Genomic DNA, 72,089 nt, shown 5'->3' on the forward strand with positions numbered 1-72,089 from the left:
GACCTTAAACACTGTGTATAAATTTAAAGTCAATTGGATATTAACTTTAGCCTCAAGAGCATCCACAAGATTTTTTGAAGTGATCAAGGGCAGTAATTATCGGAAATTGCTGAAAATCAATAGGCTTCTTTGTCTTATGACCGTAAACACTGCGTATAAATTTAAAGTCAATCGGATATTAACTTTGGCCTCTAGAGCGCCCACAAGATTTTTTGAAGTGATCAAGGGCCATAACTCTGGAAGTAATTATCGAAAATCACTGAAAATGAATAGACATCTTCGTCTCATGACCTTATAAACTGTGTATAAATTTAAAGCCAATCGGGTATTAACTTTGACCTCTAGAGCGTCCACAAGATTTTTCACAGTGATCAAGGGCCATAACTCTGGCAGTAATTATAGGAAATCGCTGAAAATCATGGCTTCTTCGTCTCGTGACCTTAAACACTGTGTATAAATTTAAAGTCAATCGAATATTTACTTTGACCTTTAGAGCGTCCACAAGATTTTTTTAAGTGATCAAGGGTCATAACTCTGGCAGTAATTATCGGAAATCGCTGAAAATCAATAAGCTTCTTCATCTCATGACCTTAAACACTGCGTATAAATTTTAAGTCAATCGGATATTAAACATAAATTATGCAAGAGCTAAATCTGCCTATTGCAGGTCTTTCTTTAGGCCTGAAATGTTATCTAAATTATTAATTAGACATTAATTAACTTATCCAGGTCATAATCAACTCTCGATGGCATCGGATTTCTCCGATGTTAAATAGATTAGAAGAGTTCAACTATATTTTGATTTAAGCTAAAAATGGAGGAGCTAGACTTAGCTTCGAACAACCAGTACGGTGGTTGAAATTATTGTACACGTCTTGTCAAACCTTCAAAGGCTAATATCTTCGCTCGCAATAGAGTAATATGAATGAAATTTACGAATTATTCATTTTAAATTATCTTTTTTCGAAGTATTATAGCACGAATGGCTAGCTCTTTATCTAAATCTTGCATAATGTATGTTTAACTTTAGCCTCGATCTAGAGCGCCCACAAGCAATTGTGGACGCCGGACCATGGATTGATATACTCATTTATCAGTTATTGTTGAGAGAAAGTGTGATCTATTCTGAACTCTGACCTACATCCTCTTTTAAAATGAAATGAAATGATACTGTTTCTTGACACCTGAAGCAAGCAAAGGACTGTTTAATTAGATATCGACTGAAACTTTATTATGAGTACACTTTTAATTCTATAGGTCGATTCAGATTATTCTTTGACAATACAAAAGAAAATCATTAATATATTACCGTACGGTACCTGGTAATTATAATGTGAACAAGAAGTGCTATCAGATATTCTAAAAAGAATAAATACACACATACATATGACTTGCTGTTCAGATCTCTAATTAGCCTGAATATAAAGGCCCAGCATAGAGTCGCATTATAGATGCTTTTATAGATCAGTATATGCTTTGCCATTGGAATTTGTTAAACCACAGAAACAGGCTATAATGTTTCTGGTTGAACTTTTGCATGGAACAGTGCCTAGTTGCTTGGGTGAAAAGAAAAATGAGTCCTGCACATAGAACTAAAAGAACCCTACAGACCTTTTCCCGGTAAGATCACAACCTCAATGTTGATTTGAATCGACAAATAATTCGTGTTTTCAACGAGTAAGACTTTGGTGGATGATATTGTGTGTTAGAGAGACTTAATTAGTTTAGCTACTTTAATCCCCATCTCTCACTCCGAGTCCGAGTCTCTCTCTCTAACTATTAAAGCCCAGTCTTTGGATGGGTTTTATCTTCTGTTAAAGTCTGCCCTTTTATAAAATAAAGTAAGATACCTCGTTTATTGGATTTTCTAAGTTATGGCGCCCTTTCCCGCCTTGTTGACCGTGAACCTTGTCCAAAAGAGCGAAGGAACGTAGTTCGAGAGATAGCGTAACCCTAGTAACTCACAATGTGATTCTTGAAGACGATTCCCGTTCATGAAATGAAATGAAATGATTGGGGTTTAATGACCTACTGTTCGGCTCCGACTGGGCTAATGAAGACGGGCATAAGCCATACAGTGTGCTATGAAGGAAAATATTGCCCGGGCAGTGGAAATATGGCCTAGGCCTACTCTTACATGGAATTACAACTGCCAAGGGATCTTTAACGTGCACGCCAACGTTAAAACGGGACCTCTTTTTTTCGTCGCATCCGAACGACTAGACAAGGGGAAACCATGTCGGAAAACCCCGATGAAATTCTTGGCCAATGCAGGGAACGAAGATTCCCGTTCATGGAGAAATGAAATAACATCATATAGACCCAATGCAACATGCAGTATGCTATTGGGGTGAGGGGCGGTCTTCGGCGGTACTGGGTACGGCGTACTCTTATTTCGATTCAAAACTGTGAAGGAGCCCTACGTGTACGCGGGACCTCCTTTCTGTCCCATCTGAACGACTATATAGCTTTTCCTTGAGTCACTCCGCTCTGTCCCCCACTGGCAAGGGTAAACTTTGCCTAAAAATCACGACGGATTCACACCGGGAGCAAACTCCAGACCACCCTCCAGCCTAATAATAAGCAGTACGGTATTTGTATTGCATATAATTTTTTATTATGACCTGTATATTCCAGTTCAATTACTGAATGCTATTGAAACAATTTATTAATTACTGCACTCCATAGTCTTTTGCGCTATAGACTAATCTACACCCAGGTTCAGCGCTACGGGTTCGATCCCCCGATAACATACAGTGGCGAGGATCGACGGGCGGTAGGCTATATTTTAGGCCAAAGTTTTTTGAAAGATTTAATTTGTTCTAACTTGGAAGATTGTTCGGGTCGTCATAAGAAGGCAGTCTATACAAATTCTGTCTTTTATTCCGATTTATCGGAGATTGAGAAAATAATAATTTATAAATAAGCTAATAGCAAATACTAACTATTACAGCCCTTGTTGGTTGTTAATAGTAGATAACAAAGGTTGCCCTTGTTAGTTGTTACTGTAGCGGCTAATAACTACCCCCAGAGGCGTAGAGGCACCCTTAGCGCTGCTACGAGCATCTAAAAACGACTAACAACTTTCTACTACTAGCAGGCTAATTATAGGCGGATCGGGTGCTTTATCGGTATGTCAACATAATGACATTTTCCCCCAATTGTAGACAATGAACCCCCCCCCCCCCCATATCGCGAAAACGCCCCCTCAAACGCCTGATCACCACCCAGATTCGGAATCTACGCAAAAAACTGATCTAGAAAAACTTGGACTCTTAAATTCACAGCTCAGGTGGCGATTTCCCCCCTTCAGCTACCGGACTAATTGAGATTGATATTAATGACAAAACTCTAATCAAATACGTAATACTTTTTCCTGAACTGATCAGTGATCAGGAACCATCTCACACCGGAAGTAGATATAGTTTGGTTGTTAACGCTAACAATAGTTTCGGACATGCGCAAGTGACCAGGAGTAAACACACACCGGGAGTCAATTCAAACTGTCACACCGGCACTGATTTCCACGGCCATGGCTTCCAGATTCGATTTCACAGTCGGATTAATATTTCCATAATATTCCCAATCAATTAATCTTTTTTAATTTTATTTATTTATCTAAATGAATTTAGGAAATGAAAGAAAAATCGGAAATTTATAACACGCGCTGCGGAAGCGTGTTTAGCTGTTCGAATACCCAAAGCTAATAATATATATATTAACAGTTACCACGAACCATATAGACATTTTTTCTGTGACCAGTAACTTATACTTGGCCAGGCAGGCTTATAGTAAATATTTTACACCGGTGCCCCGGTCGGTGTCTAATTGTTTGTCTTCTCGTTCTTGGGGTTGTGTCAGTTTACTCTTAAGTGCTATCCTTCCCTCAATTAGCGAACAGAGTCGAATGGATCTTGGCAGGAACCCTTTGTAACGAATACCAGTCCCTTTTGATGCTTGTTTTTCTTTACTCATTATATCGTTTAGTTTTTGATTTTTTGCGTTCTAGCTCCGAAAACGTAGCTAAAAACGATGAGTTATATATCGTTCAGACGCTTATTTTTAAACCAGTTCAAAATAGCCGGGCTTTTTAAGACTGGATCATGCGTTCACACGTACTGCCCAACCCCGATATTTTCCCAGGAATGTAACTTATTGCAAGCTGGAGCCGCGATTTTTGAGCCAACACGTTCAGACGGCCAAGATGCACTACAATAAAAAGCCTTCTCGAAGACAGGTCGCGAGCTGGGGTTTTTAAACGTTTTTTTTTTTTAACCACTTGAACTTAAGCATCTGAACGGGATAATATACTAATGTGCTTGTTTTTAGCTACGATTGGGTGCCTTTAGTTCCAAGTGACAAACTCAATTTCTTTATTAATGCATGTAACATCCAGGGCCGTAACTAGCTCAGAGCAACCAGGGAGCACGAGAAGTCTTCTCGGGAGTGCTGTAAAATTGACGGACAATGTATATCAATTTTTATGGTCGAAAATTTTTTCACGGGAGGGGGGGGGGGGGGCGAAAATATTTGCGTTTAAATTAATGAAGCGTTGTTTTTATCCGACATACACCGTCATACCGTGGGCACGTTTTTATGCAATAAATTTACTTATAATATTACATCTCCCGTTTAAAAATGGCGTTACTAATTAACGGCTTAATAACGCCCGATTTTAAATACGATGATTTCTACCCGTTTCAGGTAGGATTATATGCTTAGTTGTAGTTATGTGGCAGAAATGTTATAAATAACAATCAATCGTTGTTTTGATGAAAAATATTGTCAATTTTGATTACTGAGACCCGATGTGATATGCGTTGGGCTTTGCTACGTGGAACTATATAGCCTAACACCATCTCTTATCTCAAAACACGGAGGGTTGAAAGAGATGAGTTTTGTTATCTACAAGTACGTTCGAGTCCATGTCCTGGCAGGCCCGTAAAAAAAATTTCAACCATAAAAAAAATAGATATACATTGTCCGTCAATATTACAGCATCCCCGAGAACACTTCCCGCCCCCCTCGTTGCTCTGAGCTAGTTACGGACCTGTATACTGGACTTAATCATAATTTAAATCCCTCACCAAGTGTCAATGTATGGCTCAGCTATACGTCAAATCGATTCTGGCACGTACCACGTACAGAACCAAAAGTTTCCGATATTGTCACCGCAAAATAACAACACCAATATTGCTGGAAATGGACCAATATTGAATTTTAATTCGTGTTTTTAATTTCGAATTTTATGGAAAATATTGAGTTGGAGGTAACCCCTTTAAATGATTTAGTAGAATCAGTGAATAAATATACGCAAATGCAATAAATAGTGAGAACTACATCGTTAATTGTTACTGAACTTCCTATATACGGAAGTAATAATTTCTTAACATCTTATTACAATGTTGCAGGTCAATATTATTTTACCAAGTCGACATTGTCACGTGACCATTTATAAACATGGCGCAAGACAGCAAGGCACGCGTGTTAGTTTTAGGCGGTAAGTCCAAGTGATTTAGGTGCAAAGTTCTGGTGATTTATCTTTAAATATATTTTGTAGAGTCGATTATATTTTCGCTACATTCATTGAATATTAAGGTTTGATGACATGATGCTCGGTTGTGTCTTGACATATCATTCAATGGCCTACGAGTATATTACGAGTTATTTCGTAAATAATGACATCACTTTGAGTTGACTCATGACATTTTGCACTGTGCTCGGCTATGTCAAACACCCTAATTTAATTTGACAAGAAATCACTTATGAAATTGTTAATTCAGTATTCGCTAATTTAATTCGTGTCATATTCATGTTTAGTATATTGTAGGCTGCTGATTGATGACAACTTAAAGTAGCTAAGTCTCTTAACTCAATATCATCCAAAGTCTTACACATTGAAAATACGAATTATTTGTCAATTCAAATCAACATTGATGTTGTGATCTTACCAGGAAAAGGCAGGCTTCTGATATCCAATATTTAAGACAAAATAAACATTTTACCCTTGGTACACGAATCGTGTACCATAGTGCGTTTTAGCGTCATTTGCAACAAGTGACCAGAAAGAACGAGGCTAGATATATTCAACTGGAGAGCCTGCTCAATAGACTGGAATAAGCAGACGCTAAAAATTGCTATAGGGTTGAGACACATGCAGTATTTCGCTTTGATTTGAAATTAGAGTCAAAATGGGAACAACTGAATGTAAATCAGTTTATATACAATCAGATTACATTATTATATGCGTTGCGATCCATTTGGGTCAATTTCTAGGTCCCAATTGGGAGCCACAGTGGCTAGGTGGGTTAGGTGCTGGCTCGCTAGCCTAGAGGTCGGGTGTTCGATCCCTGCATTGGCCGAGACAGTTCATTCCGATTTTCCGACGTGGTTTCCCCTTGTCAGTTATACAAGATGGGGAGCATGACAAGGACAACTGTCTAGTCCGTGTAAACATTGGAATGCACGTAAAAGATCCCTTGGCAGTTGGAATTCGATATAAGAGTAGGCGATAGTGTCGCTGCCCGGGCAAAATTTCCCTCATAGCACACTTTATGGCGTATGCCCATCTTCGTTAGCCCAGTATAGGAGCAGAACAGTAGGACGTTAAACCCCATTTCATTTCATTTTCATTTCTAGGTCCCAAATATTAGCGATTTAGCTCCTTTAAAGCGGTAGGGCCTACAGTACTTCAATAGTTCATGAGGTGCGGAGAGGCAGTCGGCGTGAAGCCAAAATAGGACATGCCCTCGGGACAATTTTTATCCCCCCCCAAAATATATATATTATTTCCAAAATATTGGAAGCCCCAGTCCCAACAGCGTAGCAATCAATTTAGCTTTGATGAAACTGTAGGGTTATATTTTTAAAGAGTATTTACTATTACATTATGGAAGGGTATCGCTGCCAATATTAAATGCTCTGCTACAATGTCTTTTCTATTGATTATATGTAAAAAGTACAATGTACCAAAGTCCTAATACCGGTAATGATAAAGTCAAAATACCTCTAAGGCAAGAATTAAATGTAAAACTTCAAATGTTAAGTGTTAAATGACAAATGTTTTGTGGGAAAATGCTTTTTTTGACGTGTCTACATTTTACATTTCTCTCATTACATTTTACATTTGCTCTCTGCCACATCACATTTGTCCTTCACGCATTCTACATAGCATGTTTCGCACAGCATCAACTTGCATATGCAAATACTAGGATATCACGTGACTTATTAACATATACGGAAACCTGGCACACTATAAGCCAGAACAAGGATATTCACGACACTATATAACAGGAAATCAGCCTAGCACACAATAAAAATGTACTCACCTTGACACTTTGGATGGCACTTTATGATGATTACGGGGGTGGGTGTGGGGTTTGTGCAATGTCCAAATACGAAATTTCAGGTATCATGTTACATATTAGTGAAAAGCACATTCATTTCTGTTTGTAAATATGTAAATAGTTTTCTGGCACAATCGTATTTTCATAATTCAAATCCAATAAATATCACACTATTAAAGGGGTATTCAAGTAAAAATACTGGTCTAAATACGAAATTCCAGATACCATGTTACATATCACTGATTGTTCTTTTCAAATATGCAAATAATTTTCTGGCACATTCATATTTGCTTAACTTTACAAATTAAGAATAAAGTTGAAGTGAAGGAGGAGGGGTAGGACTAAAATAAAGATACAGGGCTTAATCAAAAATTCTCTATGTCCATACTATAAGATGTATAGTATATATAGTCATTCCTCTCTTTAAATATATTATTTATTTGTTGGACACAATACTTATATATTGGTTTTTTTTTTTAATGTATCAAAGTACTCAACTCTGTTTATAGAGAGACCGGAAAGAGTGGGTTTTTTTAAAATTGTACCAAATTATGGGTATTAATACGAAATTCCAGTTATTGTGTTATAATTTACTGGAAAGTATGTTTCTTTGGCTGTTTGAATCTATCAATTATTTCCTAGCACATTCATGACTACGCACGGTCGTCTAGATAGTTTCTTATGGTGTGCCAGCTTGATTTCTGTTGTCGTGTGGTGAATATCCTTATAGTGTGCTGGTTTATAGTGTGCCGGGTTTCCATATATGTTAATAAGTCACGTGATATCCTACATTTGCATACGAAAGTTGATGCTGTGCGAAAGTTGCTATGCATGTATGTAGAAAACGTGAAGGACAAATGGGATGTGGCACATGTAAAATGTAATGAGAGAAATGTAAAATGTAGACACGTCAAAACAAGCATTTTTCCACAAAACATTTGTCAATTAACACTTAACATTTGACGTTTTACATTTAACTCTTGCCTTAGAGGTATTTTGACTTTATCATTATCGGTATTAGGACTTTGTACATTGTACTTTTTATATATAATCAATGGAAACGACATTGTCGCAGAGCATTTAATATTGGCAGCGATACCCTTCCATATTACCTGGTATATCAAACTGAAATTTTTGTCTATCATACTTTACAGGAGGAAAAGATAAATATTATCAGTTCTTTTTGACTAGATATCGACATTTCTGAAATTACACTAATAGTTTGTAATTGTTGTGCAGCTAAAAAAAATTTGTTCAGACATTTTGCATATTGGTTTCCATATTATACTGTTCATCTTATAGAATTGTTGAAAAATTTGACTTTTACAAATTGATTAGTAATGTCTTGACCCACAAAGGCCCCAGGCATAGTTATCTACAGCAGTTACAGATAGGGCCTGGTATATGTTTGACTTTTAAATACACATTGTCAGACCATGGGCCACATATTGTCATGGTCAAACATATATTGAACAGCAGCAGGGAGATACTGTTTACCGGTATGTGCGGTTTTATGGTAGAGAGCGAGACATTAAGTAACATATTGATACTGCACCAGGATTTAAGTCCAAGGGTGTATCAATATTCCGCAATGTTTAGCTTGACAACATTAAGCAACTTAAAATACAGACACTATTCCACATATGCATTTCAATGAAGTCGTCACACAAGTCCAAAATTTCTTCTACTATGAAATGATATATATGGTTGGCATGTGGCTCCTACCATTATTTGAAATAATATGTCAACATCAAAGGTTGGGGCCACATCTGTATTTTAATGACTGAATTTGTGGGGAATATGCATGTAATACATATTGGTACTAAAATCATAGGTCTCTATATCATTGTTTATTTAGTCCTTGAAGAGCTTGAAGGACCCCTTTTTGATGATGCTTTCATGGGTTCAATATTGGTACCTGAACATACCATGAACTACCATATGTTAGTCCCAAAATGACATTTGTTGTAGGAGTATATAGAATCTTCTTGACATTTAAGTTTATATTAGATTTTCTATTTCCTCAATGACTTATTCATGTTCAACTAATAAAAGAATATTTCATGGCTATGTATGATGATAAATATATAAAAGTAAAAAGAATATAGGCCTACGCTCATATGTGAAAGACAAATAAAAGGTGTTTTCTTTCTGATTTCATAGCAAGATAAGATCTAAATCAAATATTGGATTTTAATCTAAAATGAATGTCAAATAGTGTCAATAACTTTTTTTTTTATATTAGATACATATATACAAATCTTCACTAGAAATGTGGAATATATACTGTATATACAACTATTCAGTATAGTTCTTTATTACCATTCAGTAACCAAATATGACTTAAATAACTAGTTGCCTTGGAAACACAAGTCATCTTTAGCCTAAAAAATTAATTGCCTGAATTGACTTTGTTAGTGAATAGATTGATTTACATCCCATTTCGACTACACCCCAATTTTACTACAAATTTTATTACCCCAAAAATCCTGACCCCCAACTTATCAGCATTGAACTGCTCCACTGATTAAGAGATGCATTGAATGTAATGATTATATACTCTTCAAAAAAGTAGGGGATATTCAGAAGCAATACAAAACTGCGGAAATGCACTGCTGTTTTTATTAGAGGTAACCAGTGTATGTTAATAACAGGCCAATTGCCTACACATGAACATAAACAGTTCATATGGGCGGCTTATCTGACGGCCCCATTTCACTCGCAAAGAGATACACTCTCAAAAGTGAAAATGGACGTTTTTGATTTTTGTCTTAATAATGAGTAATTGTTCCACCAATCCTCATACATTCAGCAATTCGTCGTGGCATGCTCCTAATCAACTGTCCAATCACGATTTGGGGCAATCTGACCCACTCTTCTTGCAGTGCCATGGCCAATTCTTGCAGTGTTGTTGGTTGACGTCGACGTCGACAAACACGTCTCCCGATCAAATTAAACGTAACACTCTAAAGCAAAGATACGGTAAACAGTAAATATTATACAAGAACCGATAGGAAAGCAAACATGGATAGGATAAACCAGCAAGCGGCAGTTTTCATCAACCCTTCCTTGAAGTGTCAAATTTGACAATGAACCCCTCCCACATGTATGGCGCTATTGCGTGTCGCAGGTGAAGCTCAGTGGTTCTGCTGGGGTGATAAGTTCTTCATCTGTGAACATACTCTCAAAGAATGTCAAGTGTCTATGACTATTTATCATATCACAACCTGCATAGGTATTTGCATTTCAATATCCCCTACTTTTTTTGAAGAGTATATTAGTAAATTATTTTTTGATTATTTTTTTTTTGTCTTCTATCTAAATGAATTATTTTTTAATCATTGTTTTGTTTTGTTTTCTATCTATGTATATAAATTACCTTTGTTATAAGAAATGGGGTGTTTTCATGGAAGAATCTATTTTAACTATATAGAGAGGGTATATAAGTAGGGATAATAAAACAACCAGTCTGTATAATCTGTAATCGAAATGGGATGTAGTCGAAATGGGAGTGTACGTTATGTGTTAGGTACCCAGCAATTATATGTAGTTTACTTGTATGTATATATTTATGTTAATGATACTGGGGTTTCAATAGCACATCAAATATGGAAAAATGTTTACAAAAAATGTGCTAGTTCACTGAATACATTTCACGGTTTTGAGTGATCATATTCCAATATCAAAATATTACTATTACAATTTTTGTGTCATAAAATGTAGTTCTGTAATAGATAATAAATTGAGGTTATATTTCTAAATGTCCTATTATCACATTATTCATGTGGGCTGTATAACTGATTACATGTATAATTTAGAGAAAAAAATCTCCAGATAATATTTAATGTATGATTCAATGATAGATTGAATTAAGCTTAGACAAATAGGAGATATTGAGCTATAAATAGGTCATGGTCACAGGTCATATAACCTCCAGCCAAATGTTGACAAAATAAATCTAATTTAAATCTTGTCAACATATATTTGGTCTAATCAATTAACTAACTAAACATGTTAAGTTTGTTCAAACAGCAGGATGACTGAGTGGTCTGAAGTTGTTTTAAAGAATTGCATGTCATCTATGCAAGTTGTGAGGTCATATATACATGAGTAAGGTTGCAACACTGTTCTGTCCTTACATGTACATAAAATTGTGTAATAATGTGTCTTGAAACTAGGCTAAAATATAGGCACATTTCCCATTCAGTTGATCTACATCATTCCACAAGACATTGATTCCATTTATAGATAAAATAGTGATTACATATACATATTTAATAGGCTTACATCTCTTTTGGCATAATACACTGCATTCATTATTATCATGTGGCGAAAATAGTTAGGGTGGAATATTGAAATCAGTTCTGTCTGTCCAGATTTTGTTTCTCATACTGAATTATTATTTTAATTGTTTTATTGAGGTATAATGTAGATAAGAAACTATATCAGACAAACATGAAATGGTGTTTAACTTCCTACTGTTCTGCACATGGGCTAATATGAAGATAGGCATACAGTGGGAGTGTACTATTAGCAAAATTTTGCCTGGACGGCTGCGCTACTGTGTTCTCTATTAGCGAATTCCAACTTTCAAGAGTTCTTTATGTGTATTCCAACGAGTAGCCTACACAGGACCTGGGTTTTTTGTTCCATCTGAAAGACTAGACACTATTATATTAGCTTTCATAGCTCTGGATTGTAATTTTTATTGTCTGCGATAACACCTCGGTGGAAGCGGACGTTAAATAAAGCTATTTCACACACAATTGTAATTTTTTATTTTACAGGTACTGGATTTGTAGGAAGGAATTTTGTACATTATTTATTAGAAAATGATCTTGTGTCCAAGGTAAAACATGTATTTTTTTTATGGTACATCATTAGTGTACAGATGGAAATTTATATGAGTGTGAATCAAACCAGGTCTGTCAGAACCGTAGGGGAGAGGGTCATCTAAAGTGAAAAAGTAGCCAATGTATTTCTCATACAATTTCATGAAAAATCAGTTTGAATTCAAACATAGTATGTTTTTATGTTGACAGGTGCGAGTTGTTGATAAAGTTCCACCACAGATGGCATGGTTGAACCAAGAACATAAAGTGAGTGTCCTTTTTTGGATCCAGGATTTCAGATTATTATCATTATAGAAGTTGCTGGGATTCTGGAGAAATTATTTTCAAACTTCAAAACATTAATTTGATGGCAATCTCTATACAGCCTGTAAGCAGCTATGTTTCTTGGCCAAGCATCTTATCTTTCTTAGCAACTTTAGCTTCAATCGAGAATCAATAACATTGTGCCCACAAAGAGTTTTCAAGATATGATTTTCAACCTTCCTGTTATATTCTAGTGTATCAATATTCCATTCTCACAATGTTTAAGGAGCTAAACTTCTTTGAATTAGGTGTGCCTGGTAAGGAACGACATCAAATCGTTCGGATGGAAGTCCTGTGTACACGTTTTCATGCACATAAAACAACCGTTGATAATTCCATTCCATTACTAGTAGGCAGAAATATCACAGTACGGTCAAAATTTCTCTCATGCCACATTACATGACATATGCCTGTGCTCATTAGCTGTTTGGTGGAGTCCTTTATGCATGGATCTGCTATGTTGATTATTATTAAATAATGAAGTTTTGTTATTGTAATTATAGGAGAGTTTTACCAGTTCTGCTTTAGAGTTTAAACATGCCAATCTTATTAATCCAGGTAAATTTACAAACTAGCTTATTATTGTCAAAATTATTGTATCCAATTCCAAATTGTAGTACATTTGCTTCGTAGGTTTTGTCCTGTAAATTAGAGTTTAAACTGTCATTTGATATGTCAGTCATTAAAGACATTCCATCAAAGATCTGATTTTTACTTCCTCAGTCCTGACTATGAAAAAGACAAACCAGTCAAATTAGTGCATTATCATAAGATACCTAGTAGTTCTATAGATAAGAGGTCAGTGTAATGTACATTATTAGGATTATTATCAAAGTTGATTTTATATTTCTATTAATGCCTTGTTTTTAGCCTCAACAGATGAAGCATTTTCTGATGATGGAAATAGTTTTGATTATGTTGTAAATTTAGCAGCAGAAACGAAATATGGACAGTCAGATCCAGTAAGTAATACAACAGTATACTAAATAACTGAAATATACCCAAATGTTTATAGTTGCCACACCTGAATCCCATTTACAGATAAGGTTAGTGCAACAAGGTGTTTTAGCAACTACACATACCAAAAGCATTATGTACATATAAACATGTCCGAACATAGTTTTTTTTTGTTAATTACAGGTATATAAAGAAGGGATTGTTAAATTGAGTCAAATGTGTATACAGACAGCCGCTAAACATAAAGTTAAAATGTATATAGAATTCTCTACAGGGCAAATGCACTCTACAGATAAAGTATGTAATTCAACTCTTTTATACTCCCTTTCATTATACGCCCAAATTGAAATGTGGTTGTATATTGTCGTCCGATGCTCTAGAGCTAAAGTTAATATCCGATTGACTTTAAATTTATACACAGTGTTTAAGGTCATGGGGCGAAAAAGTCTGTTGATATTCAACGATTTCCAATAATTACTGCCAGAGTTATGGCCCTTGATCACTTTGAAAAATCTTGTGGACTCTCTAGAGGCTAAAGTTAATATCCAATTGACTTTAAATTTATTCGCATTGTTTGAGGTCATGGGACGAAAAAGTCTATTGATATTCAACGATTTCCAATAATTACTGCCAGAGTTATGGCCCTTGATCACTTTGAAAAATCTTGTGGACGTTCTAGAGGCTAAAGTTATCATCTGATTGACTTTGGATTGATAAACAGAGTTTAAGGACTTGAGACGAACATCTAGATTGATTTTCAATGAATTTTGATAACTTGAACAGCTAAATCAATGATATTAAATGTTTCATAATACTGAACGTTAGCATAGGGCATTGTGGTAACATGGCTGCTTTCATCATTCTATCATTCTATCTTGGGTGAAGATTCTGGTACCATTGCGATACCTGAAAATAACAGTAGACCTATTAAACACACAAAACCTTATTTTAATCAAGTCGTGTGAGGAAGATATCAGGACACACGTATAGCTGTGGCAGCTTCTTTGATAATCAACAAGAAACTAAACTTGATTAACCCAATCAACAATCTTAATCTCCTAAGCACTAACACTAAGGTGCTAATTAATTGGTGAGATTAACAGAAGTTATTCCCATAAAAGTTTATAATGTACAAAACATATATTACTAATGTATGGACTATTTTGTTTTTGTTCTAAATTATAACACCGAGAGAAATATTAAATGAAAAAATAACATGTGGTGTGGTTGCAATGTGATTTGATTTAGAACATACCAACATCTTTAACTCACATTTTCTCAAAACTACCTTTTTTTGGGAAACTTCAAACGGATATATCAGTCAATTTTTGCCCGATTCATACCAACCATACATCATTTTGAATGTAATAAGGCCGAGAATTCAAATTTTCCCCATTACGACTCAGTTTTCCTCATGGGTCACAAATTAGTACCCTATATTGTTCTAAAGAATGATCCAGTTGTTTTCAAAGTTACCTTGATTAGACATTACACTATTTTGACAATTTTCATAGTGTTATCATTAATTGATTAAATCTGTATGCATTGATTTTTTAAAGACTGCACTTTACAAGTTTCTGGTTAATAGGTTGACATGTTGCCCAACAGAATGTACAACTAACCCCAGAATCAAACTTTGATAAATAACATTAAAATTTATATTTATTGTAGAAACCAGTTACAGAAGAAACAAAATGTGAACCTTGGACACATTTAGCAAAACATAAATTAGAAGTTGAAAAAGAATTTGAAAAATATCCGGAATTAAATCATATTATTATTCGTCCAGCTATAATTTATGGTATTGGAGATCGACAAAGTTTAAGTAAGTATATGATACTGAAATAGATTAAATTGTTTTTCTAATATTCAGGAATATAGATTTTGAAAGAATTATTTTTTACGATTCCATCCATGTTTAAATAAAATGCTGTCAGTATTTTTACCACAATATATTTTTAATGTTTTATTTGTATTTAATTACAAACCAACGTTCTGACCACAAAAATCACCAATTAATGTAATCCTTGTTTCCCAGTCTATGAAATAGTCACTTAGTCTAGTGATAGAAAGGGGATTTTCCTGGTGTATTTTCCAGTGTATGAGGTTTGTATGTTCAAGAATGTACAAAACTAGCCACCACTGTTGTATTAAGACAGGGAGCCATATGGTGGCTCAGTAAGTAAGACGTTGGCAGGCTAACCTGGAGATCCTGTGTTCAGTCATTGTATTGACTGAGGAAATTCATCCGGCTTGGTTCCTATTTGTCAGTGGTGCATGTAAAAGAATCCCTGACAGTTGGAATTTGATATAAGAGTAGGCTGTAGTGCTGCTGTCCAAGCAAATTTTCCCTCATAGTCACTGTATGGCGTTTGCCCGTCTTCATTAGCCCAGTTGGTGCAGAATACTAGGACGTTAAACCCCATTTAGACATACCCTTGCCATCCAATGGCTTCAGCTTTTCCCAAGGCTTATTTCATGATCTACCACATTATTTTACAGCTCCCAGATTGATGATTGGTGCTATTTATAAATATACAAAGGAGAAAATGAAGGTAAAACATTTTGCCTTAGCATGTTTTTTTTATAAACAGATAATGGATTACATTATGTCCTCATTACAAAAATTATTAAAAATTTAGGTGTAGAATATGACGAACATAAATAGTGATTTGTATATTACAGATGTTATGGACAAAAGATTTGAAGATGAATACAGTACATGTAATAGATGTTTGTAGAGCAATATGGTTTTTATTTACACATGGTAAATCAGGTGAAATTTACAATCTCTGTGATAAAGGTGATACAGGTAAATATTAGTCATACATTACTATATTAACTCTTTATATTGATCTATGTGCTGTATGTATATTATATTTATTGATCTATAATATTAGGCTAATAATATTTGTTTTTCATCCACTATCAGAAATAATTTTTATATAGATGTATTTACTATAAATGTGTACATATTTATTGATCTATAATATGGATTATATTAATAATGTTTGCTTTATATTCACTATCAGAAAATATTTTTTGGGAGTTATTTTTAGAAAATTTTAAACTTCAGAAGCTTATTTTCTTTAACAGAGGTTGGATCGGGTTGGATGCCCAAATGGTCTGACACATACACTTTAGTTCCTAATGTCTGTCATTGAGTCGAGTGATATGATTTCAATCCCACAATTGTATGTGATAAAGAGTAGGCTTGACAACTATACCTCTTCGGTTTTTTCCAGTTTTCTCCAGGTTGTCTGGTTTTCTCTCGTGTTTGTCCCAAATTGACCTGGTTAGATTTGAGTGGATATTAAATCCAATTTCTCTCTCTCTCTCTCTTTTGTTATTTTGACTGCACTTTACAAGTTTCTAGTCAAATGATCTCACAGCATTATCTTTTTATTATTTTCTAGATCAAGGAAAAATAAGCGAATTAGTATCTGAAATTTTCTCAATCAATTTTGATTTTGTTGGTTCAATAATGTCTAATATGGCAAAGGTAAGGTTGTCGATTATAGAATAAAACTACCATAATTTATTTTATCAAGACATTCTTTGTTTATATAGACATTTATTTATTGTTACTGTGCTTTTTGGCCAACCTGAAGATAGAACATATTTAAGATCAACAGCAACTATCCACATAAAATCAAAATTTGGGTACCATTGTAATAAATGAAATTTAGGGGGTGGGGGGGGGGGCATCCTACTGAAAAAACAAGGCTAATTAAGACAGGTAAATGCCATACAGTGTTCTTTTACATGCACGCAAATGTGTACTGGGGACCTTGATTTTTTGGCCCATTTAAATGACTAGACAACATTCTCTACCAGTCCCCCTGTCCTGCATCACTTTCAAGGGGAAACCACTCTAGAAAATTTTGACGTACTTTCTCAGCCCACACCTCGATTTTTTGACCCATTTAAACGACTAGACAATGTTCTTTGCTAGTCCCGCTGTCCTTCATCACTCCCAAGGGGAAACCACTCTAGAAAATTATGAGGTACTTTATCAGCCAACACCAGGATTGAACAAGGGACCTCTTTGTTGTACGTGACAAGGAGTAGGGTCGCCTGTCCAACCTCATAGTCATGGGTTTTCCCGGTTTCCTCCCACTGCTAAAGACCCCTACGCACAATCAAATTATTGAAATAATATTGAACCATATGCTTGTCCCGAAATGACCTAGTTTGTGTTGAGTGAAGGATAAACACCATTTCTCTCTCTCAATGTCATTTTCACACCTTATAGTGCTATAAATGTTTGAATTAATTTTAATTGCAGATCAATATGTCTGGTATGGTAGAAGATATTAATGATGAACATTTGGCACCATGGGCTGATGCATGTCAACGTGATGATATATCTAATACCCCATTAAATCCTTGTATAGATCAGGTAAGAAATACTTATATTTTAAGCGCTTTAGATTATAACATCTTTTATTGAGTCAAGTGGTGTGGTTTCAATCCCATTCTTGTATGTGACCAGGCATAAGATCGTGTGCCTTACCTTGTGGGTTTTCATTGGGTCGTCCGTTGTCCTCTCACTATTAAAAATAAAGATAGGTTGCCAGGCAACGAAACATACGCCCACAGAAGCTAAATCGCCTGAGCAGTCGACAAGGGTTGATGCATATTTATTCTTTTGTAGGTAATTGGGGGCATTTAAAAGACAATTTCAGACAGATCAGATTATAATTTTTGTCGTTTGAGGGTTCACAAGGTTCTATAAACTGAAACGAGGGCCTTATCTCTGGAAGTAATTTACAGAAAATTTTGAAATTTGACAGGCTTTTTCGTTTTACTAATTTAAATTTACTAATAAATACAGATTGGATGATAACTTTTGTCATTCGAACGTTCACAAAGTAAAACACTGGCCAAAACTCTTGAAATAATTGACGGAAATTGCTGAAATTCAATAGACCTCCGTTCACAAATTTAAATGATGTAAATTCCTACATATCGGATGTTAACTTTCATCAATTGAGCATTAACAAGGTTGAACAAAGTGAAACTAGGGTCATAACTCTAGAAGTAATTATTGTATATTGCTGAAATTCAATAGGCTTTGTGGTTTCACTAATCTAAATGATGCATATAAATTTCATACAGATCAGATGATAACTTTTGGTGTTAGAGTGTTCACAAGGTTCAACAAAGTGAAACAAGGGTCATAACTCTAGACATAATAAACGTAAATTTCTAAAATTCAATAGGATTCTTATTTGTACTAATTTAAATGACGCATATAAATTTCATACATATCGGCAGATAACTTTTGATGTTAGAGCGTTCACAAGGTTCAATAAAGTGAAACAAGGGCCATAACTCTAGACATAATAAACGGAAATTGCTGAAATTCAATAGGATTCTTTTTTTTACTAATTTAAATGACGCATATAAATTTCATAGAGCGTTCACAAGGTCCAACAAAGTGAAACATGGGCCATAACTCTAGACATAATAAACGGAAATTATTGAAATTAAATAAGCTTCTTGATCGGATCATAACTTTTGGCGTTAGAGCATTCACAAGAAATTGTGGAAAACGGACCGACAGACGGACGGATGGGGGCGATGGCAATATACGTCCACATTTCCATGTGGGCGTATAAAAACCACCTAAGCATGCAAGAGAATTATTGAAATAAAATTGCATATGTTAGTCCCGAAATTAACTATTCTGTGTTGAGTGGACGTTAAACCCCATTTCTCCTTATATTTTAAATATGGTTGGGGTTGTGGTGGATTGGTTTATAGCACTGCATTGAAAGTCTTCGGTCTGTTGCCATGCCATCTCTCTCTATTACCAATTTTAAGACCAACCGTTTTAATCAAGGTTATAAGTCTGACAACAAAAGAGTGCTTGCATATAACATTTTGTTACCACAGTATTCAGAAACATAAATGAATTCATGTATTCAGATATATGAAGGAACATAAACATTTCTAATTTATTGCAGGAATTACTGTACAATAAACACTTATATTTGGATGGATCCAAAATAGAAAATATTGGTTTTACGTATCAATATCCTGAATTAAAAATTGAATATCTTAAAGAGGTGAGTAATATATACCAGGATTGCCAATTCATATCAGTATGAATTATATAAATGAAAGGATGATTTGCTTTATCTAAATTATATATATATATATATACTATTCAAAAAAAGTAGGGGATATTTGATTTTTAAGTGTTATTTAAGTCACCTAATGAAACTGACGAAGAAACAAATGACAAAATGAAATGAAGTTCACATTCATCGATTTATTCCAAATGATCGTTAGACTAAGTAAGGCACAGACTGACCATTATAAGGGTAAAATGATACCCGGGGTCAAACAGCAAAGTTACCACAGCATCACAACCAAGTCAGTAACGGGTAAATCCTCCTCTGTTTGCCAAACAAGCATTGATCCGACGTGGCATACTCCTAGTGAGACGTCTAAGGTCATTTTGGTCCAGATTGTCCCATTCCTGTTGCAACGCAGCAGCAAGTTCTTGGACATTGGCAGGACGTTGTTGACGTTGACGTAACCTCTGTCCAAGCATGTCCCAGACATGCTCGATGGGGGAGAGGTCGGGACTCAGTGCTGGCCAAGGTAATGTGGTGATGTTCTGTTGTTGGAGGTAACCTGTAACGATCCTGGCCCTGTGACATCTTGCGTTGTCATCCTGGAAGATGAAACGGCGGCCATGACGTCGTGCGAACGGCACAACATGGACTGCCAAGATGTTGTCCCGGTAGTACTGGCCTGTAACACGCCCTGCAACAACATGTAAAGCCGTTCTTCCAGCAACAGTGATGCCTCCCCACACCATAACAGAACCACCCCCAAATCGATCATGTCTGATGACGTTAACGTCTTGGAAGCGCTCGTTTCGACGACGCCACACCCTACTACGTCTGTCCAAAAAATCAACAGTGAACCTGGACTCATCTGAAAACATCACATTGCTCCAGCGTCGATTATCCCAGTGTTGACGATCCCTACACCAACGACGTCTTGCCTGAATGTGATGATCTCTCAAACAAGGGATCACGCGAGGACGTCGGGCGCGAAGGTGACCCCTATGCAGTCGATTCCGAATCGTCTGGCCACTCACTCTCACACCAGTGTCTGTTTGAAGACGAGCGCTGATCTGATTTGCTGTGATGACACGATTTCTCAAGGCCAAGGTACGGATAAATCGATCCTGGGCTTGAGTTGTCGCCCTTGGTCGACCTGAGCATGGTCTGTCCTGTACAGATTGTGTATCACGGTATCTGGACCATAGCCTGCTTATGACAGACTGAGAAACATTCATCGTCCGCGCCACAACCACCTGTGTTGTGCCGATCTGTAGCATGCCAAGGGCACGTAACCTTTCATTTTGGGTAAGCCGACGCATATCAAAATTTGTTTTCTGGTCACTAAAACAATTAAACTGATGTTTCCACCCTGGAATTCAATGCCACAATGACTGTAACATTCAAAGTCAGAGTCGTGCAAATCTTGGGTTGGACCCCCATGATGATCCCAAGCATCACCTGCATTCCATGCGGTAGCTATTGGTGCGTTTGGACGTCACATGTAACTGGAAATGTTTCTTCTGTTAGGTTCTATAATGACTTTTTTCGTAGTCATTTGCATATTTTAGTATTATGCCCCCAAAATCAAATATCCCCTACTTTTTTTGAATAGTATATATATATAGGGGTGTTGAATTTGAACTACATTTCTGTATTTAATCACTAGCTGGAATGAATTTAGCTCAGAACATTCAGAACATTTGCAGATACAATTGTGTGTTGCAGCCTTTTGAAGATTGATTTACGTCAAATCACATCGTAATGATATTGAAATTCATCAAAATAATCAGTCTGAGTAGTACACATTGTACTTAATAAAATAATTAATGATGATTTATTTTTTAGGTTTTACAAGACTATCTGGACCTTGGTTTATTTCCGCGTTCTTTGATGTCTGGTGAAACATTTTTTCTCAGACCTAATAATGAAGAAGATGAATCGTGAATAGCTTGCAAGCCCAATGGGATTTTTTGTTTTATATAAATTTGCTCTTTTGGAGATGGGATTTTTTATTTAATTCAAGCATAATAATGACGCGAAGCAATCAACTTGCATAAATGCATAAAATGCACCAAAGAAAGAAATATTAATGTCCCAGTTTTTATAATTTATTTCAAATAAAATTTGGATTTACTTTAAGACTTGATTTGATTACAGTATGTATGTGAAACTTCAAGGTACAACTTGATTCGATTACAGTATGTATGTGTATCTTCAAGGTATCCCTGTGGATACTGAAACCAATATGCCCAAGGCCTAATTATATACTTCTCAACAGTACGACAGAACGTTGATCTCTTCATCAAATATTATTTGAAATTATAGGGGAGAATAGCAATAATATTTATAATTGTATAAATGTCAGTTTCTTTATTAACCCTACTGTGTTTATCAGGTTATAATAATGGAATATTATAATAAGATGAAAGATTGTTATTACTACATGTAAATATGTAATGATAAAAAAACTAACATATACGTGCTATCCATTTACAAGAGTTAAACAAAAGTGCATATTTACTGTTTTGTTTTCTACAGGTTTATTTCTATTTTAAAGGCATTGTTTTAATGTTTTCATTCCAATATTTATATTTATTTGGTACAATGTACTTGGCATATCATGAGTCACAAATTTATGGTATTCTATGTCTCATAGAGTTTTATTTGTTTTCACTTTATTATCATGTTATTACTTATTTACAGTTAATGTGTAATTACATATTCTCACAAACATAATTATATATTCTTAAGCTTTCAAGGTGACCTTGTTTGTTAAGATTTTGACTTTCCTTTAGCATTCAACTATTTTTATCAATTTTAGTGGGTTGATTGATATTATTTACATATTTCAAACAATATAGGAAAAGTTCAGGATTTACCATAAATCCCACTATACTAAAAATGAACAGAAGGGACACTAATAGTCAAAGTGTCTGCATTTCTTATATTTAAAATGTATATTACATGGGATATAATATTTACTGGTAAAATAAAAAGTTTTATAATCTACCAAATTTACTTTTATTTATATGCAGACTGATCAATCTATGTCTTGGTTTTGTGTAATTTAGATATATGAAGAAAACTACACCAAATGCAAAATGTTTATATAATATTAATAATGTCAGTTTAATGATTAATACATTATAGCACAACAGGCACTATCTTTGGGTACATTCTGCTGAATTGTTTGTTTTAGTTTTATTTCTTAAAGGGAAGGGGAGGTTGTAAATATTATAATGAAATTGTCTTCCAGTGTCTGTGTTCACTACAGGGCTATTATTCCATGCAGTATATAGGGCATACAGTTCCATTCCATATTTTACCAATTGCTTAATATCTTAATACAATTCGTAATTTCTTATTTGGAAATTGCTGTTTCTATAGTATACATGTCACAAAACCTAAAGAAGATGATCTAGGTATAATGATATGAATCACATCACTTTGGTGTGCACCTCAGTGTACTATTGAAAACAGAAGAACCCCAAATATTCACACAAGTAATATGGTCAAAACCACATTCCATTGTTATTCCTATGAATTATGTAAATCATATCCAAAATAAGCACTTTTTCATTGCTATCATGATTTGTTATATAAATTATATCTAAAGAGAATTGTTGTTTGCTGACAATAACGTCTGAAATGGGGTGAGAAAAGAAACATAAGATTAGAATCCGATTGATTTATTTTATGTTGATATAAGAAATATTCCAAGTGTGCATGTGAATTGTTACGGAATGACTTGTCTTTATACTGCTGATTTATTTACCGAATTACTCATATAACAAAAGCTCAAATAGTTCAATATTTTTACATATATTCTTTTATTTCCTTTGTTAAAATTATAATTACATTATACGAAATAAAAATATAGAGATTTCTTTAATATTTTTTTAAATGATCGAGACCATAGCAATTGTAAAATTGTAAGGTTTGTTTTCTCCTGCTTTGGTATCCCTTGTGTTTCAACACGTGATGCTGCCTTTGAAACTGTAATACGGTGGTAATACAGTGAATTGTTGAATAAAATAGGGGGATCATATTAAAGCAATTTACTTAAATTCAGCAATTGACAATTATATAAAAATATCTGAAAGTTATGTTTGTAACAGAAGTTTACAAGTCCATTTTCTTTTTATCCATTTTTTTTTAATAAATAAATAAATATAGTACAATGTAAAATTGGATTTCATCCATTCTCATCGCATAAAAAGTAAATTTCACGAATCTGGTCGTGTAAACCCCATAATTTCATCTAAAACTTTGGCAAATTTTTCAGGTTTTCCTGGTTCATAAGGTTTTAAAGCATCAAAATTTACATCTCGTAAAGTTTCCACCAATTGACTGAAGCAAAAAAAAAACAAAGGGGTTACTAAATAATCTTTTGAAAATCTTGCTTGAAAACGTTGAGAGAATACTCTTCGAAACGTCGCCCAAATAAATCAGTAATTGTTCTTCCATAAGTATGTGTTATAGGTTACTAAATACATGTACCGGTATATGACCAGCAGCATATCCAGAGATGATTAGGATACTGCACAGATTAAATACAACATAAGCAATTATACATGTCATCCTCCCTCTTTTCAGATTCAATGCTTCTGCTGAACTTCAGAGCCATAGCGTTCAAATGAATTATGTTTATTTTCCTTTTCTTAAAATACAGATGTGATGTCATCCTTTGATGTTGGGGGGGATCACGTGGCTAAGTGGGCAAGACGCTGGCTCGCTAGCCTGGAGGTCGGGTGTTCGATCCCTGCATTGGCCGAGAAAGTCCATCCAGATTTTCCGGCGTGGTTTCCCCTTGTCAGTGATGCCCAGGTTAGGAGCAGTACAGTAGGACGTTAAACCCCATTTCATTTCATTTCCTTTGATGTTGGCGTACTATTAATTCCAATAATGTACGGGCAACTTGCCGATCGTACATTATCTATACTAGATGAAATATTGGACTCGCGTAAATTGCAGGATAGTGTCTGTATTTTAAGTTGTTTAATGGTCTCGAGCTAAAGACATTGCATAATATATTGAAACGCTCTCGACCATTAAACCATATATAGTTACCGTTATACCAATATTGGTATCTATTTAAAAAATAACAAGTTTTATAATTATCAGCAAATATAGTGGTTTGTATTCAAAGTAAATAAAGGAGAAATACAACTGAATCTAAGTAAGCAATTTTCGAAATCAACTTTATTAAATGTCTGTTTTTTTTTAGAGTACCAGCAAGTTGTTTTTAAATTGCTAAATTGTCTGAGTTGTCGACAAGGGTTGTCACATATTCATTCTTATGTAGGTAATTGGGGGCATTTGAGATTATAATTTTCATCATTTAAAGGGTCACAAGGTTCTACATAACTGAAACAAGGGTATTAACTCTGGAAGTAATGTTCAGAAATTGTTGAAATTTGATAGGCTTTTTCGTTTTACTACTCGAAATAATGCGTATAAATTTCATACAGATCGGATGAGAACTTTTGTTATTTGAATGTTCAACAAAGTAAAACAAGGGCAATAACTCTAGAATTAATTGACGAAAATTGCTGAGGTTATGATATAATGAATCTATACTCTGAGTTTAATCAGTTTCATGGCTCTCACTTAATTATAACCAAAGTTATAGTACCCCAAAGCATCAACCAATCAGATTGCTTATCTCTGCTTACCATAAGCAGATAATGTTCAGCATCGAACTCCATCAAGTTATTCACCTAAGGAACGCCTACACCAAGTTTGAACACCTCAATTAGAAGGAGAGTTATTGTGTTCCAAAGTCCCGACCAATCAAATTGCTTGTCGCTCTGCTTACCTTCAGCAGAAAATGTTCATTATCGAACTATACAGCAATATACGACCCCACTTCCATGTGGGCTTATAAAAAGGAGACAAAACCTTTTACCAGATGGGGAATAAATAATCTTTACTGTAACCTTCAGATATTTGATTTACAACATATAGGTTAATTAATCCACAATTAATAATCTCAATGTAGGCCTACATGTTACAAGAGTAGAATATTTTATACACTACCTTGGTTTACAATAATATAGAAACCCTTCATTACTGAAACGCTGTGCTACTTCTATTTGATGATTATCCATAAGATTTTCATTTATAGCAACAAGTAATGGCTTTCCTGCTCCTAAAACATCCAGGATACTACCAGCCCCTATGATGATGATATACAGGTAGTAATAAATAAGAAGAGTGAATTATGAAAATAAAGCTTATAACTATTTCTCAGTAGCATAGCTTGTTACAAGATGTATTCAGATGAATTGGTCAGCTGTAAAATCATACATTTACATAATATTCTGACTCCATATTAAAGGTACATGAATGTTACTTCTGATATCCAAAGAACTCCTTATATATAATCAATGATTGGATAATATACTTAAAATATAAACTATATTTTTGCTCAATCCAAAAATATACAAGTTGTTCACATATCTAATAATAATGTCATTGTGAGAAATAAAAGATATTTGAATCATATGCCTCTTATGCATTGTGGCATTTGATTTTATTCCAGTCCACAAGAAATAAAACAAGCCAACAGTGAGGCTGACGTCCCCGCCGAAATCCCAAAATAAATAGATGACACATATTAATTAATTGCACATTTATCTTTTTCAAAAGTATCAAGCAATCAAACTGATTATCAACTATACACTATTTGTGTTATATGCTTGATAATGACTTGTGAAATCTAGTTGAAGCGTCGCAGTGAAATAAACCATAGCAATTGTTATCCATAAATAGTGTGTTATTCAACTATACACTAAGTTTCGTCACTCTCCATCAGTTAGAATCAAAGTTATGTTGTTCCAAAGCATCAACTAATGAAATTGCTTAGCTCTACTTAGCCTTAACGGGAATTGTTAATGATTGACTTCATTGAACTCAGTCAAGACATTCATCTAATGAACGTCTACACCAAGTTTGAGCATTCTAACTCAATTAGAAGGAGAGTTATTGTGTTCCAAAGTCTCGACCAATCACATTGTTTATCACTTTGCTTACCCTGAGCAATGTTCATTATCGAACTTAGTCAAGGTATTGATGTCATGAACCTAGACACCATGTGTCATCACTCTCACTTAATTAATACTAAAGTTATCGTGTTCCAAAGCATTAACCAATCAAATTGCTTATCTCTGCTTACTCTAAGCAGACAATGCTCATCTTCGAACTTCATCAAGGCATTGACCTAATAAACACCTACACCAAGTTTGAACATTCTAGCTCTATTAGAAGGAGAGTTATTGTGTCCCAAAAAGTGTGACGAACAGACAGACAGATAGACAGACAGACAAACCCATTCTAATAGTCCTCTGTTTTCTTCAAAAGGCGGGGGCCAATTGATATTTCAAAATATTGCATTATACATGTTTACTTTTATTATAGAATCATACCAGCATGACTAATTACTAAAGATGCATTAGATATATCTTCCTCTATCGAATTCTTAAATCTATAAAACTTAATGTTGAGATTATGTTCATCAACTCTTACAGGGTCATTTCCATTCCCAATCTGTAAAACTAAATCTGTATATCCTAATCTGTTTAGTTCCTGTAATGAAAAATGACATCTAAGAATATGAAAATGAAAACCTGGCACACATACTGGTACTAAGTTTGTAACCATGTAGAACTTATCATACTGGTACCATAGCTGTTCAACCTGATTCAAAAATTCTAAATGGAAATACTGTAAACTGAATATATTCTGTTTCAATTCTACAGACTGTTTCACAATATGTTAACGCATGCTGCTAATCATAAAAATTAACATATCAGTGTGTTAGAAATATTGTAAGGAAAATAAGATGGCCCAAGCCAGGATGAAAGGTATAAGAGGGAAATTACTACATGAAGTGGCGAGAAGAAATGAAATGAAACGTGTTTAACGTCCTACAGGCTAAGGACAATTTCACCAGACTGCCATTTTAGGCTACTCTTTGTCAAGAATTCTTTAACATACACGCCAGCGTGTAGGTAACACATCTCATCTCTCAACCCTCCGTGTAGTATATCTCTACGTTTTTAGCTACGTTCTCGTAGCTAGCCAGCATGTACAAAGACTAGACACTGTTTTTATTCTTTGAATGACATTAATTTAGTAATAAAATAAAACATTATTTATGGATAACAATTACCTAGTTTATTACAAATCAAGAATACATATGTATATATATATATCAACACAAATTTTATTTTATGTATTTGTGTGATATGCTTGATAATTACTTGGGAAATCTTGGTGAAACATTGCAGTGTAATAAACTATAGTAATTGTTATCCATAAACAGTGTTTATACGATCATTTTTTTAAGCCATTGTTACCATCACTATCAGTAATCACCATATATATATATATATATGGCGTAGACCTAGGGTAGTAGTAGTAATAAATATTGATTCTAATCTAATTGACAGTGGCTATGTGAAAGCTAGTTCCTTTAGGAACGGTCTCTGCTATTCTTATTACCTCTGTAACAAAAGTAGAACATATTGTTTGTATCAAATCGTCAAACTGTGTTGTTCCAACAGTCACGAATACTGTTTTGACCAGTTTCTTCTCCATTCGTAAACATAAACAAATACCACGTGGAAGGTCTAAATTGTTTTTTCTACATTAGAGAGTGACATATTAATATGGTTATCTCCCTTTAATTGGAAAGCTGGCTAACCATTTCCGTTTTAAAAATGACCAATCGAAAGCTGGGTATTTAAACTCATTTTTGAAACAAGCATGTTCATTGGATAAAACTTTATTGTCTGCCATTTTCGAAATTGACAAGTTCTGTTCCTAAATGTTGAAACTTATTTTAGTAAAGCAATAAACCCGGTTACACATTCATTAAAATGGCTTCAAAGGGTCGGTGCGAGAAAGATCAAAAGATTCAAGTTTCATTGCGATGTCGGTAAGTTGAATTTGAATTCGTCCAACCATACCAATATTAGATCAAATAGGCTAGCCTAGATCTAAATATACTGAGTAACTCACTCAGTCACTGCCCTAACCAGAAACATTCAATATCAATGATTCATGATATGATGATGCCAACCAAATATTCTATAGCCTAATATTAATAAACCCGGTATTTTAAATAGATGGGTAAAGTTTAACTGCTAGTCTATATCCGAGCATCTAATTTCTGTTTTTTGCTCTTCTTATTAAAGAGTCAAATAGTATAATCAATATTGAAAAAATAAAAATGATATTGAAAATTTCAGTCAAATTACTTTTTTCTGTAACTTATGAATGTTTGACTAGAAATACTAGTAGTCATATTGTCTCGATTGTCAAGAACCATTAGGCCTATTGGGCACGATATCGGTAACAAAGTCTCGGCAGTTCTTCAAGACAATTGTCAGTCAGTGTTTGAGTATTTTCTAAATTCAAGACACTTAAACACTGTCTTCTGAAATGATAACATACCTATCCGATGTTCTAGAGAGTTAGAATTAGATAGCAATGGGTTTGTCATGAATAAGCTTAATTAAAGGAGCTAAATGGCTCATATTTGGGACCTAGGCTAGAAATTGACACAAATGGGTCGCAACACATAAATTAATAATGTAAACTGATTTGCATTCAATTGTTTCCATTTTTACTCTTGATTTTTAAAATAGTATAAATGACGAAATGTTGGGCGAAATACGCCTGAAACCTCAATCGAATGGCCATCTCTAGATAAGAATAGGCCTATGGCATGACTGTTTGATGGAATGACTGTTTGATGGAACATGTCTAGCCTCGTTCTTTGAGTCCCTTGTTTGTTACAAATGGCGCTGAAACGCATTATGGTACACGATTTGTGTACCATTACCAATGGTAAAACATTTATTTTGCCTAAAATCTGGATCAGAAGTCCATCTTTTCCCGGTAAGGTCACAACATCCAATGTTGATTTACTTTACATGTAAATTGACAAATAATCTGTGTTTCGAAGACTTTGGATGATATTGAGTTAGAGGCTTAGCTACTTTAAGTATAAATAGTAATTATATTTTGAAGCTAGAAAAAAAGCAATAGTCAGATTTCGATCTAAGTAGTCTAAGATATAATGGAGTAGAAATAGACAAGACTCAAGAGTCATTAAGCGATCACTGTATCACATAGTCACTATATTAATTGAGGAAGCAGTTAAATCTTCAATTTGTCTCCTCATATTTTTGTATCTCCTTTGGTGTATTATAATTATCACTCATCTCACAAGGATACATTTGTTCATTTATAAGTCTTTACACTTTGGCCCATTTCGACTTTTAAAAATAAGTCCTTGATCATGACTGGTAAGTAAATCAATATATTTTTTCTTACAACAGTTTTTTTTTCATTTTTTTTTTCAGACCTTTAAACAGTATTGAAAGAAAGCAAGCATCATATTCTATTGTTGATTGTAATAAAGACAAGAAAGAAATTACTGTCAAGGAGAAACTGGGTATTAATCCACATACAAAAACATTCAATTTTGATCATGTTTTCCCACCAGCTAGTAAACAAATTGATGTTTATAATAGTATTGTTACACCAGTTGTTGATGAAGTATTACAAGGTTATAATTGTACCATCTTTGCGTAAGTTGACAATATTAGTAGTATCAAAATCTGTGAAATAGACTGTTAAAGATTATAATCTGTAATCAACATAATACAAATGATTTATTACAATAATCACATACATGTGGTGATTGACCCGTAGCATGCTTATTGTTTCGATAACACCTGATACACCTCATTTTAAAATTGATTCACTAAATGTCATGACTCGTATTGTTGTTACTATGCTGTCATCAGTTAAATCAGAACTGGATGATTTCATTTAAACTTTTGTTGATTTTTTTTATGATAATCTCAACCAGAACCAGTAGCTTATTTTATATTTGCACTTATATTTACAAACTTTTATACAAAAAATGGCAACCTGTGCAGGCGAAAAGTTATTTTCCCTTTTCGTTCGTTGAATTGTTTTCAGATTAATGGTTTGAACTATTTTGTAGATATGGACAGACTGGTACTGGTAAAACATTTACTATGGAAGGTGAGAGAAGTAATGATCCATCTATATCATGGGAAGATGATCCATTAGCTGGTATTGTACCTAGAGCTATGTATCATATATTTGAAAAACTTCAGACACAGGTTAGTAGCCTATTTAAATGCTTTAAGGACAGATGTTATCATCCAATCTGTATGAAATTTATATGCAATGCATTATACTGTATAAATTAGTAAAACAAAATTTCAACAATTTCACTAAGTTACTTACAGAGTTAAAGCCCTTGTTTCAGTTTGTAGAACCATATGAACCCTAAAACAACGGAAATTATAATCTTATTTGAACGAAATTGTCTTGTAAATGCCCTCCACCATTACCTACAAAAGAATAAATATGCTGTGTGCATATGTTTGATCTTTGTTTTTCAGGAAGTAGAATTTTCAGTGCGTGTATCATACTTAGAGTTGTATAATGAAGAGCTTTTTGATCTACTTGGTTCAACAGAAGATTCTTTAAAATTAAGAATCTATGATGATGCTACAAAAAAGGTATGAATTAATGAGCTTAGTCGAGTGTGAATATTTAATTCTTTAATCTGTAAATGATATACTCAAAATCATAAACTAGACAAATGGTATTTAACAGTACTATCTACCAGTACCAAATTACAGCTGTAAATACAATATTATACATTTCTAGGGTTCAGTAATTATTCAAGGTTTAGAAGATGTTGTTGTGAGAAATAAAAATGAAGTTTATCAGATACTAGAACGTGGTGCTTCGAGAAGACAAACAGCTGCTACATTAATGAATGCTACATCCAGGTACTGTATACATGTATATAAAACAGTTACCATACAGGGACTATTATTCCAACCCACTTATTCCGATGTGGTTTGTCCTTGTCAGTGGTTCCAGACGGAGTGCCTGACAAGGACAGCTGTCTAGCTGTTCGGATGGGATGAAAAACTGAGGTCCCGTGCACACATTGGCATGCATGTAAAAGATCCCCTGGCAGTTTGAATTTGATATAAGAGGCAAAATTTCCCTCATAGCACACTTTATAGTGTATGCTTGTCTTCATTAGCCCAGTCGGAGCAGAACAGTAGGACGTTAAACCCCATTTCATTTCATTTCCAACCCATTTTTCAATTTTCAAGGATAAGACCGACAGAACAAAGCTGACATAATGCCTGTGAAAGATTCCTGAACAGTATTAAAATCTGATTGATATTCTCTCCCATATTGTTCATGTGATTAATTATTTTAGTACCAAAATGACTGATACATTAAGATTTGAGTCCTTGATCATATCAATTTATTATTAGATAATTCATTGGGAAAATTATTTCAAAGGAAGAAAATATGGATACAGCGCTCATTTGTGTTGAAACCTTGATAAATTTTCATGTTTTTCTACATTGATTGCCAAAGTATTATTTGTATTTTATTTGTATCCTTTTAGTCGGTCTCATAGTGTATTTTCTGTGACAATACACATAAAGGAAAATACTATAGATGGTGAAGAGTTGTTAAAAACAGGAAAATTGTATTTGGTATGTAGTACAGTTTTTATTATTATTAGTTCAACACATTTAATGTAGATCAGGGGATCATGGTGGCTAAGTAAGTGGGTAAGACGCTGGCTCGCTAGCCTGAAGGTCGGGTGTTCGATCCCCGCATTGGCCAAGATTTTCCGGCGTGGTTTCCCCTTGTCAGTGATGCAGGATGGAGGACCTGACAAGGACAGCTGTCTAGTTGTGCGGATTGTACGAAAAACCGAGGTCCTGTGTACACAGTGGCGTGCACGTAAAAGATCCCTTGGCAGTTGGAATTCGATATAAGAGTAGGCCACTGCCCGGGCCAAATTTCCCTCATCGCACACTGTATGGTGTGTACCGTCTTCATTAGCCCAGTTTAGAAGCAGAACAGTAGGACATTAAACCACATTACATTTAATGTAGATCAGGATGAAATGTCTCAATGCTAAATCAGCTAAATATAGAAAAAAGGGACCACTCTACACAGTGCTTTTACTGTAGAATATAGTGAAAACAAGATGTTAATGAATTATTCAATAATTTATTAACATCTTGTTTTCACAATATACTATATTTGATATTATATACTACTCTACAACTGTTATCAGTTTACTTACTCCAACATCAACATTATTTTTTAGGTGTTTAGGGTTTTTTTAAAGTAAAATAAACACAATTTTTTTTTATAATTTTGTAAATAAGGTTGATCTGGCAGGAAGTGAGAATATTGGTAGATCTGGTGCTGTAGATAAAAGAGCAAGAGAAGCTGGTATGTTTTATATTGTTTTAAACTTGAAAACGATGTTATAAAAACATATTCTCAATTGATATTGTTGTATTATTATATGACAAACATTGGTTTTAGTTTTTACAGCTGTAAGTTTTTTTAGTCCATATTTTGAAAAATATCACTGAGTAGTTAATGCATTTTTGAGGATCTTCTTTATTTTGGTAAATATAGATATTATAAATTATTTTCAGGTAATATAAATCAGAGTTTGTTGACATTAGGAAGAGTTATAACAGCTTTAGTTGAGCATGCTCCACATATACCATACAGGTTATTACATTTGTTTACCACTTTGATAAACACGTTTTCTTTTTTATTCTTCTTAAAGATACATTATGGGAGATTAGATAAAGAGCTGGCAGTTCTCACTATAATAGTTAAATACTAGATAATGTAAAGGAATTTGCTGAAAATTGCAGTCAAATTGGTCCACTCTGAACCGAGAATTTAGCGATTGAATTTTCAGCCTAGCCCTGGTCATCATTACTAAAGTTGGTACGATAAAAAACATAGTCTCAATTATCCATTTCATGATTTAATCATGAATGAAAGTTGAGCAGCAAATCGGATCCTAATCCATTAAATATCACCGGCTAGCGATGACATCGAGAGTTGATTATGATCTGGATAAGTTAATTAATGATTAATTAATAATTTAGATAACATTTCAGGCCTAAAGAAAGACCTGCAATAGGCAGATTTATCTATTGCATAATGTATGTTTAAATGGACTAAATGTCTAAAGTAGTAACATTGCTCAAAATGTATTTGGATTGGTCAAATGATCAAACCGACAGTTGGGCTCTTAATAATCATATGATGTACTAGCACAAGTAAAGCTAAGCTGCATGTATCTAACAATTTTAAGTTAGATATTGTGTGCAAAGTGAGAGAACTGATCATATTCACAGTCCGAAACACTAGTTAAGTTAAATTCATTCTGGTAGGCGAGCAATTGGAGCAATTTGAATGCTATTTTTTGTCTATGTGTAGCTCAAATCTGTGTTTTTATAGTTATGATTGTGTTTTTCAGAGAGAGCAAACTGACAAGATTATTACAAGATTCTTTAGGTGGTCGAACTAAAACATCTATTATAGCAACTATATCACCTGCTTCATGTAATATAGATGTAAGTATCAGATTCTGTACAAAAACATCTTGATTGCATAAGATGGGAGGGATTTAGAGGCTAGAGAATGCTTGGAACTCCTCTGTTCATGATTATGACATTTAGCTTACCCCTAAATTCTAGTTAGTGGAAAATTTGCACAGCATAAGTTTGGGCATTTGAAAACTCTCAGAGGTAAAGGGAGGTAACCTGAATTTACTGGTATTACCATGGAGACTCGAATTGTATCCTTTATAGTATCTTGATCAATCATAGTAGCTGAAACAAGTTTCTTGTGTTTAAATACACACCTTATCACCAATTAGAACTGGCAGAATTGTGACGTATTTAGTTCCATTTTACTCATTCAGTCAGTGTCATTTTGTAAATCAGAATTTTTTGTACTTGTAAACTAGCAAGCCCTACTGATTCAGTGATTGTGACTTATTGTTATATCGCGTAGTGAGTCAAGTGGAAGCACATGTTCAATGTGAACATTATGTAAAATGATTTTGTTTTGTATGCTTGTTATTTGTTACACATTGAACCTTTTCTTTTTTATGCCAGGAAACTCTGAGTACATTAGACTATGCTCATAGAGCTAAGAACATCATGAACAGACCAGAAATTAACCAAAAACTGACCAAGAAAGCTTTATTACGAGTAAGTAGATCTATATAAATTGGAGATAATCGAATAATTGGCTGTAACGTTTTATCCTCGATTCCACATTAAGTTTGATAATATGTGACTGAATGTCTTTTGTTACTGTAAAATTTGCAAAATGTGGTAAATGTATAATTATTATAATTTGTATTTTCAAACATTTTTCATATGCCCACAATTAATAAATGTTGTCGTCCATCCTCAATTTCTTGTGAGTATTGGTATTATACACAGATTTGTAAGGATTGTTCATTTTGGTCATTAGGAGGAATAACGTTATCGAAATTCAAATCACTGACTAATCTCCCACCGTATTATAAATTTAGGAATGTCCCTGAACTCGGTGTAGTTAAAATTTCTTGATGAAATTGTTCATTAGGCTTTAATGAGGAAGCTTATTGAATTTCAAAATTTTCTAATCATGAATTTTGCAGCGTTATCTCTCTGGGCACATTTTGACATCCTGTGATTGTAACCATGATACACGATAAAGTCCAAAAGTGGAATTATTTTCAGAATGTTAATTTCGTAGCTATTTTTCTGAGTTATCTTCGCATAATTTACATTTTAACTGCTAAAGATTGTGAACACTAGACAATTTTTTTAGAATTTACATTTTGAAGTGTTTCTTTCTTTTTACTTGGGAAAGAGTTTTTTTTTAAAAACTTGTTATACAGGAATGATATTCAATTATTTTAGAGCTAGCCAGGAAGACTTTGCAGTTGGTGAGTATTATGGAGCCTGTCAAGTCGACTGTGTTTCGAAGAATAATTAAAAATAAACTTTTCTCTTTTTTTTTTCCCAGGAATATAATGAAGAAATTGAACGTTTAAGAAGAGATTTACAGGCAGCTAGAGAGAAAAATGGAATATTTATTGCAGAAGAAAATTATGTGTAAGTGTACAATATATTTATGGGTCTGTATTTTTCTATACCGGTATATAGAATTGAGTATGGAGAAAATGTTAAGTAGTTGGATGACACTTTTTAAATACTTATGTATAATTTATGATTCAATTTTTTCTATTATCAGTGCTATGCAAAACAAGATATTACTCCAAGAAGAAAGTATTAAAGATATGGAAGAGAAAATAGAAGCTCTGACAGAAGAAATGGCCAAGGTATAAAAGTGCTCAATCTCAATATTGGTTTATTTCAATATTTTTTTTTAATTGTATTGAAAATCAATGAGATTTGTTTTTTTTTTATATTCCAACTTGAATAGACTTGATAATTACATTTTTAAGTTCTATTAACATAATTAGTATTCACTCTTTTTTTTGATGTCCGTTTCCATCTGGAATTGGGATATGTTAATTACAAGTTATTGATATGTTTATCTCTCATACTTCTTGTTATTATGAACAGATCACCTGGTTACAATATTACGTGCTGTCTCCATTAGCGCAGTCAGTGAAGAAAAGAGGATGTTAAACCCCATTTTATTTCATTTCACATATTCCTTTTTCTGCAAATAAATGATTATAATGTGTTTTTTTTTATAGTTATCTGATTTATTTGATGATACAAAGAAGGATTTAGAACAAACTACAGAACAGTTGGTGATAACATCCCAGAATTTAGAAATTACTGCTAACAACCTGGAACATACCCAAAAAACACTGGAAGTAACAGAACAAGATCGTAATGAACAAAAATATCTAGTATCAGAACACGTTAAAACAGAAACAGTTCTTTTTTCACAAGCTCAACAGGTAGGTACAATCATTCCAGATGCCTGGCTTGTCAGCAACTTTTAAATATATCTTGGTTAGACCAAGTCAGTCCATTGTACAGGGTGCAAAAACTTAATGTAATGAATGTGTTTTTTCATTAAATAGATATGTCTATATTTTATACCACTGCAAAGCACTAGGGAGAGGGGTTTTACATAGGCTAAGCCTGTTCCCCAATCCCATTCAGATGTCCTGAATAAAAATAAACCCTCAGCATCATTGTGGCTGTTATACATAGTTATTCATCTGACAAATACATTTTTTATTAGATTTTAAAATTAAAGGTAATGTGATTAATTTTATGATATATGTATAGTTACTAGATACAGCAGAATCATCAACATCAGATGTTAGTGGTTTACATGCTAAACTAGATAGAAAACGGTCAGTTGAAAAACATAATGAAGACCATAAATCGTCCTTTCAACAAAACTTTACACAAAATATTACCAAGATGGAGCAACAGTTGGACGAATTTTTACAACAACAGAATTCATTTAAAACATCATCATCAGATCAACTTGGTAATAATTTAAATAGAAATAAAGTAAACTGTCAAAGATTCTTTTATGTGCAAGCCCCTGTTTACATGGGACCTTGTTTTTTGTTCCATCCAAATGACTAGACATTGTGCCTTGCATTTTAATAGGAACATCTATGATGTAGGAAACTACAATAAATAGTGAATCACATATTTTAAATAATCTAAATGCTATTACTACTTTGTGTCCCAAGATAGAAATACAGAACATATTTTGCGTTTTTCAGATAGTCTGTTAAAGAATAGATTAAATGAAATGAGTGGTGTTATAGATCAAGTAAATAACTTGTTTACTATTGTACAAGATGACGTTATAATTATTGATAAACATCAACAAGAGAGTAAACAACAACATGACACAACAATAGACAGTATAATGGAGTACACTACATCAACAAAGGTTTGTCATAAGTCAATTAGATATTTCTTATTGGATCATTTTGAGTCTAACATAAATGGTAAGCTTAGATAACATTTTTTCAGCATTTTATACAAAAATTGTGCAGCAGATTATAAAGGGAGGCTCGCATCAAGCATCACAGGTACAAGGAATCTAATACCATGGCTGACTAGAGGCATGCTCCACTGAAATTGTTCTTAAATTCTGTATGTTCATGTTCTCGGGTGCATTCTGACCTGATTTGTGTACACAGTACCTGATCTAGATTTATTATACTAGAAATGTTTACTCTGCATATTTTACACAGGAATTGCATTGTTGATATCTTCAAGCTCTTCTTATGATATTATAGGAAGTCATGAAATGGTAAAAGTGTGTATATTTTTTTAGGAGAAACAAGTGAGTAGTATAGAAAGTAGAAGAGACAAGATATTATTACCTACAGTAACAGGTTTACATACTGCCCTACAGACACATTGTACAGCTTTATTACAACTTGTAGATATCGTTAATAAACAGGTAAGATGGTTTTCTTAATATACCTGTTACTATACTTTGGTGATGGGCACAGCTGTTATTTTAATTTCTAGAAAGGGTGTGCCATGCACGTAATGTGTGATAAGATAAGCAAATCTGTGGTTTTGCTGTGTTGACATTAAAAGTCTGAAGATGAAAAAATAAGTATTTGAGAATCAACATATATTGACCATGTGAGGCTATTCACACATCAAATAGATTGTCCCTAAAAATCTATAATATTGTCTGTCAAGTTGACGAATTGGGTTTGACCACATGGTTTTGTGTTTGATCCGTATTCTGGCTTTAACTGAGTACTGATAGTGTTAGGTAAGATAAATAAAGCAGGAAAATACTGTAGCAAAAATATGACCTGGGTTATGAATAGTATGTTACAAAACAACGTTAATCATTGATATACACGAGGAATAGAACAATTCATTTAAAGTAGCTAAGTCTCTAACTCAATATCACCCAAAGTCTTCCACATTGAAAACACAAATTATTTGTCAATTTTACATCAACATTGAAGTTGTGATCTTACCTGGAAAAGATGGGCTTCTGATAGTGATATCCAGTATTTAAGACAAAGTAAACATTTTACCATTTGTACACGAATCGTGTACCATAACACAAGTCATGTGCACAAAAATACTATCAGTAGAGAGGCAACCCCTTTAACCAGAGAAGATAGACGAACTCCTGGTAGATTATAAACTAATTTATTCTAAACGTTTCTTCTCTAGTTAAAAGGTTGGCCTCTCTACCTATTTCATCTTCTTCCTGAACTCCTTGTGTATCACTGAGATCCCAGTTTAGATGTCCTCCAACTACTAGCCTCCAGCTACTTTAGACCTACTTTACGAGAGTTGTTGTAGTTTTCTACCACAAAAATACTATCAGTGTAGACTGGAATAACCAGACACTAGAGATTGCCATTCGATTATTATTATTACATTATTATATGTGTTGTTACCCATTAGCGATTTACTTTAACTTTAAACTCAAAGGTCTAAGTTCACTTTTATAACACATGCAATGAGGCTGGTATATACATTAGGTCTATCCCAAATCTATTTGGCATAGGGCCTACATGTAGACCTACATTTTATGATACAGACCAACCACAACAAAATTTTTACTTATCTACTTATTGAAATGTTATTACTCTGGCAATTTTATTATTATCATTGGAAAAGACTAATCAATATGTTTTTATTTTTAACAATTACCGGTATGCTTTTATTACCGTAGGATTATTTGAGAAATGAGAATGATGTTATGTGTTTTATTAACAGAGAGAAGAACAAGCTGTACTATTAGAGAAACAAACAACAAGTCTACATAATGAGTTGGAGAAACTATCTAATACAGTCAATACACATGTTACACAAACAGAACAACAAATAAACAACTTACAACAACAAACATCATCAGCAAATCAGTCTTATTCTTTACTTCAAAAGGTAAATTAAATATACAAATAAGACACACTGCACCACTGTTTTGACTAGAAGTACTGGCCAGACATAATGTTGATGGACATGTCATTTTTGGCATGATTGTAGGCTGAACATCAACAACAACCCACAGAGGCCATAACAACTTTACAGTAAAATGAAACCACAATAGATAATGGGTAAAAACCAAGTCAGTAATGTGTGTATCCACCTCTATCAGCTACATTTGAATTGGAACGTCGCTACCTGGATGAAATAAGCCTTTAAATTTTAAATGGCTGCTTGTCGTGTCCTTCTCCGCTCTTGTTACAATTGTGCTTCCAGTTGTTCTGGTACTCCTGCCTTCTTGAATTAAAGCAATGGTGTATTCTCAGTGTTCAGGTGTCAATTTTTGTATATCATTGTGTCTGTAAAATGAGGATGTAATGTATATGATATTAATAAAATGTAATGATTATCTCTTCTATATTATATATTTATGATTTGTATTATCATTAATAGACCTTGGAAAACAAATTAAAAGAAACACTTGAATTAGTTTGTCAACAGAATACTATTTTCACTGAACAAAACCAGAGGGTAAGTCTTTGAAAATATATCGGCAAGCAGAATTTGTACTTTATCAAAATTAAACAGTTTGATTTAGGGGAATTAGGAGCAGAAAAGTAACTAATGCCACACAGACATTAGGCATTCTAATTCTATATTAAATTTTCAAATAATTTTTACTGATTTTAGGTAACAGTACTAGTAGAACAGCAAATATTTTTTGAATATCAATTGTTTAATTAACAGAAAAATAAATGGAGCCAATATTTTTTTTTATCAGGTTGACAGTAGCTGTGTTGATAATTTGTGTAATAACTCAACATTCAAGGACAATGTACAAAGGTATGTTTTGCTATTTTGTTTTCATTTGATCATTTCTTTAACATTCTATTTATCAGAGCGTTTATTCTGTTCTATATAAACGAGGAAAAGGAATTCAGTTTTATTTGGATATGAATTTATATTTCTCGGATGTCACAGTTTTCAAAATATCTGTGGAGGTAGACTGTTACTTATCTATCTTACGTATGAAAATATTAAGATATTTAATTATTTTCAAACTGATAAAGTTTTGACATAATATGGTTTTTTTAGTCATACAGATAACTTAACATCACTAATCAAATCAAATGAAAGAGAATTATTAAAAGAATCTGAATCAAGTACTGGTCACATTCAAGATGATATAAATAAGGTAATTATGGAACTTTAAGGATAATTATATAACCTTAAAGGTGACATACTCTTGGAAAATAGCTTGATGTATTAAAGAGACATTTACCTATTATAGTATTTCATAACCTTTATTTAAAATTCTGGATCTATAGATTATAATGTGTTAAATTTATAAGTTTTATTAACACTTTAAATATTATCCAAAGGTTGGTAGGTGGTTTTTTTTTACATTAAATCTATGTCATCCCAGAATTAATGTCACAGGTGAATAATAATAGTGTTTTTATTTAGTCGCAGTCAGTTACAATACAAGATTATCATCAAGATACCTTTTCCAGTAAAAGTACTCTTAATCCCCACAAAAAGTGCATTAGTTTCTATTTGATTTCATGTTACTGTTTATGTGATTAAATAAAATTATTGATTGTGAAAACATTTCATACAAGCCATCACAATCACGTGTATTTTTGCAGGTTTTTTTTTTGGTAAGCTAATACCGGTACTTATTGAGATATTTGTGTATAATCTGGCATGTTGGTTTTTATGTATGTTGTTCACTTCAGGTTAAAGAAAGCTTAGAAAAGAACAGTGAACAACTTCTAACTCTTCAGGCAGATATTACTGACACAGTTACCTCCCATACACAAGCCTGGGCTGATCATAGTTGTCAAATAACGAAGAAACTAACTGATCATAAAACTACTATACAGTCATCATTACAAACACATTGTCAAAATACACAGGTAAATGATTTAGGCCCCCGTGCATTCATATCGTATCAAATATCAATTATCATATATCATCTCATCACCTCATCACCTCATCTCATCTCATCTCATCTATCATCTATCATATCATATATTACTGACTAAAGATATTTCTTATATACCAACATAGGCATTTCTGTGGTAAAATTAATATAATCACAATGAGAACTAGGATCAGGGAGAAACCTTTATTTTTATCTCAACCTTAAAATAATTATGCCATCGTCATTTAAGGACCATTTCAAGTTCTCTGCTGACTTTCTTAATTCTAGCAAAGAATCAAATTATTTAAACAACTCGTTATCAAAGGTCTTCATTATCTTCTATTTTTTCTAGCATTTAACCAGTTCATATAGTGAACAACATGAATCTGTATTAGAGAAATTTGCTCAAAATAAACAACAATGTCAACAAGATGTACAATCAATCAACAATATAATAACAGAACAATCACAGTCTATTACTGACTGTACAGCTTCCTTAACAACCAATATCAACAACAGACAAGAAGATATGTTAGAATTTATTACTGACATGAAAGTTGATGTACCTACAGGTAAATTGTAACCTGGTCAATAAATTATATTATCCTTTAACCGAGTAGGGGAACAACTGATTATATTGTTCCATGCATCTAATTCTATGTTTGTTTTCGCTTGGATTTTAAAGAGCCTTTTAGTGTAAATATTAATTGGTTATCTGTTTAAAATCAGGATTTATCTATTACTTTACTGTAATTGTCAAGAGCATTAAATGAAACTGAAATGAAAAATGCTGCCCGAAAATTATATTTCATCAGCCACCCTTTTTATACGCCCACATTTTCATGTGGACGTATATTGTCGCCGCCCCTGTTTGTCCGTCCAGATGGACATCCATCCGTCCACAATTTGTTTGTGGACACTCTACAGGTCACAATTTTCATCCGATTTCAAAGAAACTTGAAATATAGCTTTATCTCCCTAAGATCTTGGTTCCTTTCGATATTGGCATGTATCAGACCATAACTTTATTTTAAGAAAAATCTCGTTTTTAGCTTGTGGATACTCTAGAGGTCACAATTTTTATCCGATTTTGTTGAAACTTGAAATGTAAGTTTATAACCCAAAGATCTCGGTTCCTTTCGATGGTCGCGCATATTGGACCGTAACTTCCTTTCAATATCGACATGTATCATGGCCCTTGATTTTAAGAAAAATCTCGTTTTTAGGTTGTGGACACTCTAGAGGTCACAATTTTTATCCGATTTTGTTGAAACTTGAAATGTAAGTTTATAACCCATAGATCTTGGTTCCTTTCGATATTCGTGCATATCGGACCATAATTTTATAAATTATGGCCCCTGATTGTATGAAAAATCACGTTTTTAGCTTGTACCCTAAGGAATTTCGTGAAAATCGGCCCCAAAATGACAGACAAAATGGCTGCCCTCGTTCTCAAATAGCGTAAAAATATGGTACATCAAGGTTGTGGACCCAATAGAGGTCACAATTTTGATCCGATTTTGTTGAAATTGGAAATGTGAGTTTATAACCCAAAGATCTTGTTTCTTTTCGATATTGCCATATCGGATAGTAACTTCCTGAATTATGGCCCTAGATTGTACGAAAAATCGCGTTTTTAGCTTGTGGTCCTTGTAGAGGTCACAATTTTTATCTGATTTAAAAAAAAATGTGTAAATATATCACCATTACACACTAAGATCATGGATCCTTTTGATAATTGCGGATACTCGAACTTAACTTCCTGGATTATGGCCCCTTATTGTTTGAAAAATAGCATTTTTAGCTTGCGGATTCTCTAGAGATCACAATTTTTTTTCCGATTTTAAATATTTCACCATTCCACCATAATGAAGGTTGAATTTGAATTTCGGGAAAATCGAAATGAAACTGCCCAACAAAACGCCCGCTCTTTGTTCGCAAATTGTGTAAAAGTATGCAATACGAACGTTGTCGACCCTCTAGGGGTCACAATTTTTGTCCGATTCTGATGAAACTTAAATCATATCTTTATATCCCAAAGATCTCAGTCCCTTTTGATATTTGTGCATTTCAGACCATAACTTTCTGGATTATTGCCCCTGATTGTACAAAAAATCCCATTTGTTTTTAGCTTGTTCTCTATCCATCTCTTGCAAAATGTGGGCGTATCCTGCCTGGCAGCCGCTGGTTATTGGTGGTATTATATTAACAAAACAACATTCTCTTTTTTTATCAGGAACAACTCCACAAAGAAAAGAATTTGCGTATCCTAGAAATCTGTCCAAGACAGCAGCTCACAAAGACTTGATAGAAGAAATGCATAGACAGACACATCAAGATCCAATAGCCATTAATTTATCTAATTCAATGGATGCAGTACAAGAAGAAGAAACAGCAGAAGTTACATCTAGAAAATCAGATTCTTCAGAGGTAATTTAGACAACATCTTTGGAATCAATCTGAACGACAGACTCACCCTACCTGCAGAGAAGTGACTCTGACACAGTGAATAGCCATGATATCCATATGACGTTATCTAAACGTCACAGGTCATGAGGTCACATCAACAAACACCATCATTATGATCATTATCAACATTACAAGACACAATGTTACATTGTAAACAATAGCCTTCTTGCAGCCTTAGGGACTGTATAATCCGTACAGAACGTCTTATCGCTTCTTCCAATGATTTTTCACAAAAATAACATCATCTACAACTCTGACTCTAGATTTGACGTCGGCATATTGGCACTATTTTGTGCTTCGGTCGTGTCTATTTCAGATATACACAATCAATTCTATGTTTTTAGCGTGGGGATTGACTAAAAGTTAATTTATTTCAGTTCTAAACAAAAATTTAAAACTTTTACGCATTTTTTAAAAAATAGCCAAATTCTGGCTGGGATTACTGAGCAAAATGGCCATTCACTGTATACGTGCGAAAAAAAAAGCCAGCTACCATTTAATTTTCGTACGTTAGTTACGTACGCTTTGGAATGTGAGTTTCGTACACATTATTTCGTATAGAGTTATGGCCCTTGTTTTACCTTATTGAACCTTGTGAATGCCAAAGTTATCATCCGATCTTTCTGAAATTAATATGCATTATTTGGATTAGTGAAACAAAGAAGCCTATTGAATTTCAGAAATTTCCATTTATTACTTCTAGAGTTAAGGCCCTTGTTTCAGTTTATTGAACCTTGTGAACACTCTAACGCCAAAAGTTATCACCTGATCTTTGTGAAATTTATATTATATGCATGATTTAAATTAGTGAAACGAAGAAGCCTATTGAATTTCAGCAATTTACAATAATTACTTCTAGAGTTATGGCCCTTATTTCACTTTGTTAAACCTTGTTAATGCTCGATTGATGAAAGTTATCATCCGATATGTATGAAATTTATATGCATCATTTAAATTTGTGAAACAGTGGTCTATTGAATTTCAGCAATTTCTGTCAATAATTTCTAGTAAGAACCTTGTGAACCCTCAAACGACGAAAATTATAATGTCATCTGTATGAAATTGTCTTATAATATAAATGCCCCTAATTGCCTACAAAAGAATAAATGACAAGCCTTGCCGACAATTAAGCTGCTGTGGGCGTATGTTTTGTTGCCTGGCAACCTATCTTTTAAGCCCACAAGGAAATAAGATATGTTGTTGTTGCCCCTATTCGTACGTTCATCATATGTGCATTATTTGAAGTAGTAAAACATAGAAAACAATCAAATTTCAACAATATTTGCTAATTAATTTTACAGTTAAGGCCCTTGTTTCACTTAGTAGAACCTCATGAGCATTATCATCCGATCTGTATAAAATTCATGTGCATTATTCAAATAGTAAATGAAGCCTATCGGATTTCATCTATTTCCATTTATCACTTCTGGAGGTGTGACTCTTGTTTCACTTCATAAAACCTTGTGAATGCTCAAATGACAAAAGTTATCATATGATCTGCATGAAATTCTTGTTAATTTGTTCTGGTGTTATGGCCCTTGTTTCACTTTGTAGAACCTTGTGATGTCGTCCGATCTGTATGGAATTTAAAATAAAATGCATTCTTAGTAAAATGAAGAAACCTATGGAATATCTACAATTTCTTTTTATAAGACCCTTGTTTCACTTTGTAGTACCTTATGAATGCTCAAAAGACGAAAGTTTTCATCCAATCTGTATTAAATTGATATTAATGTATTGTAAGCGCTCCCATTACCCTTAAAAAAAAATATGAGACAACCATCGTCGACTGCACGAACGATTTAGCTGCTGTGGGCGTATGTTTCATTGCCTGGTAATAAATATATTTATTTTTTAACAGTACAATGATACAGCTAGTGATGCTGGTAGTGATGTATCGTCTACATCTGGTATATCAACAACTAGTAATACTAGTAACAGAAGTAAAGTAAGTGTAATAATAATGTCTACCTACTTTTTATACGCCCACTTTGAAATATGGTCATATATTGCTCCATGATCATGAAATGGATAATCGAGACTATGTTATTTATCATACTGACTTTAGTAATGATGACCGAGACTTAGGACGAAAATTTAATCTCTAAATTCTCGGTTCAGAGTGAATCAATTGACTGAAATGTTCAACAAATTCCCTTTACATTATCGGGGTTTTTTAATTATTATAGTGAGAACTGCCAGCTCTTTATCTAATCTCCCATAATGTATCTTTAAAGTCAAGAGATGAGTAAGCATATTGATTTTCAACAATTTCCGATAATTACTGCTAGAGTTTACCCTTGATCATTTTCTAAAAAATCGTGTGGACACACTAGAGGCTGAAGTTAATATCCAATTGACTTTAAATTTATACAGACTGTTAAAGATCACAAGAAGAAGAATCCTATTGATTTTCACCGAATTCCGATAATTACTGCCAGAGTTATGGACCTTTATTACTTTGAAAAATGTTTTGGATGCTCTAGACGCTAAAGTTAATATCCGATTGACTTCAAATATATGCACAGTGTTTACAGTCATGAGACGAAGAAGCCTGTTGATTTTCAACGATTTCCAATAATTACTGCCAGAGTTATGGCCCTTGATCACTTTGAAAAATCATGTGGACACTCTAGGCACAAAAGTTAACATCCGATCGACTTCCAGAGTTATGATCCTTGATCACTTGAAATCTTATTGAAGTTCTAGAAGCTAAAGTTAATATAAATTTTTACAGTGTTTATAATACAATCGAAACAAATTCAAATGATTTCTGATGATTACTTAATTTTAGTGAGTTGTAAATGTTTCCATTACTTACAAAAGAAAAAATATGTCAAAACCCTTGTCTGCCCAGGTGACTTAGCTGCTAAGGGTGTATGTTTTGTTGATTGGCAACCTATCTTTATCAAATATCATATAAGTAAAAGCAGGATTTTTTTTTTTCAATTCTGTATTAATACTGTCACAAAGTAAATAATGGTATCGCTAATGCTGCATGATACGTCAACATTCCTGCTTTAAAGGACAATATTGGTGCCAGTCATTATTATATATGTGATAGAACTGGTTAAACACATTCCAAATATTATTTTATCACAGAGATCATTGCTACGATAGCTGTGGAATCAATGTTTCAGCAATCGGAAGTGACGAACAAAAAAAGGAAAACACGAGTTATCCTTCTATATAACTGATTGAAGTGACGGGTGATAACAGGTACATCTAGATGAACTTTCTCGGCCAACACAGGGATCGAACCCCTGACCTAGTTAGTGAGTCAGTGTCTTATGCACTGAACCACCATGTCTACCTCCTGAGTTATAGACAGGTTTATCCAGGCACATTGTAATTGCTATTTAAGCCGGTTGTATCTACTTTAATGCTATGTAAATATCCACTAGTCATAGAAATTTCTTCAAACATTTCTAAAAAAAACTGCACCCCATTTCAAAAGGCCACTTTATACATTTCTCGTTTTGATCATTGTTATGTAAAATTATTTTTTTTCTCCCCCAGATGTGTGTACATTTGCATTTGAGTTAGACCATATAAGGACTTGTGAATTTTTCTTGTTTGTCATTAGTACTATACATGTAGTATAGTACATCACTGTACCATACCATATGGAATTCAGCCTGTTATAATATTACAGGAAGGAAATGATAATCATCTTTCACACATATGATAGTTCTCACGATTTCATGACTGACTATTATCATACAATCCGATGCTATTATTAATATAATGATCAGGAGGTTTAGTGAGTAATAATACCACTGTAATATATACAAATAAGTTATAACTTAATCACTGTATAGTGTCATTGTCTTTTCATATGTAACATATATGCTTATTAATATTATGACCTTTGTTATTATTTTATGTATTCAAAAATTATTTGAGTAATTGGATCACATGTTCTTGGGGGTTTTTGTGTGCAATATGTAAGCTTATTATTGTATTTATAAGAAATCTTATGTCATATATTTTGCTTCTCCTTATGAATGACCAAAAGTTTAAAATAATAACACTATCAGTATGCTGGTAGCATGGGGAAAGGGCAATAACACTATAACCTACAATTGATGTGTGAATCATAATTTCTATAGGTGTTCTATAAAATAAATCTCTGGAACTCTAACCTGCAGAAATAAATCAATGTAAATTTGATGTATCTCTGACCTATACAGTGTTTACAAGATTTATTTTCATCCATAGTTTGTGTACAAAATTGCTGCATAGATGGACAGGTGTGACAACAATATAGTCGTTAGATCTGCAAGAAATATTTATATTGTAAAATCTTTATTATTACAGATGTCAGAAAGTAAAGAAAATCGCACCAGAACCGGAATGAAACCCCCAACAAAGATGGTGAAAAAATCTACAAAACCAAACAAAACACCCACAAAAACTACAACTCCAAAAACTAAATTACCATTACGTAGTAATAATACACCAGCTTAATTAAGTTGATTAGTTTTATATATTTTATTGTAATATAATCTAAAGTTCTATTTTATTATTTGTTTTTTATATTTTAGTTGATAAACATGTAAAATATTGAATACTTTACCAATTTGTTATAGGAAATACGTTCTCACAATATTCAATAGAAAAGAAAAATAAAGCGAAATTTAATAGAAGTCTAAAATACATTATAGAAATGTATTAGTTTCACATTAGTTCCAGTCATATTGGGTGACACTTATTGGAATAAATAACAAATATTTTAAACTTAAGAGTTACTAATCATATTAGGAAATGAATCATTATGGCCAGCACACACCAACAATTAGATGTCCAGGATTTTCCATTACCGACAAATAATCAGTGGTCTGCAATAATACAATATTACTACAAAAGTTTGTTCCAAATGCACCTTTCTACAACAGAAATAATTGAGTGATTGAAGGAGGCCTATAAATCTCTATATATGTGTATAATTTTTATACGCCCACATTTTGATGTGGACGTATATTGTCGTCGCCCCTGTCCGTCCATCCATCCACAATTTGTTTGTGGACACTCTACAGGTCACAATTCTTATCCGTTTTTGACGAAACTTGAAATATAGGTTTATCTGCAAAAGATCTCGGTTCCTTTCGATATTGGCATGTATCGGATTGAAACTTCATGGATTATGGCCCCTGTTTGTACGAAAAGTCACGTTTTTAGCTTGTGGACACTATAGAAGTCACAATTTTTATCCGATTTTGTTGAAACTTGAAATATAAGTTTATAAACCAAAGATCTTGGTTCTTTTCGATATTCGCGCATATCGGACCGTAACTTCCTGAATTATGGCCCCTGATTGTACGTAAAATCGCGTTTTTAGCTTGTGGACCCTATAGAGGTCATAATTTTTATCCGATTTAAAAAACGTATTATTATATCACCGTAACACCATAAGGACGGATGAGTTCGAATTTCGTGAAAATTGGCCCAAAATTGACAGACAAAATGGCCGCCGTTCGTTCTCAAATAGCGTAAAAATATGGTATATCAAGGTTGTGAACCCTATAGAGGTCACAATTTTTATCCGATTTTGTTGAAACTTGAAAAGTAAGTTTATAACCCAAAGATCTTGGTTCCTTTCGATATTCGCCCATATCGGACCGCAACTTCCTGAATTGGGGCCCCTGATTGTACGAAAAATTGAGTTTTAGCTTGTGGACCCTATAGAGGTCATAATTTTTATCCGATTTAAAAAAACGTATTATTATTATATCACCGTTACACCCTAAGGATGGCTGAGTTCGAATTTCGTGTAAATCGGCCCAAAATTGACAGACAAAATGGCCGCTGTTCGTTCTCAAATAGCCTAAAAATATGGTATATCAAGGTTGTTGAGTGTGGACCCTATAGAGTCACAATTTTTATCCGATTTTGTTGAAACTTGAAATGTAATTTTATAACACAAAGATCTTGGTTCCTTTCGATATTTGTGCATATCGAATTGCAATTTCCTGAATTATGGCCCTTGATTGTAGGAAAAATCACTTTCTTTTTAGCTTGTTCATCTGTCCATCTCTCGAAAGTGTGTGTGTGTTAAATGCCCAACAGATATCACTGATGATAGGACAAATAATACTTGATGTACCCAGCTCATGTCTTAAAAGCTAAATGGTGTCAATGATTTGGCATTTAGTAATTGATTTGAAAATACACAGGATACTATGGAATACAATTAATTTTATTACTCATGTAATAAAGAGCAATTATATTTCATAATAATACCTGCTGACTGTTTTATGACCATTAGTCAACATAAAGTCATATGACACCCATACAGAAATTAGTTTGTGGGGATTAACAGGAAGTAAGGATATTTATATCTTTATTATGAATGAGTAATGTATTTTTGTATTTTAAACAAGCCTGTTGTTATAATATATTTTATTATACATTCACATCTGTATAGTCATACATTTATCCTATACAATCTGTTATATATTCAATTTATTATTGGCTACTTCCCCTTTAGTTTATGGTCAGATTACTTAAAAATGGAAAATAGTATTTATCAAAATATGGTATAGAAAATATGAAATGTTTTTGGAAGATTTCCATCACCAATAAAGAGACAGGAATGGGGTTAATGCTCACTTGACACAAACTAGTTCAATTCTGTCAGATTTGTTAAAAATTGAAAATATGGTATAGAAAATATTATTGAATGTTTTTGGAAGATTTCCATCACCAACAAAGAGAGAGGAATGTGGTTAACACTCACTTAACATATGGGACTAACATATGGTTCATTTTTTTTTGGTGGAATTAGGTGGCCGAATGGTTAACGAGTGCGCTTTGGATCAGAAATTTTGTCAATGAGTCAAGTGGCATGGTTTCGATTCCCCGCTTGTACATGACAAGGAGTAGGGTCATCTGTCCAACCTTGTGGGTTTTCCCTGGGTCCTCCCACTGCTAAAGACCTCTACGCGCAAGCAAATTATTGACATAAATGACCTAGTCCCGAAATAACCTAGTTTGTATCAAGTGAACGTTAAACCCCAATTCTCTCTCTCTATCTCAATTTTATTTCAATAATTTGCTTGATTTTAGGGGATCTCCAACAAAGTAATCAGATTCATTTCCAAGAAGTGGCCCTGTCACTCCCTCATGTACTTTATGATGGAATGGAACAGCCCTAAATATAATGTAAGACTGTTTATATTACATACCTAGTAGTATCGATATTTAATATAGATTTATTGTGCCATAACACAATATACTTTAAAGTTTTAATATATAAACCATATTGAATAGTTTATTTCATTCAATCATGTTTGACATATTTTAATCAATTGTACATGTATATATTTTATAGCCCTTAATAATTGAAAAGCACCATCCAAACAGGTCATCTTCATCTTGTAAACCTTCCTGGGTTTAATATCAAGTCTATATTAACTAATCTTGCTTACAAAGATGCATTATGTAAGATGAAGATAAAAAACTGGACGTTCTTGCTTATAATAGTTCACACTGTTCTCTAAGCAAAGTTATAACTGTTTGATTCTTGGCCTTGATTGTCCATTTTGTCGTAAAACTTTTAAATCTCATGGATGTTTTAATCCATTTAAATCTCTGCCATGCGATGATCCAGAGTTGATTTTTGGCTTGTCATGTTAATACATGTCAAAATAATAATTTATGTAGCATTTGAAGCCAAAAGAAAACCCTGCAAGGAGCAGTTTTAGCTCTTACATAATGCATGTTTACAACAAATAGTAAAAAACGAACAATGAATTAATGTTTGATTTGTTAAATCATCTTATATTATTTTTCTAGCCCTTCAGCCCAGATTCTAGTCCAAAGCTAGTTCAAATGATCCATCTTTAAAGATATATTCCTTTGATATGCAATACCCTACTTTCATAATCATTTTGAGAAATTATATCTAAGCTACAGGGAACACTATTAAGTTCTGGATATGTACTGCTATTACCTAGAACTATATTGTCTCTGCTCCCTCTACACAGCTATGGTCTGGGAACATTGGTCTTTAAGTCATCAATTGATTCAGAATGCCATAACAAGCAAATTAACCTTGAAGGAATATATCTTTAAATAATAAGTGTGTTTTCATGAATAAAGCCTAGTTATTTATTGATTACTATATTTCTGATACTGTCTTGTCTATTCCTATTCAACTTTTTCTTGTTCTTGTATTACTCACCATGTCAATACTTCATTGAAATTATTAAATATTTAGTTAATTCAAAATATGTTTTCTTTTTCTTTTTAAATATTTCCTGGCAGAAATGTTTTTAAAAGTATGAATAGTTACATTTTCCATGCAAAATTATATTGGGCACCATTTTCCTGCTAATACAGAGCATTGATATGCGATTAATGCAGTTGCCCTTTTGTTCGCTCCAGCCACACTCATTTGTCCGTTCTCTAGAATTAGTGTAATTGTTTAAGCTACAATTTTCAATGAATCTTTCTCAAAACTTGGAATAATGATGCTTATGGGTAGACAACAATTGGGATTGACTATGATCGTAAACATTATTTTTGTTCTCGAGTTATGGCCATTTAATTAGCATAATTCTTCTTGTCCGCTCTGTTGAGGACACAATGTTTTTCAAACCTTAGAATAATGATGGCAAATGCTAATTGTTGGCCAGCTAGAGAGGTTCGGAATTTGGGGAATAGTAACCCTGTTAAGAGGGGTAAACGTAAATTGAAACCAAGTTCAGTTTTCTAAAAAAGGGTTAGGGTTAGTATTCCCCAAAATATTCATTTATATAAAGTGGCCATTGTGGTTTCTGGAAATTCCTGAACCTCCCCGACCTGCCTACATTTAGCATCTCCTCCTATGGTAAAATTATAATTGGGATTGAATTTAAACACAATTGGGTTTTTTTGTTCCGTAGTTATGACCCTTTAATTGCCGTAATTTTGCAGTCCACAACTTTTGACAAATCTTATTCAAAACTATCATTCTTATGAGTAGACAACTTTTTGGATCCATTATGAAAACAATTGCTATTTTTGTTCCTGTAATTACACAAATTTCACAATGTACACTGGTTTATTTCCTTCCAATGGGGTCCTTTAAATCTACCAAGTCATTATAGAGATATACACAGTCATGTCTATCAATTTACTATCACTAATTTATTCCTATTAATGGTTTTAAAGGGACTATCCCGATTTGAACAGAGTCTCAAAAATAAAAGTCCGAGTACGTACGAAATTTAAACGCCAAAATATAGAGGAATGGTGTATTTACCTTGTCTCAAAATTTTAGCTCAAAATACTGAGTTGTTTGGACGTGAACATCAAAACTGCTTATCCGGGCACGTAACCCTTTTAAGATTTCGGGTCAATTTTTTCGATGGGTGACCTGATAATCGATTCCCGTTCCTTTTAAAGTTTTTACAGTGAATGACCCATGTGCTATACTTAATAACGAAAGGTAAATTTCACCTACACATTATTTTTATAAAAATAAAAATCTGGTTTTATCCAGATACCGCATAATACAGCTTTGTGACACCGGTCTCCATTTCCAGATGAAGACTGACAGGTTTAAGTTGTTTGAAAACGTATCACATATATTGAGTTAGTTGCTCGGCCCTAATGTAGAGGATTTTAATACAAAATTAAGCAGTTTTATTCTCCAAAATATTATCGGGATTGGCCCTTTAAAGGCAGTTTACCAACACTCTTTCTGTAATTTGATGTTTTTAATGTTATTTTGTGCATAATATTAAAAATCATTTTTCTTGGTGAGAAGAATGTCTATACATATTTTACAAAAGCAGAATTTTATTACAAATCTGTTATATCAAACTGGTCCACAATAATAAACTATAACACATAGTTATCAATTGATAACGCATACTGCACGCAGCGACCCATCTACGTCATACTTCCCAGCCGGAGCTAGCTGTAGATAGGCAGCCTCATCCCAAACTTAGGCTGCCTATCTACAGCTAGCTCCGGCTGAGAATAGGCCCTAAGCTAATTAACCGACATTTTAATTCCTACGTCGACGATTTTAGTCGAAAACACTGAGTATGCTTTTAGAAATATTTAAAAGTATTTATTTCTCTTCTATTGTCATATTGAATGAAATTAAATATGTTTATTTAGCCGCTGTGTGTATGAAAGATGTCAAAATAATCAAAGCCGAATCACAAAATAGTCCTCTAATTATTCAATATGGCGGCGCCCATGAAACATAATTTCACAGAGGCGGTTTTGTTTGCGAAAACAAATTTAGGAGTATCTAACCTTGTTTTGAAAGATAAACAGATTGAAACTCTAAAGACAGTTTACAATGGTAAAGAATTTATTGCAATATTACCCATAGCACATAGTATATATCGCTTTTACGCGAGTGTCAGCGACATGGCGTGGGTTATTTTTACTCTGTTGTCTAAACAAATCGGTGTTTAGTCGATAAGTCCCGCCCCAAAATGGTCACGTGGTCGTTTTAAATGGCGGCTAATCGGGGCAGTGTCACATTCTGGGAAGTATGAGGCAGCCTAAGTTTGGGATGTTGATAACGTTGAGAGGGGATCACGTGGCTAAGTGGGTAAGACGCAAGCTCGCTAGCCTGGTGGTCGGGTGCTCAATCCCTGCATTGGCCGAGAAAGTTCATCCAGATTTTCCGGCGTGGTTCTCCCTTGTCAGTAATGCAGGACGGAGGGGCTGACAGGGAAAGCTGTCTAGTCGTTCGGATGGGACGAAAAACCGAGGTCCCGTGTACACATTGGCGTGCACGTAAAAGATCCCTTGGCAGTTGGAATTCGATATTAGGCCGTAGTGCCGCTGTCCGGGCAAAATTTCCCTCATAGCACACTATGGCGTATGCCCGTCTTCATTAGCCCAGCTTAGGAGCAGAACAGTAGGACGTTAAACTCCATTTCATTTCATTTCGATAACGTTGAGAGAATACACTTCGAATTGATAACTTTAAGAGACTACTCTTCGAAACGTCGCCAAAATAAATAAATAAGTAGCTGTTTTTCCATAATTATGTGTTATAGTTTATTGCACGACCCAGTTACTAAATGCCACTCAAAGATTATGGTCCACAGTAGATCTTAGGCTGTCCCTTACAACAACTTTTTAGGTAATCTTAATTATCATAAATTCTCACAATTGCTATTTGTCGCAATAAGCAAAGCAAAGAACAAATTTTTAAAGTAGACCAAATGATGACTGACAAGTTTTACAGAGTGAGCCGAGCCCATAAATCATATTAAATACTGATGTGACGTGATCCTTTGAAGTTGCTATTAAATTATTTCAAATATGGATCATACATTAAATTAAATTAAACTAAATGAAATATATATTGGTCTCGTGTGACGATTTTCATTGAAACACACTTGGGGATAGTGTCTGTATTTTGTTTATGTATAATATGCTTGGCCAGTCGACAAAATCTAATAATCCTGTTATAGTAAACCATGTCTCTTTTTAAATATCGGCGTAAACTGAAAAAGGTATTCCGTGCGAAGTAGCCATATTCTTGTATCTAAAAATTAACCTTCATTCAAAATGGAGGGAAAATCGGGTATTCCGATTTTTGAACACCGCCCCTTCCCTTTTGTTTAGCCAATCTCTAATGGTTATAATTTTAAACATAGACCATATGTTATACAACGTATGTTATTAGTGCTTTTGTGATCTTTTCTTGTGAAAATGTCGATGTTGTGGGACTGCGTTACTACTAATCACCAACCGGTAAAACCCTTTCAAGATATAGACAGAAGAAAACTGATTGACCGTAAAACTGTTGTCGGGAGATTGCAAACATTCGAGTGTTGGCCTCATAAAATGTCACCTCGCCCCTGGGACCTTGCTCAAGTTGGATTTTATTTTACACATACAGGAGACATTGTGGAGTGTTGTGATTGTTTAATGTCTAGGAAGGATTGGAAAGAGACAGAACAGCCCATAGTAGAACATTATATTTTAAACAAAAGATGCATATATGTTCAAAAGTTTAGGACTCATTTATCTTCAGTACGAGGTTACTCTGTTGCAGAGCTTCCATATGGCAGTGTTCGAGATAGAAAACGATCTTTTAAAGAGATTACTGATATTCGACATAGTGCAGCCGATTTAGCAAACGCCGGATTTTACTATTCTAATAAAGACAGATGCATAAAATGTTTTAGTTGTAATATAAATGCTCAAGACATGATTCCATGTGATATACCCGTATGTGAACATTATAAACGTTCACCAACATGTTCATATTTGCAACCGATTCTTGAAAAATTGACAGAAGCTTTGGAGGTGACAAGTATTAATGGTGTAGATTCCGATTGTTCGGACGATGAATCAAATAACGGAGCTCAAGGAGCAACTCCAAAATCACCAAATAAATTGAACAGTTTTCATAAGGAAATAGGTCGAAGTGACAGTTACGAAATATTAAATAGCGCGAAAGTAGAGGCCGTTGTGGGTATGGGTTACCCGAAACGTTTAGTTGAACAGGTAGTCTTGGAACACTTTTTTGAAACAAATCAAGACTTTTCGTCGGCTGAAGACTTGTATTTGGCAGTAATGGACACAGAATTTAATGTCTCGGACATTGATGCGATATATGGAACATCTTTTAACGAAAGTACACGCAAAACTTCTTCAGAAACTAATGTTCGCGTTTCACCTGAAATTGAACAAACCTCGGTGAAAGATGAGGTGGAAAACGTTTCTGTTCCTGAAAATTTGATTGATCGTGGTAATACTGAGCAAAGTGTTGCGATGATTAACAACCAAGACAATGACCATAATAGGTCGACATATCAAACATTAGACAGTAATAAACAAGTATCGTGTATAATTTGTGAAGATAATGAAGTACAAATTACTTTTCAACCGTGTGGCCATTTAGGGACGTGTTATTCGTGTTCGACGAAGATTCACGAATGTCCATTCTGTAGAACTCACATAAGAGATCGTATAAAGACATTCCTTGTATTATGAACTGAAAGCAGCGCTCCCATATTTATACCTACATACGATTGTTTAATGTCTGTCACATTAAAATGCGTTCATAATTTATATTTATGCTCATTGAATTTTAATGAATACGTTTATACATGTATTTCAATGACAGTCGTTCCCTGTAGTGTTTTCTTTTATAGTCGTTGTTGTAATTTGATCAGTATCGGTCGGCTTCCACCGTGTTATATACATGTAATATATGAATTTCAAATTGTTTACGACCTGATTATTATACTGTATAACCTGAATCATATTCTAAATATATGGCTTACTGAATTTTTTACTATCAGATTATATCAGGTAGTTGTAAATACAGTTAAAAGGCGACCCCATTTTGCACATGGCAAACCTCATCAAGGCCGTAAAGTATGTGATAACCGCGATATAATAATATGCTTTATGGTAAGCAGGCCGTGAGAGGGGAGGGGGACGCTGGAACACTTGTTCAGGGGCCCGGAGCCTAGAGGGGTCCGGTATGCCGCGTAAAGTTTTTAAAAAAATTGTTGGTGTAAATTCATAAAAAAAATATACTGTTACTTGATCGTATTACAATGTTTTGAGAAGGCTTTGAAGCAAAATTATGACAAATTAATAAGTTTGAATATGTGTTTAGTCCTATTATAATACCATAAATCACCCAGTTTGTACACAGGAATGTATCTTTAAATAGGTACATGTACTATTGGATTGCTATGATAATATTAAACAAAGTCTCGGATACCGTACGTCCAATTAAATGGCATGGGTGCTAAATATTTAAGAAAATATTTTTTATTGACTCATCTTAAACAGGTAAACACAATATCAATATGCATTGCACATCGTTATAACATCACCACAATATTCATAAAATTTAGGTTACCGGTACAATAATTTACATACCTGTAATTAATTAAGAAATAGATAGATATGGTATATCAAGGTTGTGGACCCTCTAGAGACCACAGTTTTTATCCAATTTGGATGAAACTTTAAATATATGTTTTTATCATTAAGATCTTGGTTCCTTTTGATAATTATTAACATTAGTGTAACTTTGCTCTTATTTTTTGAAACAATTTTCACAAGTTGATTTCCTTTATTTTGTTAATGTAGAATGGTAACGAACTGCTCTTTTCATTTTCTTTGTTTTATTTTTTTCGTTTGAATTTGATTTATCTGTTTAGTTTTTGATTGTTTAATTTTTGTTAATGAAGTTGATTCTTTTAAACTTCGTTTTTATTTTTGAACTCTACTTGGTGTAGGTGTTCATCGGGTAATACCTCGACTGAGTTCAATATTGAGATTAGCCGGTTGATTTGTTGGATATAAACCTTTGAATAATAGCGCCTAACAGGCAGCTGTGTTTAATTATGTTCTCCTGATTTTGATTGTTTCTGTGTGTTTGAAGTATATGTTTGTGATATGCGCTTAGAAACACTTCACGTGTAATGAAGCGCTATATAAATCGAATAATAATAATAATAATAATAATAAAGTAGAAGAAAACCGATGACCTTTCTGAATGTGTATACTTAGTGGCGTGTTAGGATTAGAATCGGATTCTGTTAGTCCACTTGTTTTGGAAAATATGTTGAATTTAAAACTATAAACCACGTGTCCGGCCCTTTATACGCCGTGGGGCTCCGGCCCGTCCTCGTTCGGCTTGAGACTCTCAATTGGGGCCTATTCCTGGCTTGTAGAACGATACAAAGATGGTGGGCGCACCGGTGTCGCGATGTCGCGCTCTGTCGCCAGTGATCATGCATGCGATTATCGATCGTTTATGTAGGCTGACTTGTATCCGATCATTAAAAACGAAACTGAAAGAGGAACTTTTACTTTCGTCTTCGTTTCGTTAGGCGCTAAAATATCTATGTTTTCCAATATTTTTGTCAATTACGGATTTTTGCCGACCAATGATTCGAGAAAAGTTTTTTATCTGTTCGATCTGGCAATTTTAAGCATCGAAAATGGCTTGTCACGTATTCACGTATTGTTAATTTTGATGAGGCTATTGATGAGTTCGCTACCAAGTGTGCACGGAAAATTCCGTTTGAAACCAGTTCAAAATGATTTGGGGTATTGAAAAAAATAAACGAAAAGTTTATGTGATGAAATAAATTCCTTTTTAATATTTTGGCGTCTGATGGTTACGGTTTTTGTTCCATTTGTTTGCCTGCTTAAAATTTCCTGTCAAAATCGTGTAAATCTGATTATCATTAAAGCAGTAAAACTTAAACCATAGTTCTAAATCTCAGTTTACCCCAGATATACACCACCCGTGCCCGAAATCCGCCCCGCCCCCTTGCCGAGTTGTTTGTCCCAGGGCCCTAAGCAGTAGCATTGTATGTAATCAGAATTGCATGGCCCCGAAGCTTTTATATTTATGGACAGATTGTGCCGTCGCCCTTGTCCGCCCGTGTTTCCGTTCCAATTTATTTGTGGACACTCTATAGCCAAGTCTCTAACTCACTATCATCCAAAGTCTTCGACCTTGAAAATAAAAAAATTATTTGACAATTAATCAACAGTGATGTTGTGATCTTACCTGGAAAAGATTTGCTTCTGATATCCAATATATAAGACAAAATAAACAATTTACCATTGGTACGAATCGTGTGCCATAATGCGTTTCAGTGCCATTTGTAACAAGGGACTCGAAGAACGAGGCTAGACATATTCCACAAGTCATATCAAAAAGTGACGCCATATTCTTATCCTCACTGATCAGAAGTGAATTTTCGCTAGGCCGCTACAATCACTGATAAGGATGACATCGATGCGACTTAATGAGTCCCAAATATTAACTTTTTTCTTCCGTAAAATTTAATTCTAAAACATTTTTTTCATTTATTAGAAAAATAAATAAAGACTTTTGAATTGTTTGTAGGTAAAAATCATTTCCTATTTAGTGTAAATGTGTATTAAAACAAGTAAAATTCACCATTTAGCCCGAATCAGTAACGCTTTATGTAAACAATGCACGCGCTATTGAGCCAATGATTGACGCCGCGTGATGTGTCGAAGCAGTCATCTGTTACAGAGATATTAGAAGATCTCTGTGAAACAGATTGATTCTTATCTGGAACGCATACGCAATAAGTACTATCGGTTTAGACTGGAATAACCAGACGCTATAGATATAACTGATTAGAAATTAAAGTATAAAAAGAAACGATTGAATCTAAAGCAGTTTGTATACATTCATATTATATTATTATATGGGTTCGATTTTGGCACGTAACTTGCTGGATTATATTGCCCTTTATTGTACGAGGATGCTCTAGGGGCCATAATTTGTGCCCGATTTAGATGAAACTAAGTATTGAATGACTTCGATTTTGGCGCGCATTAGTTCAGCTCTGAACGTAAGTCTCGTTACACTCGCCCTCTACGTTCAGGAACGGGCCTGTATTAGCTCTTTGTCGAAATCTTTGACTCCCCAGTAAATTTTACTGGAGAACTATATACTGCTAAACGTTCGCGTGTCAATCCCTGTGATCGCCTGTAAAATGTAAAGGAGTGTTTTTGTGAGAAAATATTATGACCTTGCTTACGTCACTAGAGTCAGTATGTGCGACATAACTTACTGTTTAACCTATTTTCTCAATGTAATCCCAGATAAGCTGAGAGGTCCAATACCTATCATCTGGGGGTGGGAAATGGATAGAATTGAAACAAAGTGTTTTACCTCTCCCTATCAATATGTCTCTCATTGATTGACGTTCGTTTTTTAACTGATTGCAACCGATTAGTAGGTGTGAAGGAAGGGCTTGCAATTTGTCCACACAGTCATTTGATTGGTGTATAGGTGTAGTCTTTGACTACGTCTATTGTTTTGAGACTTGTGGTGAGCTTGCATACTTTGATTGAGGAATGATGGATGTAGGCTACACCTTGTCTACAAGATGGCTATCTATTTGATAGCGATGGATGTTTTCTTGTTTTATACGGGATTTCCATGCAATTTTGATCATCTCTTTTGTTATGCTTGCAAATTCCTGAGTGTTGTATTCTAAATTGCCCAGTTTATTTAGTGACAACCCCTCCATCGCTAGTTTGTCGACTTGCTCGTTGCCGAAAATATTGACGTGGGAAGGGATCCATGCAAGGATCACCTCCCTCCCACTGATTTTAATCTTTTGATTTAGGTCCCTAACTTCGTGGATTATATTCTGCCTGCTTTTGGAGGGGTTTGATTCCATAGATTTGATGCTCCCCACGGAGTCAGACAGGATTGCGACTTTTTGGTGTGTTTGCATAGCTAGCCATTCCAGTGCGTTTTTAATGACCATCAATTCTGCGGTGTACACAGACCAATCTTCTGGTAGCCTTTTCCTGATGTTCAGCCTTGCTTTGGGTATGTATATGCCATATCCTGTTACTCCCTTTGCAGAATCGTATGATCCAAATGTGTAAATTTTGAGATTGTCAGTCCATCTATTAATTCCATCGCTAGTGCTCTAGCCTCTAGTCTCGGTGGGGTTTGTAACGTCACGTAGGTACGTGTTGGTGATTGGACCATTTAATTGCCAAGGTGGTGTTTCGGGAAAGCTTTTTGACTCAATACTCATTCCTTTCAGATTGTACTTATTTAAGATAACATTTGAAATTGTTTGAGGCAGTTGTATGTCGGGCATTTTTCTTTTAGCAATTGCAGCTTGCCCCAATACTTGAGTGAGAGTTCCTCGCGACTGAGATCAAGCGGAAGCTCCCCCATTTCGTGTAAGAGGACAACTGTTTTTGTCCCTATAGCTGCTCTAGTTGCTAGTATTATGGCTCCGCTTTGTATTTTGTATAGCCTTGTTAGTTGACTAGCACCTGTGATGGCATTCGCCAGACATCCGTAGTCATAACCGAGCGGGTGATCTGTATATTAGCATTAGAGTGCACCTGTCAGCTCCCCACTGAGTGCCTCTGATGTACTTCATCATGTTGAGGGTTTTCGATGTGGGACTTACTATGCCGTTGATATGAGGCTTACAAGTTAGTCTTGAGTCGAACATCATGCCAAGGAAGTTGGCCTCTGCTTTGAATTCAACTTTGTGACATTCAGATTTAAATCAATTTTCCTATTACTATCAGTCGGATGAAACAGTATTGCTACAAGTCATTTGTCCACTTGGAAACTTGTTTTAGAGTATATTGCAGTGGGGTTTTTTTATTTTACCTATGTCCTATGATGCTTTCCAGAACGAGCGGTCGTCTGCGAACAGCGCTGTTCCATTTCCCACATAGAATGGAAGGTCATTTATCATGAGACGTTAAAAAGTATTGGACTGATAACGGACCCTTGCGGCGTTCCATTTTCCATTTTGAACTTTTCACTCATGCAATTTCCTACTCGTACCTTAATATGCCTATTGTTTAGAAAATCGTCTGTCCACCTATACCTTTGACCTTTGATTTTTGCGTTGTGGGGTTTGTGCAAAAGACCGTCCACCCACACTAGGTCTCTCTCTCCTTTCTTTTCAGGTGCTGGATTCTTCCTTAAGAGGACCAATAACAAAATGAACGAACAAACAAAAGTAAAGATAACATCAACTACCATACCGGACTAGGTAGGAGAAGTGGAAGAAAGAATGAACCAGGCCCTACACTCACCAACAAGCCCCAAGGAAGAGTTGCACCGCCCTGCCATTCAACTGGACAAATGTCTCTTTGTCTAAATGTTCGTTCACATTCATGTCTGTTTTGTCAAATATTTGTGTTGTATGTCTGTCTGTAAAATGTCTGTGGCCGCAGCCGAACTGTTTACATTTTTGGTTTGTTTTTATCGCAATTAACGGTTAAAGGGGGGGGGGGGACTCTCTTTATTATAACGGATGATGTAAGCAAGCGGGAAGTGTGCAAAAAAGCGTGCAAATGAAAGATGGCGAGTAAACAGCGGTCTCAAACTATTTGAAACCGTTGTCAACGTTTTAACGTTAAAGTTTCCCTATGGATACTCAATAGTTATGTCACACGGTGAACGGACATTCCAGGAAATTGAGTGTTGACGGTAAACTGTATAAACTGCTAGTTTAAGGTCTCAATTCGTCGTGGCTCTGTGAAAGGCTAACGGTAAACAAGACATCGGCTATTGGTAAAGGCATGGCTGCAGTTTCAAGTTAAACTTAAAGGGGCGGTGACGCGTTTCAATACCGCTATGTACAAGGTTTATTTATAAATCCTGTGGTGGACTGAATAAAGAAATTTTATGGTTTGAATGTATTTTCTTTATCGAGCTTACGGCCATCATATTAGTTTCAAATAGTAATAATTATTGACTTCTCGCCATGTATACGTATTGTGATTGTCAAATAGAATAGCCGCTCTATCGTATATAGACTGAAATGAACGTTGTAAACGCCGCTTCGTGAGTGGTTGTTAAGTGACTTTCCATAGTTTAAAGTGCATGACACGTCCTATAGTATTTTGATAGTTTTTCTACAGTCAATTGTTAACAGTTTATCAACATGGCTTCACGTAAAGACTTGATAATAGAACTTCATAAGAACAATAATGAAGATACAGTAGCAGAACGAGATAGCGATGATGATAGTACTTTACATGCCAGTTCAAACAAATCAAGGCATACAAAGAAAAGTCACAAAAGTTCGACCTCGTCTAGTTCGTCAAAATATTCAAGTTCTATGATCCGAGCAAGGGAAAAGGCCAAAGTTGCAGAACTACTAACTGAACAGGCGATGTTGTCTAAAACTCAACAAATTCAGAAATTAGAACTTGAAGTGAAAATCGCTAAAGCTCAAGCCAGAGAGAAGGCTTTCCTTGAAATCGTTGATGAAGATAACTTAAACAGATTGTCAAACGAATATATTGTTCTTTCAGAAGTCAACGAATCTTCAAGTAACAGTAATCAACCTAATACGATAAAACCAAGTGATCTTCCACATACAGTCACACCGCCATTGATAAATGATAAACGAAAAAGTGAAAGTAATTTAAATCAACCTGTCTCAAGTACACCGATTATTTATCGTCAACCGCGAGAACAAACACCGCCTATCTGCTTGAAGAATACCGCACCGCAAGGTCAACGCCTTAACCCCACAGTCAATGAATTTCAACCGACAAACGCTGAATGTTTGGATTCAACACAGTTACAGACAGGGCCAAACGAAAGTCAGAATGCTACAAACTCTAATATTCAACACGATGTGGTTTTGATGCATAGACAATTAATGGCTGCAATGACATTACCTCAACCGGAAGTGAATAAGTTTAAAGGCGACCCGATAGAATACAAGGATTCGGTCTAAAGTTTCCAACAGTGCCGATTGTCTCTACTACCTTGAACAGCACTTAGAAGGAGAGCCTAGACATTTAATCGACGGATGTTTACATCTAGATCCCGAAGAAGGATTTGAAGAAGCGTTACAACTTTTGGATCAAGAATATGGCGACCCATACAAGCTTTCAATATCGTACACAGACAAAGTGTTTAATTGGTCCTTAGTTAAAGAAGATCCGTCAGCATTAAAGAAGTTTTCTCTGTTTCTCATCAAGTGTAGAAACGCCATGAGTAGTTTATCATATATGTTAGTCTTGAATCACCCACCAAATATGCAGTGCATAGTACAGAAACTCCCATACAGTCTTCAAGCAAGATGGAGAGAACGTGTTGTCCGAATGCGAAAGGTTGAAATGAAAACTGCATTATTCACTGATCTGGTAGACTTTATTAAGGATGCTGCTGAAGCTGCAAACGATCCCATATACGATAAAGACGCTTTGGTGAAATCAAATTTTAACGAATAATCAAGCTAGTAAACCGAATTATCAGCATAAAGATTTCCATGGACATGTTAGGAAACCGTTTATACCCAAACAGAAAAGTTTTGCTACAAATACAAGTTCAGTATCGCCGAATTCCGGATTCTCAAACGGGACCGGGTACAAAAATCAGTTATCAGAGGTCAGACTTAGCTGTAAACTTTGTAAGGGTACTCATGGTTTAGATAATTGCCCAACTTTTATGAAGAAAACAATGGAAGACAAGAAGACTTACTTAATAAACAATAGACTTTGCTTTAGTTGCTTTGAAACAAATCACATGGTTAAGGGATGTTTACAAAAAGCCACATGCGGTAAATGTCAAAAGAAACATCCAACAACTTTACATATTGATAGATTCAGTCTTCAAACGGCCGATTATCATCTTCAATTGTCTAAGGCTAGTGAAAACACAGCTAACTTGATATCAGATATTATTCCTAAAACTGTGTGCAATGTAACCAGATCATTGAACTCTGTTATTTTACAGCCCATCCTTCCAGTACGTTTACAGTGGAAAGATAAAATGGTTATAACGCTTGCCTTTTATGATAATGGAAGTAGCGGTTGTTTTCTACTAAAAGACACACAGACGAAATTAAACGCCAAAGGAATCCCAACGAAAGTATAACTAGGCACCATGCACCGTCAAAACATGTTAGACTCAGAAATAATAAATAACCTGTTGGTGCTTGACATTGATGGCAATAATGGAATAGAATTACCTAAAACGTACACAGTAGGTGAAATACCCGTCACACTCTCACAGGTTCCTACACCAGAAATCGTTGGTAAATGGAAGCACCTTCAAGATATAGCAAAGAAAGTCCCTCAACTTATCCAAGGATGTGGAATCAGACTTCTCATCGGTAGTAATTGTCCTGTAGCCCTAGGACCGTTAGAAGTAAAACCTAGTGAAGGAAATGGACCATTCGCTTGCCTCATGGTTGGACCGTATGTGGACCAGTCGCCGTAGAAGAATCTTTGTTAACAAACGAAGTCTCGGTAAATCGCATAACTGTTAGAGAAATAGAAAGGTTCAAGGAAATATTCTCACCGCAAACAGTTCTTGAAATGTTTGAAAGAGACTTTAATGTGGATCTAATCAATCAAAACTCAGAAGAATATGGTTTGTCTCAAGATGACAGGAAGTTTATAGAAATTGTCAATGATGGTATAAGTAGCGTAAACGGTCACTATCAGATCCCACTTCCGTTTCGTAAAGAGCATATTCTCTTACCAGATAACAGGCTTCAAGCTGTTAAACGCTGCGAATGGCAGAAGAAAAAGATGTCAAGCGATTCTCGGTATTATGAACATTATAAACGTTTTATTCAAGATAGTATCGCCAAGGGTTTTATCGAGAAATTTCTGAAAATGCCTCACCGAAACAAGGACATTCGTGGTATCTTCCTCATCATGGAGTTTACCACCCTCGTAAATTAGACAAGATACGAGTAGTGTTCGATTGCAGTGCGCAGTATCAAGGTATCTCTTTGAACAATCAGCTACTACAGGGCCCAAATCTGACAAACTCATTAATTGGTGTTTTAACTCGGTTTCGGGACGAACGTATCGCATTTATGGGAGACATCGAATCGATGTTCCATCAGGTAATGGTCCCACCTCAACATCGAGACTTTCTACGACTTCTATGGTGGAAAAATGGCGACATCGATAATGACTTAGAGGATTTCCGTATGTGTGTCCATCTGTTCGGAGCTGCCTCATCCCCCAGCTGCGCAAACTTTGCATTAAAGAAGACTGCGGATAAATCAGAGGAAGAGTTTGGTAAAACTGTTGCAGATGTGACTTGTAATAACTTTTATGTTGACGATTGCCTTAAAAGTGTCGAGACTCCAGAAATAGCTAAAGACTTAATCCAAAGATTGCAAGGTGCATGCCTTAAAGGTGGATTTAGGTTGACCAAGTTCATCTGTTCTGATAAAGAGGTTCTTGAATCCATTCCAGAGGACGAAAGGGCTAAGGAAGTTCGCGAGTTAGATTTAGATTTGGACCTACCAGTAGAACGGGCACTGGGCGTAAAATGGGTTGTTTCATCAGACACTTTTGGTTTCACAATCACCTTAAAGGACTGACCTTTAACCCGCAGAGGTATTTTATCCATGGTATCGTCAATCTATGACCCACTGGGATTTGTTTCTCCGGTAACGTTAACAGCCAAACGAATACTACAAGGTTTATGCCGCCTTGATCTTGACTGGGATGATGCTATTCCAGTAGAGTATCAACGACAATGGTTAAACTGGAAAGATAATCTCCTAGCTTTAGAGAAGATAGAGATTCAACGATGTTTTAAACCAGTTGAATTTGGACCTATACTATCAAACCAAGTTCATATATTTTCGGATGCAAGTTCTACAGCGTATGGAGCTGTTGCCTATCGTCGACTCAAGGATAATAACGATCGAATACACTGTTCATTTTTACTAGGTAAAAGTAGACTCTCACCCATCAAGACTTGAACTAACGGTCGCTACAGTATCAACACGTATTGGCCAACTGTTGTTAAAGGAGTTGACGGATAAACCGGATTCTGTCTTTTATCATACAGACTCAACTACTGTCTTAAGATACATTCATAATGACCAACGACGATTCAAAATCTTTGTGGCGAACAGAGTTCAAACGATTCGTAACTGCTCAGAACCATCCCAATGGTTGTATATCGACACTAAAAGTAACCCAGCTGATGACGCCTCGCGTCGTTTAACAAGCCTAACATTCCTACAGTCAAACAGATGGCTTAAAGGTCCGGAATTCTTATGGAAGCCAGAAGAGGAATGGATCACACAACCAGTGTTACCTGGACTAATTCCCTCATCAGATCCTGAAGTAAAGGATGAAGTTTATAATTGTGTTACGAACTTAACTTGTTCTGTTAATCCTGTGAAGATGATTATTGAACACTATTCAGATTGGCACAGATTAAGATGTGCTGTTGTTATATTTTCACGGTTAAAATCAATTCTACTGCGTTTGAGTAAGGACAGAAAAGATCAGAATCATTTAAATAAATCTGTAGAAGCCTTTATGACTGAACGGAGGAAAGCCTCATTCAGAAACTTAAGCTTACCCATAACTGTTTTAGAAATGGAGGAAGCAGAAAATAGTCTTTTTAAGTACGTTCACGAACATCAATACGTAGAAGAACTTAAAGTTCTTAGATCAACAGACTTTAATCAGAATAATCGTCGCCAACAGTTTAAGCGCAAAAAGTTGTTAACGAAGAATTTGTCAAATTTATGGAAACTCGATCCAGTTATCGATAATGGTGTTCTACGAGTTGGTGGACGGTTGGACAGAGCCGACGTCTCAGAACCCTCAAAGCACCCTGTAATTGTTCCCAGAAAGGGTCACTTGACAGAACTCATCATTCGTCATGCTCATCAACGACTTGCTCATGCAGGAAGAGGTCATGTTCTAGCATCTCTACGAGAAAAGTATTGGATAATAGGAGCCAACGCCGCAGTACTTCAAGTGATAACTAAATGTGTTCCCTGTCGACGTAACCGAGCTAAACCAAACATACAGAAAATCGCGGATTTGCCAGCCGAAAGAGTCAACCCCTCACCACCGTTTACCTACGTGGGATTAGATTATTTCGGACCGTTCTACATTAAGGATGGACGACGTGAACTTAAACGTTACGGAGCTATTTTCACTTGTCTAGCTAGCAGAAGTATCCACATCGAAGTTTCAAACTCTCAGGAAGCGGATTCATTCATACAAGCTCTTCAACGTTTCATATCCCGAAGAGGACCCGTTAGACAGATACGAAGTGATAATGGATCCAACTTCATTAGTGCCGAAAGGGAGCTTCGCCAGGCATTAGATGAAATGGACAAGGATAAAGTTAGAAATAAATTGCTGCATTTCAACGTTGATTGGATATTCAACCCCCCAACTGCAAGCCACATGGGAGGAATTTGGGAGCGCCAAATTCGCTCAATTAGAAAGGTCTTCAGTTTTCTCCTCAAGGAACATGGTAGATGTCTAGATGATGAATCGTTTAGAACTTTAATGTGCGAGGTCGAACACATCTTAAACTCCAGACCTCTTACATTCTTTTCTTCTGACAAAGACGATTTAGATCCCTTAACTACTAAGACTCAGGTTGTTTTATCACCGCCTGGATGTTTTCAACGTGAAGATCTATATCTACGTCGCAGGTGGCGCAGAGTCCAGTATCTCGCCAATCTGTTTTGGACCCGATGGAACGAATATATGATATGTTTACAGGAGCGCAATAAATGGTGTCATCCTCAACGTAATGTCCAGATTGATGATATTGTTCTTGTGTGTGATGACAGTCTGCCTAGAAACGAATGGATAATGGGAAGAATCGTTTCAACAGAAATTGATAATAAAGGGCTAGTTAGAGCTGCTACAGTTAGAACGTCAACAACTCAACTAGGCCGACCTATTGCTAAATTGGTTCTACTGCTTGAGAAGGAAGATGGTGATTAACGTGTTAAAGTGACTTTTAAGTGATTTAACGTTTAATAGTATTTAATAACTTTAAATGGTGTTACGTTTTAGGGACCGGGTATGTGGCCGCAGCCGAACTGTTTACATTTTTGGTTTGTTTTTATCGCAATTAACGGTTAAAGGGGGGGGGGGGGGACTCTCTTTATTATAACGGATTTTGTAAGCAAGCGGGAAGTGTGCAAAAAAGCGTGCAAATTAAACGTTTTAACGTTAAAGTTTCCCTATGGATACTCAATAGTTATGTCACACGGTTAAAGGACATTCCAGGAAATTGAGTGTTGACGGTAAACTGTATAAACTGCTAGTTTAAGGTCTCAATTCGTCGTGTCTCTGTGAAAGGCTAACGGTAAACAAGACATCGGCTATTGGTAACGGCATGGCTGCAGTTTCAAGTTAAACTTAAAGGGACGGTGACGCGTTTCAATACCGCTATGTACAAGGTTTATTTATAAATCCTATGGTGGACTGAATAAAGAAATTTTATGGTTTGAATGTATTTTCTTTATCGAGCTTACGGCCATCATAATGTCTATGATTGTCTTTATTCGCACTTCTTTATTTTGCACTCGTTATATAACGTCTCGTCCCTTCATTTATTATTTTCTGTACATATATATAAATATTTAATTATCCATTGAATCCTTTTTCGCTAATCACATTGTAAATAATCTAACTATGTATATATAACATGTATTTATCTGAGATATCACCTCGGTGAAAGCGGACGTTAAATAAAGCTATTTCACACACATCTGTAATACAATTACTAAATTTAATAGCAAGGCTTCAACAACCGTCCTCTTCTCGTGACTATATTTGTGCATAGTACGACAAAAATACGATAAACAAGTTGTAACGAAAAGAATAAACACGAAACTGTCCGGGTTAGTGATTGATATATAACTTTCAGCGAAAGGGAGAGAAATGAGGTTTAAAGTCCTGGGTCATTTCGGGACTATTGTTAAATTGCTTCAGTGATTCGCTTGCGCATACGGGCCCACAGAAAACCCACCAGGTTGGACAGACGGCCCTATTCTCCTTTTCGTCTCCATTCAATGACAGACCTTATTATCTTAAGTTCACGCGTTAGACCACCCTATGTAACTTTCATATGTGGGGAACAATTTGCTGTGAACTGTGGCTCAGTGAGTAAGACACTGGCTTGCTAACCTGGAGGTCCCGGGTTCTATCCCGGTGTTGTCAGTAGTGCAGGAAAGGCGTCTAGTCATTCGGGTGAGACAAAAACCGAGGTCCCGTGTACACGTTGGCGTGCACGTAAATGAACCTTTGTCACTTGGAATTCGAAATAAGGTAAGACTCTAGCATCGCTGTTCCCTCATAGCACATTGCATGACTTATGTCCGTCTTCATTAGCTCGGATGGAGCAGAAACTCTGACATTAAACCCCATTTCATTTCTGTAATGTCTATTATTTGTTTCAAACCATACGCATTCTTTCTTTTTTTTTCGTCCTCATTAATCATACCATGCCAAGGACTGGACCTCTTGTGGACTACTGGGGCAATTGCAAGTCGTTGCTAATGCCGTTTTACATTTATCCATCGCAGCCTTTCCATTGATTTGATCCGGTTGTCCATGTCACTATATATATACGACACTTCAATCATTATGGAAACTTGCGCTCATGATCTGATTTATGCCCCTTTGATCTAGTCTAAAAAAACGACCAACTAAAGCTGCATTATATAAAGAGCTGACCATTCTTGCTATAAAGTTCCAAAATAGATCATTCCAAATTAGTATAATGGAAATTTCTTTCAAATTACTGTATTCAGAGCGACGTTATCATAACCAGTATATCCATAGACATAAGGACGTTCCAGTGCCGTAAGAGAATTTGTGCTATTAATCTGTGTTTTTAGCAGGCTATACAACGGTGCATTTTAATAAAAATACAAATTGATCTCACAATTTTCGACTGCCAAATTATCCAGCCTTGAACCGCCGCGATGAACTGAAAATTTCCTGATATTTGCGAGTGATAGAGGGAATCTTGGTATTATATACACAAGATATTTCACTGTTACATAATTATATTACACAATTTGGTAGACATGGCTATCCATACAACAAGCTCTTAAAATCATTATTATTTGGGAAACGTCAAACTTTTAATAAGCTTGCTGCCACTTTTGCTTTACAAATTGTAAAATGGCTTTTCATAATTCAAATCTTGCAGTAGAAATAATCAAAAGGAAACACTGTTTTTACATGAATGAATTTATTACTAAATCATACAGATGGCATGATATTTATCAGTGGGTGATCAATTAATGAATGGCGTTTAACATTATGTCAGTATATTACTTATATGTGTATGTAATGGGCTGAATGCTCAAAGGCTATTATAACTAAACGCTCACTTTGTTAAACATGACGTCATCGCCACCATCTTTGAATTGTAACGTCATGTCAAAAATCGAAGTCCGTCAATCGATGCGCAATTGTCCAAAGAACATGCATACCACGGATCAGAAATTGTTAATGCCTTTATATTTTCATATTTAAATTTCATGAAGAATTAACCATAAAAAATTAAAGATGTCTAAAGTGAGATGTTAGCTAAAATAGGGATCGAACATATCGATCATATCTATTCATGATTTGTACCTCTCGGGTAAATAGGTGTTTTTATTTTAGGGCCCTAAATGTGTAAAGGGTGTTGTATCTTCACACTTGTAATAGATGAGTAGGTGTGCTCCTTTTTCACCACTCACCACAAAATCTGATTTTTTAACCTGAAATTTTGTGGTGTTTGTATTATGTTTAACATTTTGTGATCATGAAATTGGTTAAGCTTGGATTATTAGAGAACAGTTCTGACAGCACAAACAGGAAGGGCGGCAGTAGCATCACCAAGTGGCTTGACAATAGACGAAGCTACATTTGTCCAGAATGTCTTGGTGTTTTTGATAAAGGTTCCCCTAAAATAAACAAAATAATAACATAAATCATATTAGTGCTTAAGTATGCATTTCGACAGTGAAACCTTTAACAGTAGACTGTAGAATCCCACATTGGACGGCCTTAGAAAGTAGTCTAAA

General features: G+C 34.8%; 4 protein-coding genes and 1 long non-coding RNA gene across 6 annotated transcripts in view; 3 read left to right on the forward strand and 2 right to left on the reverse strand.

Moving 5' to 3' along the window:
• The first annotated feature begins 5,441 nt into the window (after nt 1-5,441).
• On the forward strand, nt 5,442-23,432 carry LOC126816027 (GDP-6-deoxy-D-talose 4-dehydrogenase). The gene is made up of 13 exons (XM_050542161.1): nt 5,442-5,500; nt 12,134-12,195; nt 12,389-12,445; nt 13,006-13,060; nt 13,373-13,464; nt 13,643-13,756; nt 15,131-15,284; nt 15,962-16,014; nt 16,145-16,271; nt 16,876-16,961; nt 17,748-17,861; nt 19,432-19,533; nt 21,391-23,432. Exons 1-13 carry the CDS (start codon nt 5,461-5,463, stop codon nt 21,487-21,489), a joined length of 1,155 nt encoding a protein of 384 aa, XP_050398118.1. The 5' UTR covers nt 5,442-5,460; the 3' UTR covers nt 21,490-23,432.
• A 274-nt stretch (nt 23,433-23,706) lies between these two features.
• On the reverse strand, nt 23,707-28,183 carry LOC126816030 (UDP-N-acetylglucosamine transferase subunit ALG13 homolog). Its single transcript, XM_050542164.2, has 4 exons — nt 28,051-28,183; nt 26,973-27,132; nt 25,585-25,723; nt 23,707-23,895 (listed from the first exon to the last, which is right to left on the reverse strand). The coding sequence occupies exons 1-4, from the start codon at nt 28,144-28,146 to the stop codon at nt 23,772-23,774; spliced, it is 519 nt and encodes a 172-aa protein (XP_050398121.1). The 5' UTR covers nt 28,147-28,183; the 3' UTR covers nt 23,707-23,771.
• A 164-nt stretch (nt 28,184-28,347) lies between these two features.
• LOC126815193 (kinesin-like protein KIF11-A) lies at nt 28,348-52,002 on the forward strand. The gene is made up of 25 exons (XM_050540752.2): nt 28,348-28,486; nt 29,919-30,146; nt 30,569-30,710; nt 30,996-31,115; nt 31,267-31,391; nt 32,033-32,123; nt 32,811-32,877; nt 33,090-33,168; nt 33,932-34,028; nt 34,575-34,670; nt 35,479-35,567; nt 35,707-35,794; nt 36,179-36,388; nt 36,726-36,933; nt 37,178-37,350; nt 37,741-37,869; nt 39,165-39,332; nt 39,828-39,905; nt 40,156-40,217; nt 40,470-40,569; nt 41,114-41,293; nt 41,654-41,873; nt 43,538-43,731; nt 45,632-45,718; nt 48,091-52,002. The coding sequence occupies exons 1-25, from the start codon at nt 28,428-28,430 to the stop codon at nt 48,238-48,240; spliced, it is 3,240 nt and encodes a 1,079-aa protein (XP_050396709.2). The 5' UTR covers nt 28,348-28,427; the 3' UTR covers nt 48,241-52,002.
• Nucleotides 52,003-54,138: 2,136 nt separating this feature from the next.
• Nucleotides 54,139-57,148, forward strand: LOC126814990 (baculoviral IAP repeat-containing protein 3). The gene has a single exon (XM_050540495.2). It carries the CDS (start codon nt 55,444-55,446, stop codon nt 56,731-56,733), a length of 1,290 nt encoding a protein of 429 aa, XP_050396452.1. The 5' UTR covers nt 54,139-55,443; the 3' UTR covers nt 56,734-57,148.
• A 14,101-nt stretch (nt 57,149-71,249) lies between these two features.
• The window catches only part of LOC126815089 (uncharacterized), a 4,915-nt gene continuing 4,075 nt past the window's right edge, over nt 71,250-72,089 (reverse strand). For both annotated transcript variants that reach the window (XR_007677833.1, XR_007677832.1), the window contains one exon: nt 71,250-71,969. This is a non-coding gene — a long non-coding RNA (uncharacterized LOC126815089). The remainder of the gene's footprint in view (nt 71,970-72,089) is intronic.

Source organism: Patella vulgata, chromosome 3 (assembly GCF_932274485.2).
Source record: "Patella vulgata chromosome 3, xgPatVulg1.2, whole genome shotgun sequence".
Taxonomy (NCBI): Eukaryota; Metazoa; Mollusca; class Gastropoda; family Patellidae; genus Patella; species Patella vulgata.

Bases quoted from the DNA above. Each gene is read 5' to 3' on its own strand.
- LOC126816027 (XM_050542161.1), top strand. From the start codon at position 5,461: ATGGCGCAAGACAGCAAGGCACGCGTGTTAGTTTTAGGCG. The intron at 5,501-12,133 runs GTAAGTCCAAGT...TTTATTTTACAG, and splicing joins ACGCGTGTTAGTTTTAGGCG to GTACTGGATTTGTAGGAAGG. The intron at 13,465-13,642 runs GTAAGTAATACA...TGTTAATTACAG, and splicing joins AATATGGACAGTCAGATCCA to GTATATAAAGAAGGGATTGT.
- LOC126816030 (XM_050542164.2), bottom strand. From the start codon at position 28,146: ATGGAGAAGAAACTGGTCAAAACAGTATTCGTGACTGTTGGAACAACA. The intron at 27,133-28,050 runs GTAATAAGAATA...TTTTCATTACAG, and splicing joins GTTCTACTTTTGTTACAGAG to GAACTAAACAGATTAGGATA. The intron at 23,896-25,584 runs GTAGTGTATAAA...TTTTTGCTTCAG, and splicing joins CTATATTATTGTAAACCAAG to TCAATTGGTGGAAACTTTAC.
- LOC126815193 (XM_050540752.2), top strand. From the start codon at position 28,428: ATGGCTTCAAAGGGTCGGTGCGAGAAAGATCAAAAGATTCAAGTTTCA. The intron at 30,711-30,995 runs GTTAGTAGCCTA...TTTGTTTTTCAG, and splicing joins TTGAAAAACTTCAGACACAG to GAAGTAGAATTTTCAGTGCG. The intron at 37,351-37,740 runs GTTTGTCATAAG...ATATTTTTTTAG, and splicing joins AGTACACTACATCAACAAAG to GAGAAACAAGTGAGTAGTAT.
- LOC126814990 (XM_050540495.2), top strand. From the start codon at position 55,444: ATGTCGATGTTGTGGGACTGCGTTACTACTAATCACCAACCGGTAAAA.